The sequence below is a fragment of the Leopardus geoffroyi genome, chromosome B3, assembly GCF_018350155.1.
Source record: "Leopardus geoffroyi isolate Oge1 chromosome B3, O.geoffroyi_Oge1_pat1.0, whole genome shotgun sequence".
Taxonomy (NCBI): domain Eukaryota; kingdom Metazoa; phylum Chordata; class Mammalia; order Carnivora; family Felidae; genus Leopardus; species Leopardus geoffroyi.
The window spans coordinates 126354902-126426990 of record NC_059337.1 but is presented as its reverse complement, the minus strand read 5'-3'; the positions used below and the strand labels follow the sequence as shown (position 1 = coordinate 126426990).

The 72089-nt window shown below is 38.1% G+C and overlaps 2 long non-coding RNA genes across 2 annotated transcripts; both read right to left on the bottom strand.

The window, feature by feature from the left end:
* Positions 1-21826: 21826 nt before the first annotated feature.
* LOC123582326 lies at positions 21827-46379 on the bottom strand. The gene is made up of 6 exons (XR_006704320.1): positions 46131-46379; positions 43902-43997; positions 39064-39107; positions 24594-24680; positions 24265-24368; positions 21827-21920 (listed from the first exon to the last, which is right to left on the bottom strand). It is a non-coding gene; the product is annotated as an uncharacterized LOC123582326 (long non-coding RNA).
* Positions 46380-55094: 8715 nt separating this feature from the next.
* LOC123582325 lies at positions 55095-64872 on the bottom strand. Its single transcript, XR_006704319.1, has 3 exons — positions 64821-64872; positions 60139-60252; positions 55095-55478 (listed from the first exon to the last, which is right to left on the bottom strand). It is a non-coding gene; the product is annotated as an uncharacterized LOC123582325 (long non-coding RNA).
* Positions 64873-72089: the final 7217 nt, after the last annotated feature.

The window sequence follows — 72089 nt, the reverse complement described above, 5'->3', positions numbered from 1 at the left end:
ATTAGTTTGATTTTGGCTTGACAGTCACCACTGTGCAGAAATGTAGCAGCAAACACAATGAAAAGCCTTCCCACATGATTATTTTCGAAAGTAATAAGACATGCGTGACCTGGAAAATCAGCCCCTCCAACGCGTCAGGTAAGGAGCGTGGAGGATTGTATTTTTAAAAACTGCCTCCAGCTTCACACCACGGAACTCAGAAGCTAAACTCTGTGGGAGTCTAGGGTGGACGTTTGCTGCCATCTACTGGTATATGATGGAAGAGCAACGTATGCTTCTGGAGTCTCTCAAAAGATGAGAGAATTGAAAGGCTGGGGGGTGGGGGGAAACATTCTTTGTATTAGGTAAGAAAATGCCAGGGCAGAGGAATTTCTACTACCAGTCATGGAGCCATATGTAACTTGTGCTAAATAATGTTTCATAGCAACCCTCACCTATAATCTAAGGACTCTACCTGTAAAGAGAGATGCCACTCTCCCTGTCTTCACTCATAGCACGTCGGAATGAGTCTCAATTCACATTCATCCTATTGAAGCTTAAAACTGAGGAGAAAAATCGTAATAGTTTGGCTACCCATATGAGATTTGGTTGTCAGAACAAGCTAACAATGACTATCTGCCTGGAACTTCAGGAAATGTACTTAAACTCTTTGAACATTATCTTCCTTATATGGAGAAGATCATATTCACTGCATAGTGTCATTGCTCATCTTTTATCCGATATACATTTACTGAGATGCTGGCATGAGGATTAAATGTGGTAAAAATGCATAAAATTCCTTGCCAAATACCTGACACAGATAAGCTCTCACTAAAGGCCAGCTATTATGCCTTTTTAACAGTATCATTGCTTACTTTCCTTCATGTGAGAATGATAAACAACTCCAGTTTGTGGTATTGAAGGGGAAAACTAACCAGAACAATCCTACTGGGCTATACACTTCTCTGAGAAATTAGAGTTCTGCGTGTGGTGTGTGTGTGTGTGTGTGTGCGCGCGCGTGCACCTCCAGGAAGAACACAACCTGAAGGAAGGGTGGCAAGCTTAAAAGAGAAATACAGCTGTGCAGATTAGGACATTCCGGCATTGATTTAACCTAGATGAGTAGTAGAATATATGCCAATTCCAGCCCAGTTATCACAACAACCTGAAAGAAAGTGAAATGATTTTCTAAGGCCAAGAAGTTTGAAAGAATGAGTGCATGTGGAAACCTTGAACGATTATATTCACATCATTTCATTTTGTCCCCCATATTTATTTTATGAGCAACACATGATTTGGGCAGATACACAGAACCAGAGAACACTGAAAGGTATGTTCTTAGGAGGGAGAGGACCACTTCCTACCCATGTCAACAGATGATATACGTAGCATATGATAGTTTTAAGCAATTACTTTCTTAACCTTATAATCATCACTATTAAGATTTGGGGAAATAATCATGCAACAGACATAAGTCTTCTGGCATGCTCACTATAAATATCTTTTAATAAGCTTCAGGAATGTGTTGAAAAGGGTAACAATTGTGCAGGATGCTATATTCATCACAAAATTTAATCCTGAATCTGTAGCAAGTCCCTACCTCTCTTAAGCACTTCATTTAAATCAGAGACCACATCATTGCTCAAAAAGTTAAAGGTTGCGAGAAAAACAGTGTGACGCAAAATGGCATACAGCAGAGAAGCATATAATGAAGTGGATTTAAAAGACAAATTCTCAAACTGGGCTGCCAAGGTTCGGATCCCAGCTCTGCCAGGTACTGGATACATGAACTTTGGTCAGGCTGTAAAACATCTCTGTTCCCATATTTCCTCAACAGTAAAGTAAGTACAAAAACAGTGCCTCCTTTATGGAGTGGTGTTGAAGATTAAATGAATTTAATACATGCAAATCCCTTAGAACAGTGTCTGATATATAGTAAGCACCATGGGTTGGTTATTATTGTGGAAGAAAATAACATTTGGAATAAACAGGTTTACAGGGGAAAAAAGGAAAAGGAAAGGAAAGAAAGGGAAAGAAAAAGAGAGAGAAAGAGAGAGGGAGGGAGGAAAAGGAGGGGGAAGAGACAGAGAGGAAGGATGGAAGGAAGGAAGGAAGGAAGGAAGGAAAGAAAGAAAGAAAGAAAGAAAGAAAGAAAGAAAGAAAGAAAGAAAGAGGAAGAAAAGAAGGAAGGGAGGGAGGGAGGGAGGAAGAGAGAGAAGAATGAAGGAGGAAGTAAGGAAGAAAAGAAAGAAGGAAGGAAGGAGGAAGGAAGGAAGGGAAAAAGGAAGGGGAGAAGGAAGTGAGGAAGGAAGGAAGGAAGAAAAAGAAAGAAAGAAAGAAAGAAAGAAAGAAAGAAAGAAAGAAAGAAAGAAAGAAAGAAAGAAGGGAGGGAGGGAGGGAGGAAGGAAGGAAGGAAGGAAGGGGAGAAGGAAGGAAGTGAAAGGAGGTCTTTTAAAATTTTTCTTTAGGCTGGTGATTTCCAAAGCTTTTTTTTCCTCTTTGTTTAGCAGTAGAATTATGTTTTAAAAATAAAATCATACCAAGTCCAAATATATAAAAGGTGAAAGCAAAACCAAACTGGCTGGAGCAGGTGGAGGCCAAGCCATCCAGACATCCCTTGAGGAGCTCCTGAGACTCCACAGATGAACCAAGAGGACCCCAGAAACTGTAAACAGTGAGAAAACCATGATTTTTGCCATTTGTGTCTCTCAGCACAAACTTTTTTGGGAATAGGCTTGAGCTGAGCAAATAGAACCAGAAACACCAATGGAGAAAGACACAGAACCTCTCCTTGTGCCCAGGCAGGCATCTCACTGCAGGAACCAGTTCTTAGATTATATGGGCTGAAAAAACTAAATACACTCCAACCTCCATGAGCACCAAAGAGGTTGGAGCGTCAAGTTCCCCTACTCTAGAATCTGTTTAGTTATCAGCTGTTCCCCATAGCACCAGAGGGGAGTAAGATATATGGAAGGTTATTGAACATTGTATAATAAAGCAAAATGATCTAATCTAGGCAGTTAGGACACATCCCCCCAGGTCTTGGCGTTCAGTGTCCCTCAGATGATAGAGACCTAGCTAGGTGCAGGTAAGTTGGGTCTGATATCCAACCAGTAATACATGTCTGAGGATGACAAACACAGTCCCTAATCAATTGTTCTTCCTTATGCTGGCTACAGTCTTAAGAAGATGATGCTTCTGCTCACTCTGAAGTTTTTGGTGGTGGTCGTACCCTCTAAAAAGTGTGGCTTTGAACTTCAGCCAGGAGCATCAGTGTTGTTTCTCGCATATGTCTGTCCTGAGAGACATTTCTTCTAAATGAAACTATTTCAGCATTTGGCAAAGAATTATTTTAGTTTCAGCACTTATTTAGTAGCTCCTTTCGAACATGCCAATAATCTAGTAAGTGTTCTCCATGTATGTTTTATTTCTTAAGTTTAAGGATCAAAAATCTTTTTTTGTCTTTTTATTATTGAAATACAGTTGGCATACAATAATTTATTAGTTTCAGGTGTCCAACATAGTGAGTCAACAAGCCGGTACATACTCAGTGCTCACCACAATCAGTATAATGACCATTTGTCACCATACATCATTTTCTAGAATATCTGTAGAAGATCAGTCTTCACCTCAGACAATCATTTTCAGTTTGTGCAATATAGACACTACATAGAAGTTTTATAATAAAGTCCAACCTATATTTATTTCTGTTTTTATAGGGCATCAAAAAGTTTTTCTAATTGTACATGTTTTATTACACCACTTGACATTGGTGATGCTTCACTAAAAATTTTCTAATTGTTCTTCCTTTTTAATATATTCCAAAGACTAAAACTTCTTTTTTCAAAAATGCAATTTTAGTTAGAATAGTTGAATTTTATGGAAGAGACTTTTCTGCCAGCTGCCAGAATGTTTCTATAACACATATGCAAATCCTCAAAAATTATTATTTTCCAGTGCTGATATATCAGTCCAATTTTCTATTTGCTGTCTAAGAAGGTAAAAGGCATATGAAATAATCTGAGAGTCCCTCACATAAGAAGTTGAGGTAGAAGGATAAAAAATGGATGGTTGGCTGAATAAATGTAAGCTTATAAAGAATGGAAGAGTAATATGAAGTCTAAAATCCCTCCATATTCAACATATGTAGATATAAATCAATAGGACTGGGAGAAAAATATTTACTTTGGTTCTTTTTGTTTGCTTAAGTTTTTATTTAAATTCCAGTTAGTTAACACACAGTGTAATATTAGTTCCAGAGTACAATATAGTGATTCAACACGTCTATACAACACCCTCTGCTCATCACAACAATGTGCTTCTTTATCCCCATCACCTATTTCACCCATCCCCCACCCACTTCCCCTCTGGTAACCATCAATTTGTTCCCTGTAGTTAAAAGTATGTTTCTTGGTGTGCGTCTCTCTCTCTCTCTCTCTCTCTCTCTCTCTCTCTCTTTGCTGTTTGCTCATTTGTTTTGTTTCTTAAATTCCACATATGAGTGAAATCATATGGTATTTGTCTTTCTCTGACTTTGATTCTTGTAGTGACAATTCATCACTTATTTTGGCTACTTAAGCATCTGAACCCCTTTTCATGTTTGGAGAATTCCGCAGTTTATCATTTTGGGTGGACAGCAAAGACCATCTTTAGAAAATAGAAATGACAGCTGATTGCTTTTCAGGCATCCCTTCTTCCTAGGACTCAGAAGTTGATGGGCTCTTCCAATCAGAGTCACCCAAGCTGACTTTGATCCCATGGTTAGTGATACAAGAGAGCATGGATGAAGGACTCTTTCCCCCTCTGGCAGCAGGGCTGTGGTGGATGCAACATTGAACATCTGACCCAGAATTAGCAGTCATGCCAACTCTAGAATCTGGTGTTTAGCAGCAGGGACAGCAGTCTGTTCATCGGCTATGTTCTGAGCCATGCCTTGTTCAGAAAGTTTATTCTAGGGTTCATTCTTCTGGTCTTCCAGTAAATCTGTGAGCTACATGATAAGCATAAACTCCATTTTGCTTAGTCTACTCGACCTGGCTTCCCTCACAACCAAGAACCATGAATTAATAACTTAAGACCTTTGAGCCACAGAAGTTAGCATTTACTAACATATTGACCCCAATTTTTCAAATTGACTTAGTTTTACTTAGCCAACAACACCTAGCTCCTTACATATTAGGACTTAGTCACCCTTTTTAAAATACTCAATGCCCAAAGAGCACAATGCCACCTACCTATGATATGTACTAAATCAAAACTGGTCAATTGATTGAATAACTGGTCAAAGACAAAAAGGAAGAAAATAATTTCCTGCTCTCTCTTCGCCATGTCACTCATGAGGATGTTTCAAGATCCTTTTCAACCCATTGAGCAACAATGGAAAGTAAGTAATTGCTTTAAAATAATGTTAACTAAACCCACAATTGGCTATGGTTATCAGTTCTCCTCGGAGTGTCCAGACTAAAATATTCAAAAAGAAACTAACATAGCAATTTACATGTAGCACAGTGCATTCACAAAAATCAGTTGTTCACACAGAAAGTTTGGATGTTCTTGATTTTCATCACCACCATTATATTTTCTGAGGTTCCAAATTTGAAAATGAAAACACTCATACTAGGTCACCTACAAGTCACTAGAAAGAAACTTCCAAAAACAGAAGATAATCAATGAGCACAGCATCTTACAAAACAGGAAGAGGAAAAGCCCCAAACTACAAAGCTTAATAAAATTAAACTTAGCAAAATTATGATTATAATGATTTCTTCAAATACAATAATCCATCAAATCTTGAATCAATAACTGGGGAGTGTCAAAGGGTCTGGTAGGAGGTGCTCAGCAAATATTTGTCCAATAATGAATAAATTAAATTAATTTTCAAAATATTCCATAAATAATAGTGTTATGGTGAGGACCAAATCTAGATAAACAATCTTCCATACTTCCTGTGAAATTTCATCAGCCATATTGTTCCTTCCATCTGCCCTTCATGATCTTTCTTTCCTCTTCCTATCCCCAAATATTAGGTAAAGTGTGATCTTGCAATCCCCGTGCAAATCCAAAACCTGCAATGGCTATTAACCACTGGCTTTGAAACAGGCTGCAACTTGTAGACGATAGATTCTCAAACACTGTTTTCAAAGTGTTCTAATTTAACCTTTACGAATCTCTCCATCCTTCACCCGCAGACCATGACAATCACTCTGCACATATGAGACTCAACATGTTTGTTGATTCCTACTACCATGCTGCCCCTCAGCTGGGTGCCTTTACGCAGTGCACAAACCACTCAACAGTGTGCTTGTGGTCTTGCTCATTCCTCTCTTAATCCTGCTCTATTTTCTTTACAATACTCTTACTGTTGGATATACTATATTTTTGTTTATTCATTTCTTATCTATTTCTCCCACTCATATAGCAGCTTCAGGAGGGCTGTGTCTCTTTTGTTTACTGCTGTATCCCTACATTACAGAATAGTCCCTGACACATGGTAAGTGTTAAAATATTGAGCACAATAATTATTTGTTGAATAAGTGAATTAATTAAATTATTCTTTAAAATAGTCTATAAATAATAATGCTGTGGTCAGGTTGAATATAGATAGTCTCCTATACTCTCCCTTTGAAACTCCCTCAGCCATTTTGCTCCCTTCCAACCACCATTAACTCTTTTCCTCTCCCCTGCCCCATACCAAAATAATAACATGTGATGTTGTAGGCCCCATGCAAATCTGAAAATATGATGGTTTTTATCCATTGGCTTTGAAATACATTGCAACATATAAAGAAGAGATTCTTCAAACTATATATTTATATAATCTATATTTCTATATTAAAAACTGTTTAGCCTAGCATTGCTCTGCCTTTCAAAGAGTGGCTTGCAAATGTCTCTTGTGCTGGGCCTATGGAACCCTAGGCTGAGTTGGGGATGGACCATTAAGCCTCAGTTAGGTGAATGAACTGGGTCACAGTGAAGAGAGCAAGTTTCACCTCCCATACTCAGCCAAACAATGATAAATGCTGCATTTTATTTTCCCAAGCATCATCTTTCAAGAAAGCAGTCAAACAAGTAAAAATTAGATATCTCAGCATAAATAATACTTTATCTCCGCTTGTCACTGATACTTGCTGCTGACAAATTGGTATAAATATTTGAAGTGCTAAAAAAAAATGTGAAGTCATTGTGCTGAAACCAGTGAATACATTTTTGAAGAGATAAAATGAGTTTGGTCTCAACATGAGGAAAGACACTATCCCATAGAAATGGGGCTTTCCATATCTGCCATTATGGTTCCAAACTTCTTTAGAAGAGAGGGAAGAAGAAAAATAAATGAGAATAAGACAAAGGTGGGGTGCCTGGCTGGCTCAGTCAGGAAAGCATGGGACTCTTGATCTTGGGGCTGTGAGTTCAAGCCCCACGTTGAGTGTTGAGATTACTTTAAAAAAATCTTTAAAAAAATGAGAAAAAGGAAAAAGTCAATAACATAAGACATTGCTATCTTTACTCACTCCTTGGAGTAAATGTCTTCCATATCATTCATTTGGACTCCCCTTTAAATTAATCATCTCAAAGATAGACTTAATTTTTATTTCACCTAGCTATTAAAGTTATTGCATTAAATGTTTGTTAAGGAATAACACCTTTATTGCTTTTTAAATAACATTTTAAAGAATACCCTTTGATGTTAGTAAGTTGGTTAACGGTAATAGCAAGCCCCAGGTTGGTAAGAAAAAAATTAAAGATATTATACAGAGGCAAGTGACATATACAGGTTTCTTTCAGCTTCCTTCTTCTTTTGAATCCAGGATTTTGAATTTGGCTCCCAAGAGAAGCCCTCTTATTTGAAGAATTACATAAAATTCTCTGAGAAGTAGCTCTTGGTAAGAAGCTTTGAGGTCAGAAAGACCTAGATACCTGTCCTGCCTCTAGGATAATATAACCACTTTGTGCCTCAGTTGTCTTATCTGACAAATGGGGAAAAATGAAACTACCTTGTGAGTTTGTTTGAAGAAATAAATACGGTAAAACATTAAAAAGCACAATACCCAGCACATGGTAAGCATTCAACAACCATTAGCTATTACTAATATTATTGTTTCTATCCCTCTAAAACATATGCCAGACTGTCCCAAGCTCTGTGGTTATTTTGCTCCTGCTTGAAGATCTGAGTCATATGAAATTTGACGCTAATTCAGCTGTATTTCCTAAATTAACCATCTTATGTAATTAGCATCTCCTGATTTGTGTGTCTGGGTATTTTTTTTCCTATAATTATCTTTTCTTTTCCCTCTTAAACAACATTGCCACCCACGTAGTTTTTCAAATTACAGCTTTCATAGCCTTAGCTTATAAAACTGCTCAAATGGCCATCTTTTTTTTTCTTTTTCAATTGCAGTACATCCAAAGAAAAAATCCCTTGGGGAGGGCTTCTCTCTTCCTCAATCATATGTGAAGGTCCATCCCAGATAAAAGGGGTAAAGAACCAGTTTGACGTGGGCTTTGCCCCAACAGTGCAATGACCCCACTTCTCTCTTTCACTCCCAGCTACTTCCTCAATTTTTTCTCAATCAGAACTTGTAACTAATGAAATGTACTAATTTCAAAAGCCATGCTGACCTGTGAATTAAACAAAGGTGAAAGAGATATGCCTCCAAGCCACTCATTCTCCAACCATAAACACTGAGGCCCACTAGGTACTCTGCCAGATTTAGAGACCAATTTGGATTGTAGAGTATGAGATGCCAAAAACTCAGAAATGAATAGTTCATTCTCCCATAACCCTATGGGTTGCTGGTGGGTTTGTCCTGGCAGGTGGAGCATAAAAGAAAGGGGAAAATGGCAAGGCAAAGGGAAACTTTCTTCATATCGGAAATTTACATTTATAATTAGTCCCAAAGAGCAGGCACGGCAAGCACAAAATAGTACTATGTGCTTTCACTTTGTTTTTTGCATCATCCTTTCCTTCTCTGCTTTAATCCAGCTTTATTTTAAGAAAATAACATCTGAACGCTGAACTTTACCAAGAAAATGTATTTCACTTCAAATGAAAATCAGGGAGATTGCTGGTTCTTTCATCAGTTGTAGAGATATCCCACTGAGTAACAAGTTTAATGGATGACACAGGAATGTTTCAGCAGATAGATTATCCTAAAATATTACCATGTCTAGTGCACATTAACATAACTTTCTCAAGCTGTGAAATTAATGAAGAGCTGCAAAGTTCACTGACTCCATGTTTTTCTAAGATGACCCTTAAAAGAAGACTCCACACACAGCTCTTCTCTCCCGTGTGTTAGTTAGACCTTCTAATTTAAAAGCAGTTATTCTTCCTTTCTCAATCTCTTGGACTGAGAATGGCCATCCGCTTTAATGAAACCGAAGTCCCCTTCTCCATATGAATTACTGAACCTAAAATTCTGCCTGAAATTGGGAAATTGCAAGTGTTTCCGTTGTAAGCGATGAAAATATTTTTCATAAAACTTTTACTGAAATTTTAGCATATAATCTGGGACTGAGTAATCATGGTAGAGAAATTATATCATCTAACAATCCCAGGATCCTCTGCAAAATGTCCTGAGACTTCTCCATTTTCTCAAATGAAGCATCTGAGTGTCAGGAGGTATATCCCTATGTTAAGTAGCATGTTTCAAAATAGATGAGGACAACTGTAATCAGATCTGATTCCAAAGTCTATTTGCTTCACCATTGTGATGTTAAAAAGGGAAAAATAAAAATAATTAAACATGTCGAGTTTAGCTCATAAGTTAAGAGAGTGTAGTAATAAAAAGCATCTACAAATATTTCTAAGTTACAAACAATGAGGGAAGAATTAATGTGAAAGAAAAAGAATAATGGAGATGTGATGGAATGAAATCAGACAAGGATGAAGTCTATCTGTATCAACTGCCCTATCCCTTCCTGTGTGAAAAATAACCATGCCGAGAAGAGAATAAAGGACTCTTTGTTTCCATATGCAGAAGACAAAGCATCTGAAGCTGAGTGTTGTAGCTGCCACTGTCTTCCTGTTTCCCTGCTTGAGGGTCCAATTAAAATAGAAAAAGGCTAGAGTTTGTGTTTTTCCGTTACCAATAGCTATATATTATTCACTTTGATTTCTCTAGGTATAGAGACAGTTGGGCTTGTGGGAGGGAAGAAGCAAAGAGACCAGTGACTGCCATCTGCTCAGATCATAAGGGCAGCCTGTCAACAGAGTGCTTAATAAAACTATTTCTTTCAAGAATGCTTATCAACTATAGGGGCTGCAGGCCACTGAACCCTGTGCAGAGTCAGTGATGGAATTCCTTTACACCCCTCCCTCTCCTCAAGTATCAGTGTCATACTTTCCAGTGTTATCCACAAGACATCAAACACCCCTGTTATTAAAAGCAAATCATTCCACCAAATAGCTGGAGACATTGAAGTGTTTAAGTAGTAAACAAATATCCAAATAAATCAATATTTGTGTCATTCAATCGATTGTAAAGCGCTAATCAATCATAAGGTGGCATTAGGATGCAGACTGCTCTCATGCTCTTGTGCATTATATTGTTCCAGGTGCATTATATTGGGTGGTAGCTGTATTGATTGTATTGTATTGACAGTTTTCAGATGACAACATGGTTTCCCAAATATTTTCTGAAAGGTCTTAAAACTAGGAAGTAGTATAGCCTATACTCAAATGTGGCTCTTTTTATTTCCATTCCAGAAATTTCTTCTCTGTATCGTAACTCACTCATTTTGGTTATTTTTTGTTGTCACATGGGTATCTTCAAACACAATTATGCTTGAAAGAGGGTGGCAGAATATGCCACCTCAAAATCTGCTACTTTGGCATGAGGATTATTTTGACCTAAAGGCAATTGAGAAGAAGCAGATACAAGAAAAACTCTCTGTCATCTTCCTATTTGCCTAAAGTAGGACGTAAATCTGTAAAGGTGTCCCCCTTTCCTCTCTCTACCAGGAAGGACAGAAGTTAATCACAGGAGACAACTCTAGATCCTGATCAGCCCAGGGAGGACACTAGAGGAATCTGTATAACCTTTAGTAACTAGTACTTACCTTCCATTCGTTCCCCACATATATTTACCTTCCCATGGTTTGCTGCCTTTGGAAGCCTAAATTCCTTTTCCTTTGTCTTGTCAATTCTCTACAAATTTATTGTCCTTGTTAAGATGCTGTATAAGCCCAAGTTCTAACCACCTCTTTGAGTTATTCATCATCTAGTTTTCTCCCATGTGATGTGTGCTGCACACAGTAGTAAACTGTTTTTCTCTTGTTAATTTGCCTTCTGTCAGTCTAATCTGCATGGCCCCAGCTAATGAACCTAAAATAGGTGGACAAAAAAGAAAATGTTTCCTCACTTACTTCAGTATATCAGTAATATTAAAATAATCTCCCTGACACATTCTCTAGTATTAGTTTATTAAATGAGAATAACAACCTTAGATCTTCAAGGTTCTTTACCAACATACTATTTTTTTTAATTGGTTCATGAATGCTTATAAACGCCAACACATCACACCAATAGTCACTTCTTTTCACGTCATTTTTTCTATACCTCCAACCCAAGAATTTCTTCATATCTGCCTAGAAGAAATATTTCAATTTCCCCATTCTCTCAAAATCTGAAAAAAAAAAAAACTAATGAAAAATAATATCCTGAAATGGAAGAATATATTCAGTGTCCTTGAAAACCACCACCTGACTTCTTTAGCCATGGCTCAATGTCCTTGAATATGTTGTTTTACGAGGCTTTGATAATCTCATTGTATTAGAAACTGTCTAGAGTCTGTATACTTTATTAAAGCCAAGCCCCACTGTCTACCTTTTCTGTCCAGGTGAGAACTGACACTCTTGAAACTAGAATAACCCAATGTCTGAGCCAGAACTCCCTTTCTTTGCAAATTGCTCACATGTGTCCCAAACTGTTGGTGAGCTGGTGTTGAGTGGCTCTTGGATTTCTTTGTGTAGTTAGTCCCTTTACTCCAAGCCATTGACTTACGGGTAATGTGGTGTGAAGCTTGCTTTTCCAATTGGAACTCTCTTTTCAATTCCAACCTTAGTCAGTGGTGATTGAATGTCATCACCTATAGATTGATTTTTGATCCTAAAATGCCACAGAGCATTCATCTCAGAATGGTTCCCAGGAGGTGACCATCAGCATCTCAGAAACCACTACCAGCAGCATGGTTCATCAATCAATATATGCAATATTTTCTTTAAAACTCTGAAATGAATCCAAGTTTTCCCAAACCTCAAGCCAAGTCCAGATGCATGGAAAATGTTAGCAATTTTTTTCCTCATAACTGGCTCTGTTTCATGCATACTTTGCAAAGATTTAGGTTTTCAGGTAAATAATGTATATGGTGGTTTCATTTGGTGGCAACCAAAAAAAACCCAAAACAGGTGAAAACATGGGAGCTGTGGCTGGCTGTTCTTTTCCATCCATGGATTTGTTCAAGTCCAGATGATTCTGGGGTATGTTTTTGTAGGGACAATAACAACAAAATGTTCAAATAACCTGAAACATCCAGCATTCCTGAAACTTCCATAGTCTGGGAAACTATGATCTGGACTAAGGAGTGTCATCCTGTAGAAGAAAGGTTATTAACCACACTGCAAATCTATTACCTAGAATAGGATCATTTTGAGCTGCTGAAAAGAGGGACAGAAGCTGAAAAGGAAAGTTTAATCTTTACATATTCATAGTGAATAAATGGCTATTTTAACATTGTTACTCATAATTTATACTAACAATATTAGGATGTTTAGGAAAAGAGGAAGAAAGTGAGGAAGGGAGTTGGGGAGGGAGGAAAGAAGGCAGGAAGGCAGGAAGACAGGAAGGCAGGAAGGAAGGACACTGGGGCATCAATTATATGTTCATATCTGTTAGCCATTGCTATAATAATGCTTAAATGACAAATAAACATAACCATAATGTCATACAACACCTTCTCACTCACAAGTTTCTAGGTCCTTTGGGGTTCAGCTGAACTGGGCTCCAGGTTAGAATAAGGTCTGTGTATCTCATTCTGTATCTCACATTGAAAGGGTAGTAGCTGCCTAGGATATATTTCTTTCATTTGCTAGCTACTCTAGAGAGATGAAAAAAAAATGAGTAAAGAATTATCTTTGCCCTTGAGGAGATGATGAATTATCTATGCTGAGAGATAAAGAAGAATAGTTCAGACTAGACAGTGAAAAAGAAAACAATTGGGTCTTCGACTTTTAATGCCTTTACAAAATAATGGATTTACTTTCCTAAGTGTGATTCTGCAAAAACTAATGATAGTCAGCTAACATATACTGATGATTGTTAGCAACAAGCAGTTACCCATTGCCTTTTACCCCCATCCTCTCCAACTGTCACACCTGATATATTAAGTTGAGAGAGTAAGGGAATATAACGCAATCCCCCAAACTAGGACACTGTGGTGCTCTCAGAAGCAGAAGACACCTGGACAACACCCAGTGAATAAACAGGCAACCGTTTGACAGAAGAGAGAAAAGGTTTGACAATAAGGAACAGGGCAATTACTGTCCTGGAGATATTTGCATTTCTTTTACTATAAGCAGACAAATGTTACACATATTTAAGGAGGTGGTATAAAGAAAAGAATACGGCACATCTAAGATTCTTCCATTTCCATTTCCTTAAAGTGGATTAGAACTTAGACACTCAGGAAAGAGACTGAAAGTAGATTCTGGTGCTTGCTCTACTACTAATTAGCAGTGTGGTCTTTGGCAAATCACCCAGCATCTCTGGAAGGTGTTTCCCTAGAAACCTTCTTTGATTACTCATGCCCTCCCAAAGTTAGGATGGCCAGGACCCCTTTATTCCCTTGTATCTTATTTTCTATTATCTTGCCTATTGAATTGTTTTATAATTACTACGGATTATATTTGCCTCTCGCACTACCCTGCTCTTTGAGATTAGAGTCAGTGTCTTACACATTTTTGTAGAATAAATCCAGGAAAGAAAATAAGAATTCTGGTGATTGGACTAAAGCACTCACACTCTATCATAGGCCCCTCTGAAATTGTGTGAAAGTCTGTAAAGTTCATTTTGGCTGAGGAAATCCCAACATTTGCCGAGAACAAACCCCACTCACTCTCTGCCCCTTACAGTATAATTTCTACTATAGGACCCAAGCCCAAATTCAATCGAGTAGGTTGGCATTTTATTCTTCAACATTGCATTTAAATTCTGGCATGGTTATATGACTTGAAAATAAAATTCAGACCTTTATTCTGCCATCTTTTGGTTGTTAGCAATTAATAAAAATGAACAAAGATGAAAATCTTGGTGTTTCCTGGGCTCACAATAACTCTCTCCTTAAAAACAGCGTTTTTAACAGGCCACTGGTATGACCTAGAGAAAGTGCTTGAATGTTAACTTTAGAAGAAAATTGAAGTTGTATTCGATCTAAGGTTTTCTTTTTTTTTCTAATTTGAGAAAATTGAGATCCTGAAAGATAAATTAACTTGCACAAAGTTACTCAGTCTCCTAAATAATAGGCCTGTACTTTAAAAGTCCAAATGTGTATTAAAAAAAAAAAAGGAAAGAAAGAAAGAAAGAAAGAAAGAAAGAAAAGAAAAGAATATGAAGAGAAAGAAAGAAAAGAATAAGAAGATTAAAAAGAAAAAGGAGGAGCACCTGAGTGGCTCAGTCAGTTAAGCATCTGACTCTTGATTTTGGCTCAGGTTATGATCTCACAGTTCATGAGTTCGAGTCCTGCGTCATGCTCTGCACTGACTGTACAGAGCCTGCTTGGGATTCTCTCTCCCCCTCTCTCTGCCTCTCCCCCACACTCATGTGTGTGCTCTCACACACTCTCTCTCTAAATAAATAAATATGTAAAAAGAAAAAGAAAAAAGGAAAAATGATTCAGTACCTTACTTCCTCCAATGCCACATATATCACTTGTTTTTATTTGCCACCCTGATAACTCTTCATGAACATTCTTCAATCCAGAATACTCTACTTGTATTTATGAAAAGCTTTGCAATGATGGGTAAGCCATTAGACCTCTCTGGCTTTAATTGTAATAAGGGACTTCATTTATATGATATTCCAGATCCTTTCTACATATCCTCTACACAATAGAGAGATTACATTGGGGAGATATATAGATATAGATATAGATATAGATATAGATATAGATATAGATATAGATATAGATAGATATTAGATATTAGATTGGGGTTATATATATGTGTATATATATAAAGATAAAATATATATAAAGATATATATGTTATACTATATGTTATATGTTATATATATATATAAAGATATATAAAGATATATACGTTATATATATATAAAGATATATATAAAGATATATATATAAAGATATATATAAAGATATATATATATATATATCATTACATAGAGAGAGAGAGAGAGAGAGAGAGACTCAGAAGGCTTAGATACTGCTGGAGAGAACTTTTTCCCCTAGAATTGTGCCACCAGAGTCTTGGGAACAGAATAGTTGCCCTCAAACTTGACTGAGGTAAGTATTGATATATTACAAAGGGTTCCAAAAGCTGAAAGCTCTTATAAATAGCATGAGATTATTTAAATTAAGGCAGGAAATTAATTGTCAGAGAAAGAGAGAGAAGGGGAAGGATCTACATATGTATAAATATATAGTCATACCTTTTGTTGTTGTTAATTCATATTCAAAGCTACCATATTGATCTTGATTTATTTTTATTATAATATCCATTGGGGATAACTTGTAATAAAATGGGCAAAATCACATACCTGGTAAGAGTTTAACTTTCTGGTTTTGTTCTGGTAATATATTAAAATTCTTATAGAGGACTACTGTTGATCTAGCTTTGGGAATTTATTCCAAAGGAAAAGAGTCATGTACAAGAATATTCAGTATGGCATTATGAAAAACTGGAAATGTTCCATATGATCAAAAGTCATACCAATAACTTAGTAGCAGAACTGCAGTTACCACCAATCTTCCTGAAACCCTGAACAACCTTCTCTGTTATTCTACTCTTACATCTTACCACCTGGACCATAGAAATATTCAAGGTAGAAGGGCCCTTTGTCACCAGCTTCTCCAAGTTCTCACTTGAGAAATAGGAAACTGAAGGCCCAGATGTTAAGTGAACCTCCCACATGAACAGCCATTTATAGTCAGCATAGTTTTCCTTACATAGCACAGGAGGGATGGCCCTCCATCTTCTTGTCTAGCCAAATAGTAATCAGATTTTACCTTTTTCTGTCACAGTTTTATTACTCTGCAAAATACCTAGTTTCTACTGGCAAAATTTCTCTTATTAGGTCAGTTCCCAGAAGTGAAATTATTGTCACCCATGTGTTCAAAAAATTAATCCACTTTCTACTTCTCTGGTTGCTGATGAGTACAAAGACATGATCACATTGCACGGGTCCACCCAGACTGTATCCCAAAGGCCTTTGGAATGCCTAGTAAATCTGGGCTCAACCTGAGGTTTAAAAAAAAAACAATATCCCTGGATTTTCTCTTAAATGAAGTGGAAAGCTTTTCTTAGCTCTGTCTTCTATCTTGCTTCCAATATAAGACTGAGCATGCCTCTGAACAGATGACATAAAATGGCCACCTCATGAAAACCTATTCCGTACTTCAACTTCTGAGCAATCATATTTTCTAGGACAATGTCCCCTAGAGGGTTAAAATAAATATTTTGTATGGCACCCAAAGTCGTTTGCAAAGCCCAGTAATCATTTCAGGTAATGAGAAAATAATGGAGGAAGCTCTGGAAGGAAGCCACTAAAAGCCATCTTTTGAGGCTAACATGTGCAAATGGGTTAGCTGAGTTCTATTGCTTTTAAGGCACAGTGATTTAGGTGATTGTTTAAGTCTTTTTAACTGCATCAGTATTTAAACAGCATTTGTATGTCTGAAGACCAGAGAACCCAAAACAAATTTCACAGAAACCCACTCTAATTCTCTAATTTATTAAGAAGTAATGGCTTTAGGACCATAAGAATTCATAACATATGTGAGTCTGAGAACACACCCCAAAGATCACTGGAATTCTGGTGCAATCTGCAGTTGGCTATCCTCACAGTAGAAGGCAAAAAAAGAAAGAAAAAAAAACCTGTCTTCTCTGAAGCAGTTGAGTCTACTTCCTTAAACGGATCAATGACCTAGCCCACTTATCTCTCTAAAGTCCTCCTTGCCTTTGTCTGCTCTTCTTCCCTCTGCTTTGAAAGCAGGTTGAGCCCTCTGGGTTATGTAGACTGTGGCATAACCTGAAATACAACTTAATATAAGCCCATCACCAAAAAAGTCTTCACAACTACCCTGTCTGGTCCCCTGAAAAGCATCACTGTCCATATGGAGAGGTGTTTCATAACCCTTCCATGTTTATTGCTTCTTCCCAGCATTAAAGTATGTAAGCATCCAAAAGAGATGATCTCTTGGCTGCAATAGCTCATTTGAAATGCACTCCATAATTAACAACTTTGAAAGCAAAGAGGTAAATTTTGTCACATGTATTATTAAAGCAGAGTGAGATCCCCCAGGACCAAATTAGGCGCCTGATTAAAAATGTCCATGTTAAGAGAAACAAGTAGATAGGGAGATGTGCTCTCAGCCATCCCAAATTAACATGCTGATTGCAGTGCGTGTTCAGGCCATGTGGAAAGACGCAGAACTTGGGTCTGCCTTGGTGAATGAGAACTCTGGTGTCTCAGCTTGAATGCAGGTCAGCCAGAGTCAGCTTCAGTAGGGTCATCTGCAAGTGAAGACATGAGGTACTGGGATGAGTGACCCGATGGGCAAATAACCGAGCAACCACAGTGCGATAGAAAATGTAATACTGAGAACTGCATATTTTCAAGTGCTGTGCTAGATGGTAAATTTTAGGCTTCTGGTGATTTCTTCTTCCCTCTTGATTTTGGCCAAGACTCCTACCACCTCCACACCCCTGGTTCCACTTGTGTATGTTGTCGGAGTGGGAAAAAAGGACTCATAAGGGAATTCTTAAACGATTTTGGGAAAAGAAGTTAAAAATATATCTGAACTCTTATTTTGTTGTGGGATGCAGTATATTTTCATATAACTGCACTCAAATTGATTTTATAAAGACTTTTTAAAGTCTAACTCCTGCCAAACTTCTAGAATGATTTACAATAATCTCTGAGAAGTGCCACATAGCCATCAAAAGAAAGCCAAACTGTGGCACAATAGACAATACTGTCACTTTAAGAGAGGAGAATTCCTACGGCTCCGATGCCTCAGAGAGATGAGGACTATAAAACACCCTCTTAACTTACTGGTGATTGTGGCAGGCAAGAGAGAATTTAATGAGCTTGGCAAAGCAGCTCAGTGGCTCTCTGCCTGGACTCAGCTTTGTGCTTCCCACATCCAGAGACGGCTCTTTGTTTAAACAGGACTGACTCCCTAGAGTTACTTCTTCCCTTTTCCTAAGGCAGTGTGTTTGGTTGACAAGAGCTGTCTTCCCCAAATGAATGCAGCTACCAAATATACACAAAACCTAAAATTCAATTAAAAATTTTTAAAAGCTGAAAAAGAAAAGAAAACATGCTAATGTAGTAATCCCAGAGACTCTGCCTTAATGAGCATGCTGACTGTGGCCAAGTTAAAACTGTTGTGGGAATCATAATTCGAAATTTCCTGCTCTATTCAAATTCTCCAGGGCCAAATCGTCATAAAGATCTTTCTTATATTGGAATTCCATCTTTCCAGAATGTAAAGAACAATCTACCTTTATATCCAATGTAAATCAAACTTAAGAGAGGACTTTCAAGGTGACCTTGGATATGTCATTTCACCCTTCTGCATCTCATCAATGAAGGAAGGTTTTTGGATCTCTTAGTCCCTTGCCAGCACTAACATTGTATGATTCTGTTTTACAGGTGCTACCCAGTAATTGCGGGTTATATAAATCACACAGGAGTAAGAAGGAACCACTAAGGAAAGGCAGTTAGAAGCATACATCTCAGATCTCTTTCAAAATGTTAGCCAACAGGTTAATTTCCTGGGCATATTGCCTTCTTAGCTGTCAACATCTAGTATTACTTCCACTGCAGGACTTTAAAAATAAAAACATTTTTAACTGATCCAAACTCTAAAGGATGGCTTAAAGCTAAGAAGTTAAAAATCGATGAATAAAAGTTAAGGATGACCATTCATTGGAGAGTCTGGTCTCTGTGGTTATTTTATATCATACCCTGAAACCGTTTTTCCCTAAGTTCTTATTTCAAGGTATATGACACATTTCAGGTTTTATCCCCACATGACAGCCTATGTTTTTCAGAATCCTTAGTGGGATGAAGCCCTATGACATAATATGAGGTTTAAATGACACAGAATGTACAAGTAAAAGCTATCCTCAATGACAAGGAAGAGAGTCTAGTCCATTTTTCTTCTAGATACTGGTTGTATTTTTTTTTAATTTTTTTATGTTTATTTTTGAGAGATCGAGAGAGAGAGAGAGAGAGAGAGAGAGGAGAAGGAGGGGCAGGGAGAAAGGGAAACACAGAACCTGAAGCGGGCTCCAGACTCAGCCGTCAGCACAGAGCCTGACGTGGGGCTCAAAGCCACGAACTGTGAGATCATGACCTGAGCTGAAGTCAGACGCTCAACCGACTGAGCCCCCCAGGCGCCCCTATTGGTTGTATTTTCAGTAGTATATAGTTTTTCCTCATTCTTGTAATCTGCTTTTGTCCATGTGATAAAGATCTAGCTATTACATGAAGAAGAAAATGAAGATGAAGACTAAAAAGAAAGAGGTGAAGGAGCAAAGAAAAGAAAGGAAAGGGTATAGAATATAGTTGGTATGGGGTTGTGGGAATGAAGAGCAGTTAAAAAAAATCCAGCAACCAAACTTTGCACTAATTTGTGCTTGATCTTGACTAAATCAGTAGATGTCTCTGAACCTCAGTGTTTCAGCTATGGAACGATTTGGCTGGATTATGAGTGGTGTCTACCATTCCTTCCAACCCAAACATGTTATGACAATAAGCGACTAGAAAACAGTTATAATTTGAACACCCAAATGGGAATGTGAAAAACCTTAAAGGCCCCAGTTGTGATCTTTTTAAGATCAAGAAAAGTTTCGGTGGATTTGGCGGGAGAGATGGGGTGGGGGGCGGGTAATTGGCTTCTTGCTTGTTTTTAATCTGTTATTAACATTCTTTTTTTTCTCTCACCCTGTCAGCTCAAGGGGGCACATTTTACCCTTAACACCCCTCCTAAGTTCTGAATTCACAGTATGCCAGAAGATCACCAAAGTTGTCTTATTCCTTTCTGTAAGTACCCAGAAACAATTATTCAAATGTTTGCCACTTACATGGAACACTGAAAGCAGCTCTGGAAGAGTTGAGGGAGTTAGTATAAAGCTTCTGTCAGTGATGCTAGATGGAGGGGTGATAAGATTCATTGAAATGTAGATCGCAAGGAGAGAAGGTTTACAAAGCACTTACAGAGTCTAAGATGAAAAGAATTATATTAGTGCCAACGAGTATTATTCCATAAAAATTCCCTTTGTGACTGATGAGAAGGAGCTCAAATCTTCAAATAAAACATTTAATTCACACCTGACAGCAATTTTCAGAGTTTGGAACAAGCAATGTTAGTAATTCCATTCTTAGCCCAGGGAAAAACCGTGCAGCAGAATAGAGTGGCAATAAAATAAATGTCTATGGTACTTGAAAAAGAAAAACTCTGAAGAGAAAGGCCTTCTGGCAAAAAAAAGTAAACCCCATGTGCTGGTCTGAATTCCTCTTTCAATTAGTGGGTTAAGGAGATTCCAACGTTTGTGTTATTTTTGTACTAGTCTAACTCACACATTAGTACATGCACACAGTTGAGCCTCAGCATTTGTGGATTCAGCATGTGTGTTGTTGATCATTTACAAGCAACTTCTGAAGGACTTTGACTGGTGGTTGTCATTTTGCAGAAACCCCAGCATAAATAAAGCTGGGTAGGATGGCTGCTGAATGAATCAATCAATGAGCATCCTCAGTAACTACTTCTCAATGTGACCTCACTATTCTCTACTCTCCTGTTGCTTTGCATTAATTTCCATGAAGCAATATGCACAATAGCCCCCTAAATAGGGGAAAACTAGAAGCAAATGATGGATTCATAAATCTGGTCTTTCATGGACCTACATGTTGGGACTGAGGATGGACAATCACACCCTTTCTGCTACCATGTGTAACCAATTGAAAACAGAAGGTATAAACAGATGAAGTATCAAAACATGTTTGGTTACCAGTAAACTGAATTAGAGAATGCAGTTTGGCCTATTGCCACATGTAGGCTTCCTACCATTTTCCTCCTACAATTAAACACACCTATCCAGTCATAGCAGAGCACTAGACAAAAATAGGTCTTTGCTCCCAGCAATTTATAGCAGTAAAAGAAGAGAAACATGCATGTTTTCTGCCTTACAGGGTGGTTTTGCTGTTCCTGTGAAATAGAATAGCCTATTCTCTTTGAAATGTTAAGAAGTTCTTTTCTAGTTTGTGCTTTCCTCCTCATCCCCTCACTCAGTCTTATCCAAGAGAAGAGGAAGATTTGGGTTAATGAGATTGGGAACAATTCATGGGATATATGTAGCAGAACCTTTCTTGTTAGCTTTTGGAGCATTCTGCCCTCTTCAATTTGTGTGGAAGGGTTACTCACCAAGCAGGGTTTCTTCACCTTATGGCAGAAGGTTCACTCAGGATGCTATGAAAGGAGAAGGAGCCTCAGATGAAAGTTTATAAAAGCTTTACTCAATGTCACCAAACTAATATGCCCTCCTTCCTCAAGAAGGAATAAATAAAAGGTAGAAAGTAGGGCTGGAAGTATTACTCATAGCAGCATGTGGACACTTTGTTATCTGAATTTAAGTCTTCTACACTCCCATTTTGTTTCTGGAAGAACTCATTGAGTAATTTCCAATAATGATAGCAGTAACTGCAGTAAAAATAACATTCTGCTAAGCTAGGCATGGTGTAACAAGCAACACTAAAACCTCAGTGATATAAAACATCAAAACAATTAATTCTTAATCACTCTTTAGGACTATTGCAAAATGGCTAAGGACTAAAAACCAAGGGCAAATAACAGATAAGAAGAAGATAGGTATGGAAGAGGCAGATAGTCAAAATAGTTTTAAAATATGTGATTTCGTTCAAGAAATTGCTGGAATATACAATTCATTATGGGTCTCCTGAGTTTCTCCTATCTTACAAGGAAATTTACTGACAGCTTTTATTCTGGGCCATCTTTTAAAATATACTTATGTAGAAAACAGCCTTGGAAAAGTGATAACTTCCCCCTCTGATGCAACAGGAAGATTTTCTTACTATGTAGTATAATAAAGATAAAGTCTCCGTCCAGGGAAAATGGAATATTTGCTTGCAGTTCATTATGAAAGAGTTGTATTTCCTAATTTGGAGATGCTTGGCTATTGACATAAATCCACTGCAGTACCCAGCGAAATTATTCTTCATGTGGGACTTGAAGAGCACAGGGAATCAATGCTATCATGAAGCACAGGCATCTTGCTGTGCTGTGGGTAATATGTCATATTACTCTGACCCAAAGAGCCTTATGTCTTCTGTCAAGATGCATGAAATGGTAGCATGCTAACTTGTTAGCTTGAAAATTAGATAAAATAATAGACCCTTCTCAGTTCTTGACAGAAATTAGACAGTTAGATGGATAATTTCAGCAGAGAGCTGGAAACTATTATAAATGAATGGAAATCTTAGAACTGTAAATAATAGTAACTGAAACTGAGAACTCAATAAACAGTTTATAGCAAATTAGACAAAACTACAGAGAGGATTAGTAAACTAGAAGACACATAAAAAGAAAATAGCCAGAGTGAAACTTGACAGAAAAAGATGAAAAATGCAAAAACAACTGAAAATCTCTGTGTATCCATTCATAATTCTATTACCCTCCCCATCCTAAAACTATTTTTGAATTCAATATGTATCATAATCAAGTATGTCTTTATATATTTGCTTCAAGTGTGTATATATGTACGGTATGTTTGTATGTATACTAAACAACAGAGCATCTTTGTACTTTTGAAAACTTTATCTTTGTGATATTACAATGTGCTTGATTTTTTTGCTTAATATTTGAATCTATATAATACTCTTCTTACTAAATCATTTTCATTTACTCCCCCTCTTATTTCATACAACACAGAAAAATTTTGTTTAACATAATCAATGTGTCTTTTGCACCAGAATTTTATATTGTTTTGTATATTTAGTGATTCTACAAGCTTTCCAAGCAGTCCGTATTTTTTCCCCAATTTCATTCATAAACAAAAACTTAGGCAAGAAAATAAAAATTGAAACTAAGGAATACATTTAAAAAAAGTAAAGAACTATGAAAGAAATTTAGATCCATTATCAGTACACCACAAGACCTGGAGAAAGATGTGATATTAAAGAATTCATAAAGCTCTTTTTGAAATGTATCAATTAGAAAATTCATAAATTCCCTAAGGAAGATGAAAAAGGATCAGCATGATTGAAAAGTAGTGGAAGAACAAATAATACAAAATTATCTCAGATTTCTCATGTTGTAAGGTAAGAGTGTCTATTGCAGATCATAAAATGAGGCTGAGAAATGTTCAGTGACCAGGCTGAACCATAACCAAACGGGATTTTCTCTGAATGAGTTGCATCAGGCATTACAGAATGAGTGGGGTAGAATTTTAGTCCATTTCAATCTTGGAAATACACAAATTTATTCACTAGAATTTCTTACTAAGATAAACACTGACATGGTTACCAGAGGGAAGGGTATGGGGGAGGGTTTAATAGGTGGTGGGATTTAAGGAGTGCACTTGTGATGCGCATTGGGTGATGGAACTATTGAAACCAATATAACACTATGTTAACTAACTGGTATTAAAATAAGAACTTAAAAATCCAAAAAAAAAAAAAAAGATAAACATTGACATATTTCTTCCAAGCCAAGGAAACTAAAGAAATAACATCTAGAATATATGGAGTTTGAAAAATACCACTGACTGAAAAAGGGAAAAGATAATTTTAGCATATGGAAAACTCATTTTATTATAGCCATTGAAATGAGGAAAGACTTGCTCCAGTAAAAATATTCAAAAGAAAGGTTTAATGTCATTCCTGGAACAGGTTTTCTGTAAATAAAAGTGGTGAAGGTTAAGACAATATTTAACAGGTCACACTTTGTAATAGATACGTAAAAAGAAGGGTTTTGAACCATTTAATTGTATTCAACTTAAGCCTATCCCCAGAAAATACAACCTGACCTCCAGCAAGACTGCTCTTGGCAGCTGAGACAAACCCTAATGGAGCTGACACCTTGAGGCTATCTGATGACTGCACTCCCTCAAGCTGGGCAGCCAGTCCTTCTCTGAAAAAGAGAGATAGAAAGGGGGACGGGGAGAGACAGAGAGAGAGAGAGAGAGAAAGAAATTTGGGATGCTAGACAAAACTGCAAGCCTATTTTTTAAGACAGGAATATGTAGATATTTTCCTCTTGGGCCAGTCTTGTAATGGCAAGATTCCTCCAATTTAAGTAGCACTCTGTGCTGGATATTTTTTTCTTTGCCCCTCTAAATCCACTCTCTACCCTTACCTGTGCCCTTCACCTGAACTTTATTGATTGTATCAATAAACTTGCATGCCTTTTGGTTTGCTGTTGAGTTCAGCCAATGAGAATCACCTGCAAAAGATCAAAGAGAAATACGAAAGGAAGGTCAGGATGTTTATTCCCCTGCCTCAATACTGTCAGGCTTTAAATTAGCAATATTCCCTCACTAGAAGTCACTGCCTCTGCTACACAGCCCTCCTTTACAGCCACTGTTCTCTCCCTGAGTGTCAGTGATGGCTCCCTCCACTAGACCCTTCAAGGTTACAAATGTGATGGTTGGTTATTGCTACAAGAGGGGTGGGTACAACACCATCCTGTATACATTACCATTGCCTGTACCTATGCAAAAAATCTCTGTACTAAGCTGTCTTCAATTACTCCTTCTCTTCCTATTAAGACCTTGGCTAACTCACTCTATTTAGAAGTCTCTTTACTAATACTCTTCAATAAAGAAATAAGGAAATCCACTACAATAAACTGGGGGCAGGGAGTGGAAAAAAGAGGAAAAATTATTAGAGTACAATTAATAAGGCTGACTCTAGTGAGCAGAAACAAGTTTCTTCATTTTGCCAGGAAGCCCCTCTCAATTTTGTGCATCTGTCAACACCCCATTTTGATGCCTTGGAGCATTTGAGCATATAATAGTTGATCTGCCCAGAAACCACTTGGCCAGAAAGCCTTCCAAAAAGGCCAGGTCTCTTTGTTCATGAACCTGAAGAATTAGTAAACACAGTTTATGGCCAATAAAACCCCACACACAGTTTGGGCAAGTAATAAGGTGAAAGCAGTTTCTTATTAAAGTTATGATTAGGTTTATCACATCTAATCATAACGGTCTCACTAGGAAGAAAAGTAAGCAAGTCTTCATTATGCACCGCTACCTGCCAAAGCCAGAATTCTCTTAGGGAGAAAAAAAAGCCCAAGGAAGAAATAGCATGCTTTACTACATACACTGTTACCCAAAGAATTTGGCCCAGAATGGAATGCACCTGATAAGCAATCACTTGACCAGTTAGTTGAGTTGGTTTTACCATGAAGCTAATGAAGCTTAAGCTTTAGCTTCATTCACACAAACCCCTTTCAAGGCTCTGGGAGGAGCCCCAACAATATGTTCATATGGTCAGTGTGTGTTTGTAAAATTTGCCAAAATAATAATTTAATCACAACTGGTTAAGATTTATCTTTTTCCACTCTGCTTTTCTCATCATTGAACTTCCAACTGTGTTGGGTAATTTTTGAGTGGCTATAGGCATTTTTACAACTTGGCTAAACAGCAGCTCAGTTAGGGATATTTTCAGTTTTGATTTATGTGATACATGTATGTGGTTCTCAGTCACTTCTGCATATAGTTAAGTTATTGCAAGTTTTCCTTTTGTAGGAATGACCTACAAGAATATTCCCTCTATCCACTTGTGTCAACTCATCCTGCACCAGACACAAAGGTGCTGGGCCAAAGTATTACCATGATATGAACCAGTAGCATGAAAGAATTAGAAGAGAAACAAGGTTGAAAGATCTAGATCCAGAAGATATTATGTGCAATAAGGTGAAGAATTTTTTATCAGACAGGTAAAATTATACATAGACTCAGTTCCTATAAATACATAATTAAAACAGAAGTCCCCTCCTATCAGGAAGGTACTCAATAATATACAAGATATAGTTACCAACACCATACATGTCTTTTCTTTTTTGATGAGAATCACGCAAAAGAAGGATCAAAGAGAATTCCTATGGTGAAAGAGTACAAATTTGTAGTCATCTTACAAACAGAAAAGCGCATCTGTATTTTTATTATTATCAAAAATATAAAAAAGTGTCAATCAACCTCTCTAGGGGAAAGATTGGATTATCTTTCTATTCTCTCAATAGAAAATGATATCACAAAATACTATTATGTGAAGAAGCTGTCAAAATAGGATGCAGGAAAGAAACTATAAAAGACAAGTGACAGGCTGCTAAATAATGTAAAAATCATTATTTTTCTGTTTTTTTATGCTTGTGATATTTCCCACCTTTTTAAAAATATGTGTTTGGTTGTGATTTCTTTTTCCAGATAAATATGCACTTTTATATCTAATGTTATATTTGTGAGTTTTTATTCTTTTTCTTAAAGAGGCCCCTGCTCAAATTGTAGAGGCTACAAGGTCCATGAAAGTGGGATTGCCCTGCCAGTTGGCCTCAAATGCAGTAATGTACATTCCAGGTTCAAGTGCTATCTAACTCCATAAACACAGAGCAGGCACTACATGAATGGGACATAGGGGGATGTCTCAATATTGGAAAGAACACCTGTCATGGGTAACACGATGACTTCCATCTGCCCAGAAATGTAGCTTAATCAGTTGCCTCAAGAAGGTCATCGAGTGTATGCTGTCATCCGCCAAGGAGCTATGAAGCTGGACTTCAGAAAAACTGGCCCTTTGTTCTCTTTGTCTATAATATCTTCTAGCCAGAAATAAGTCACATGATTTCCCTGTGCCTTAGCTTCTTCATCCTGAAAGAAGTGTGTGGTGTGTGTGTGTGTGTGTGTGTGTGTGTGTGTGTGTGTGTGTGTTTTAGAAAGAGAGCATGCGCAGGAGATGGGCAGAGAGAAAGAGAGAATCCCAAACAGTCTCCACGCTCAGCACAGAGCCTGACACAGGGCTCGATCCTACAACCCTAGGATCATGACCTGAGGCAAAATCAAGAGTTGGATGCTCAGCCAGCTGAGCCACCCAGCCTACCGGGCATTGAGTTTTTGATTGTCCCACTTGCATCTCACTTCCTACACCTGGCATTCTCTCCCCTCCCCACTTGGCTAGGATATATCCCTTCTTTTTTCATTCTCTAAAACAACATTTAGACAAAAATATTTTATGCAGAAGGTTTTTACTAAATAGTTTGGCAAAGGAGGAAAAATAAAGCACAGTGCTCAACCCAACATTATTTTGAATAAACATCAGACACCACACTGTGTCTCAAAAGTCGTCAAACATGTCTTCCCCAGGAAATATTTTACCTAAGGCCAATATATGACTAAAAGCCTGAGCTTTCTCCTTGTTTACTCCTTCAGTCTAGCTCTTCTCATTTTCTCTTCAAGTTTCCTAAATACTTCCTTAAATCTATGGACAATTGCAATATTCTTTTTCACTTTCTTGTGTAAGCCAATTTTAATCATTTTTATCTAAATGAATCCCAAGTAGGAAAACTCCTTATGTGGGGTTTGGCTCTATTTCATAAGGAAACACTCTATTCAGGTATTTAAAAAAAAAAAAAAAAAAAAAAAAAAAAAGGTCAATTCTCTCCCAAAGAATTCATTCTAGTTTCTTTCCTGGCCAACAAACTTAAAATACATGCAGATTTTTTTAAAGTCAATAAATTCTTCCAATTTTCAAGTAATAGAAAACTTTTGAAAATTAAATGGAAAACTTTTTAATAATTAAAATTTAATTTTTTTAAGTTTTTTTTATTTAAATTTCAGTTAGTTAATATATAATGTAATATTAGTTTCAGGTGTACGATATAGTGAATCAACACTATACAATACAATACTCAATGTTCATCACAACAAATGCACTCCTTAACCCCCATCTCCTATTTACTCATACCTTCACCCACTAGTTAAGTAGGCTCCATGATCAATGTGGGACTTGAACTCATGACCCCGAGATCAAGAGTCACATGCTGTTCTGACTGAGTCACACCAGGCGCCCAATACTAAGTAAGAAATTATAAAGCATACATATATAGAACTATGCTAGTGTTTATTACATTATTTCCAGTGGAAATGTTATTATTGCCACCTCCAGAGTTATCATTTTGAATTTCCTTTTTCCTGCCATTAAATCAAGTCCTGTTATAGAAATATACAAAATAGATGGTAACACAAAAATATCACAGAAGAGAGACGAATGGATATGGCTCTTCAGACCACTTTATAGGTCACTGTTAAGAAAACCCAGCTGTTTTACCATCCCAGGAAGGACTGCATTCATTAAAGTCCGACCTCACAGATATCAATTGGCATCCCCAGGTCTCCAATTCCTATATGCAAAACAGGTCCAAAAGAAATTATATCCTCTTCAAACATAGAACTTTCTTTTAGATAAAAGACTTATAGAATTACAAAGGACCTTAGAGATCACTTATTCTAAGCCCCATTTTAAAGATAAGGAAAACTGAGACCCAAAAATCCTAACTGGCAAATGGAAGATCATACCCATATTCAAGGCCAAGATGGGCACAGAAAATCACTGCAGTTTAGGCAAAATTGGGAAATTGCTAGAAGGATACTGGGTGTCTTATATAAAGGTCAGAAGATAGGAAGTGCAGCTGAACCTCAAGGACAACTGGTATTGCCATCAGTTGTCTCATCTCTGTTTCCTTGTGCATTTTTTTTTTTAATTTTTTTTTCAACGTTTATTTATTTTTGGGACAGAGAGAGACAGAGCATGAACGGGGGAGGGGCAGAGAGAGAGGGAGACACAGAATCGGAAACAGGCTCCAGGCTCTGAGCCCTCAGCCCAGAGCCTGACGCGGGGCTCGAACTCACGGACCGCGAGATCGTGACCTGGCTGAAGTCGGACGCTTAACCGACTGCGCCACCCAGGCGCCCCTCCTTGTGCATTTTTATTCCATTCCCAGAAACCAACTTAAACCACAGCAGGGAGCATGACTGCCAACAACTCCCCAGCCTTCTATCCCAAGCAGTCAGGATGTTCGAACTTTGAAAGTCCCAGGGAAGAAGATAATTGGCCCAATTTGAGTGGGTATTCCTTCCTGGAGGACTTGCTTATGGTCAGGCAGATGGGACCACACCAAGACAAAAATTTCATGACTGAAAGAATGTAGTACTGCTTCTAGCAAAAAGGAGAAGTGCTTATCAGATTAAAAATTCAAAATAATTTAATATCCACTAAAAATATTTTCAATTAGGGAAGCCATAAGTGTATCACTAGGGACAGCAGGGTATAAGTGGTTCTGGTCTCTGTTTCCAAATTTAATAACTCTGGACCTTGTGCCAGTGCCTTAATCCACTAAGCACCCTTGACCTCAGTAATTAATTCATAAAATGGGAATAAATATTTAAAATTTCTGAAGGCAGAAGACTAGAGAGAGGGCATGTGGCAGCCGTGAGCGTATGCTTTGCAAACCTCCTACATGGAGAGTGTTCTTGACCAAGGGCCTCAGCTGCTGTGCTTTGAAATTCATTGTCTGGTTGGTGCCAAGGCTACTCTCAGATAATGACTGAGTATGGGGGTAGTGTGAGGTGGGGGGAGTTGCACAAGGCAGACCCAGATTCCTGGAAGACATAGTATTCTGCTGGCATCCAACTTTGGCTCAGTATCCCCAATAGCTTTGCTGGTTCATTCTGAGACTGCATAGCTGTCTACAATGTGTTGACCCAAACTTCTCTCCTTCACTTGCGATCAGACTTCCATTATGGTCTGCTGAGTCTCCAGTTTTTTTACTCCCTCTCCATTTCCTTTCACACAAACATTTCCCCAGATAAAAATCCATGCATGTTTAGCTCTGTCTTTGAACCTGCATCTCAGAGGACCGGGACTAATACAAGATGGTTTCAAGTTTCCTTCATGATCTATGAGATGAATATATGTTTTTCACCTAGGACATAGTTCCTGTGAATAATTAAATCAACTGGGAGATTTTTTTTTTCCTTGTAAGTACTGATTACAGTTACTCCTCCTCCACCGACTAAATCAAAGTCTCCCAGCTTATTCCTAGAAATCTGTATTTCATAAAAAGGCTCTTGTGATCAGTGTGATAATCATAAGAATTCTTCAATATTCCTTTCATCCCTCCCTCCATCTTGAGGGTACTCAACAGAATTGAACTCCTTGACTTTCTCACTGTTGGGAGAAGGAACATATGACTAGTATTAGCTAATGAATTTTGAAAGGAAATGACATGTTATTTCTAGGTTAGAGTATTTACCAGCATGAGACCCTTCAGATCAGTAGTATTCCAAGTGTGGGCTGCACACTGGTCCATAAACTATTTTTAGTCCATGAAAAGATAAGTACAAAGATGAAAATAAAGATGAAAATAATAGTACTTTAGCACTGCTGCAACATTCAAACACGTGATCAATGATTTATCTTTACCATATTTTATAAAAGTACTGGTCCGTAACAGATTAGAAATAAAATAAATAAAAACTGGTCTTTTACCACAGATAGTTTAAAAAGTACTGCTTAGAACTTTCATTTTCCTCTGGCACTATGAATTACAACGTTCAATATAATGATCATTCTACTAACTTGAATCCAAGAGCAACAAATGAGTGAAACTCCCATCCCATCCCTACCTTCAGCTCTCAGTGAACCCACAATGGAAATGTTAACGTAAATGGGAAATAAGTTTTTGTTTGGTTAATCCAGTAAGATCTTGGAGTTGTGTTATTAGAGCAAAATTTAGCTCATCCCAACCAATACAATCTCATTACCTAGGACCACATGCAAAAGATGAAAATAGAAAATCTAGTTGATATAGTTACAGATCAAAGAAACCAAAGATCTAATGAAAGGAACTGAGAAACATGGAATTTAGAATTGGAACTGGTCAATGAAGAAACTTCTTCTTTGGATAGACATGCAATATTTCCCTTAACATTTCCAGTAAGGGAAGTTAGTCTTCACTGGACATTCCTTGTTCCAACTGGGGGTAAATTGTTGATATATATTGAGTGTCAAACACCATGCTAAGCACTTTATATAGATTACCATATTTAAATCTAAAACAAACTCATGAGGCAGGTTCTATAATGAGTGAAATTTTAGTAATAAAGGAAATGTGTGTTTGAAGATGTAAGTAACTTGTCTAAAGTCACAAAGCTAGTAAATATAGTCAGATTCAGTATCAGGTAATGCTGATACTGCAATGCAATAATATGCTATTGACCCTTACCGGCCTATCCAGAGCTAAAATGTGCCTCTTTGTCTTTTCCATTCTACTGGACTTAGTTCTTGTAAATGGTGAAGGAGATTAAATCCAATCCCTTTCACTGTGATGGGCAATCAAACATATTCAATAAGTGAAAGGGAGCAGTTAAGAAATCTAACAAATATTGGGTGCTTAGTGTATGCATTATAACATATAATCCTCATAGCATAACCTTATTTTACACATAAGGAAAATAAAGATCAGGGCTCCGGGATGGCTCAGTCAAGTGTCTGACTCTTGATTTCTGTTCTGGTCATGTCCTCATGGTTCATGAGTCTAAGCCCTGCATCTGGCTCTGTGCTGACAGCATGGAGCCTGCTAGGGATTCTCTCTCTTTCCCTTTCTCTGCCTCTCTCTCTCTCTCAAAATAAATAAATAAATACTTTAAAAAAAAGAAAATTAAGACCAAAATATTTACATAATACTTCCATGACTAAAATCATAAGTGGTAGCATTGAGATTCAACCACATGGTTTTTTTCACTTCACTATAGAGCCTATTGATTAATGGGCACAATAATTATTGTCTTTTAAGAGTTCATCTTTCCCAATAATCCATTCATTCATTCATTCTTTTCACTTATAATAAAAGTCAGTGTTTACTGGGGCGCCTGGGTGGCGCAGTCGGTTAAGCGTCCGACTTCAGCCAGGTCACGATCTCGCGGTCCGTGAGTTCGAGCCCCGCGTCAGGCTCTAGGCTGATGGCTCAGAGCCTGGAGCCTGTTTCCGATTCTGTGTCTCCCTCTCTCTCTGCCCCTCCCCCGTTCATGCTCTGTCTCTCTCTGTCCCAAAAATAAATAAAAAAAATAAAAAAATTAAAAAAAAAAAACGTTGAAAAAAAAAAACTCAGTGTTTACTTTGGCCAATAATGTCCTATATTTTCTGCCCCCCCCCCGCCTTGTTAATGCCATTCTGAATTCACCTTAATCTACACTTCTCTTTATTCACTTAAATTCAGTCATTGTTGATATTCTAGTTATTGCTGTATGACAAACCACCCCAAATCTTAGTGGTATAAAACAAAATTCATGTAATATGCTCACAAAGTCTAGCCAGAAAAATGGAAGGAATGTTAATATCATTGTAAGAAGTGCAATGGATACACTGTGGTGGCCATCACAGTAGCCTTCTTGGTATTCCTCCACTCTGCCAGGCAAACTTCTGCCTTAGGGCTTTTGTTGTTTCCTCCACCTGGAACACAATTCACCCAGATATCTGTAAGGCCAACTATCTTGTGTCCTTCAAGCCTTTGCTCAAATCTTACCTTATTCAAGGAGACTTACCCTAACTAGTGACAAAGACTGTCTTTAGCCAAATTTAATCAGGTTCTCTGAGCCCTTGTCTCAACTAGCAAGAATTTTGCTAAGTAAGCTTATTTCATCATCCGTATCTGATCATCCTTAATATCTGATCAAGTTTCTCATTCTCCAATGTTGACAAATAAGCCCTTGGCCTGCCTTTAACAAGAATCCTGTTAGGCCAATCTAGCAAGAACCCCTATCCTTGATGTACCTTCTTAGTAATTTTCCATCCACTGATTTTCTCACTCTGCTTGTTGGCTATAAATTCCCAACTGTCTCTGCTATATTTGGAGTTGAGCCCAATCTTTCTCTCCTATCAAAATACCCCTATTACAATAGTTTTGAATAAAGTCTTCTTTGCCATTTTAATAAGGGTCAGAATAATTTTTTTCTTTAACACCAGTCTACTTTACAGTGCAGCTTGAACACACATTAAACAAAATTTGCATTTCTTTTTTTTTTTATTTTTTATTTTTTGAGAGGGAGAGAGAGAATGAGCACATGTTCAGGGGAGAGGGGAGAGAATCTTAAGCAGACTCCCCACTCAGCACAGAGCCTAACACAGGGGCTTGATCCCACAACCCTGGGATCATGACCTGAGTCAAAATCAAGAGTCAGAGGCTCAACTGAGTGAGCCACCCAGGTGCTTCCATAATTTGTATTTCTATGAATGGAAATTATTTGCACTATTTTCAGTTTTCTACAATTTATATTGTTGTCAAATAGCCAAGTCAAACACAAAGGCAGAGAGGGAAGGCCCAGTTGGAACAACCACTAAATTTCAGAAATCATTCACGTTTTTTCCTTACCCCAACTATAACTAATAGTTAAACCCAAGATGCTAGTTTAGACCACCAAACCTAAAAGGACTATTTGTGTATCTTCTAACCTTTAGATTCAAGTCTGAATTTCTGCAGGCTGACAAAAGTCTACCACTGATTTCCTAAAAGAAAAGAGTTGTCAATCTCCAATTTATTTTCTCTGCATAATTGTTTAAGTACCATTTTAGGTAGGCCTACTTGTCTACTGACACTGAGAATGCCTAAGGAACCCTTGAAGATATCTCAACACTTGGACACCTTTGCTGGGACTTGACATTGCCTCTGTGTGTCCTGTGATTTCCCTGTGGAGGAGAAAAGATGTTAATCACAGTTTAAAAATATATCTAATTTGTGTAGGAAGGAAGGCAGGAAGGCAGGAAGGCAGGAAGGAAGGCAGGAAGGCAGGAAGGAAGGCAGGAAGGCAGGAAGGCAGAAAGGCAGAAAGGCAGGAAGGAAGGAAAGAAGGAAAAGGTAACTGAGTAAGACACATGAAACCACACAGCACCCTGCAGAAGTAGCTGTTTACCAAACAATCCCATTTGTACCCCTGATTTACCTCCTCCTAATGATGATGATAAAACAGTAATAAACAAGAAAGAAACACGTCTATCTAAAACCACACCCAGTGGGTTCACAGTAGGTTCTACTGTGCACATGGCCTTTCCTTTAATTCAATAATTTGATAAGCTACTTTGGGTATACCCAAAGTATACCCAAATTTGGTAGATTATCAAATCATACTTTCTAAGGAGACTGTAAAATAAAAAGATAGTTAAGCTGTTTAACATAAAAAATGAACAAGAATTTAAACCTGTTTGAGAAAGGAAGGTAGGTAAGGAAGGAGTAGGAGAGAAAGAGCTGAGAAACTGGTTAGAGTCTAACAAATGTCAGCCAGTAGGAAATCCCTAATGGAAGCTATGGTAATTTTAAACTATTTGCATTGTTGGGATACGTATGTTTTACTGCCCCTTGCATTCATAGACCTTCAGGCTGGTGATACCTCAGGGGCATGGGGTCATTGGGATCTCAGCTCATACAGGGTGACATCATGCCAAAAGGGAACATCACAGCACATTTCATTGAGGCAATCACCCACTGAACTCACACAATAGAATCAGGAACTTCAAACCAGTCTTGATTTAGAAGAAAACACTGGAGCACACACAAATGGAATTTAAGCCAATTCCATTTCAGTCTCAAAGAACAGGGTGACCCTAGGTGACATCGAGCAATAATGATAATAGCAAGATTTGAGTGTACAAAGAAACTTGGAATCAGCAATTAAGATTACTGGATTTCTCCAGTGGCAAATTATGCATTGTTAAGAGCATAGCATTCTGGGTCATCTGATTCTGTCTTTTCATCACCTTTGAGCTATTTTTCAACTGTGTAAATTGTAGGAAATTAAAACGCAATGAAAACGACTCTTGACTATGAACATGTAAATGAATTGTCTGGTGAAAGGACACACTTCCCTCCTCCAAGCCAGTTTTGTGTCAGTTTGCAAATTAATTTCATTGTTTTTGATCTATAAATCTCTGGGGTTTTTTAAACATATCTTTTGAACCAGATATGCTATCTGCCTGATCCCATCATTAATAATGAGTTGAAATCTTTAACACATGTTCATTTTATACCTGTGTGAAAATTATGATTTTTTAATCCTTTTTTAAATTATCTTTTTAGCAAAGACACTTATAAACCAGATGCTACATGAAATATTTTACATGTACTACATCCATATCATCTTCCCAACTCACTGGAATTGGGTACTATTATTATCACCACTTTATAGGTCAGTAGTCAACAAACAACAGCCCTGTGGGCCAAATCTGGCCTGCCAATTTCAGCCTGCAGCCTGTGTTTGGCAATAAGATTTTATTGTAACACAGCATGCCCATTAGTTTATATATTGTCTATGACTGTTTCTACCCTACAACAGCACAGCTAAATACTTGCACCAGAGACTATATGGCCCACCAGTCCTATAATATTTATTATCTATCCCTTTACATACAACGTTTGCTGCACCCTGTAATAGATGAGAAAATAGGCTTTGAAAGGTTATAAAATTATCCAAATTCACACGCTGGTAAGTGGCATAGCCCAGACCCTTAAGTCTCCTTCCCTGTATTATTTCTCAGATGTCAATGCTCCTGAGCTTTTACTTGTCCCAAACAAGATCAACTCCCATATGGCATAATTTTAGTGTTTTTATAGTCAGTCTCTTTCTGCCTCCATTCATATACCCGTGCTTGGAATTTCTTTAGGAAAGGACCATTCTTTCATGTTGCAATGATAAGGTAAAAATGAAAAATATCTGACAGAAGAAAAATAAAAAGTTTGGTTTGTGTGAAGGTGATAATGATGGAGAACAGACCCCATTCTCTGAGTAGAAAAAGAGGCCAAGCCATTTATTTGCACCTGGAGAGAAAACGGAGTGATCGTTCAAAGGGAGGTTGGCACAAAACAAAACTGAGGTTGCCTAAGGGCAGTCAGGTACCTAACTCAATTCACCTACATGGTTTGCTCTCCCTCACCACCTCCAATCTGGTTTGCATTTTATTGTCAAAAGTAGGGGTAAAATGTTATTGCAGCAGTAACCTCTTATTAGCTGGCATTAGCCCCTCAGGGCAATTGGTCTATCTAAAGCTATTCTATGCAGTGGTATTTAACAAGTTTCCTTTTGGAATCTTGTCATCTCTCCCTCCTTCCCCATCTCCAGCTCTTTACTCCCATATGACCCCAATTAGTGTGTGTGTGTGTGTGTGTGTGTGTGTGTGTGCGCGCGCGCGTGCGTATGCGCACATGAATGTGTGTGTATGTGCAGGGGGCCCACATGGTTTCACTTCAAAGAAACAAGCGCACAGAGCTGTAAAATAAATGAGATCTGCCAAGCACTCATGTATTCATTATAATTTTTCAAAACCCACAAGAAGTGAAAGGGCCAAGGTGTCAATGGAAAGGCTAATCAGAATTTAGAAGGGCAATGAAAACCATATAAATGGGATTCCACTTGAAATTCTATGAACTGCTAAGGATGAAGTATTCAGGCAATTAATTCACTAGTAACTGAGCACAATCTGGAACAAGAGGGACATCGTGTTTAGATTGTATTTCCATCCCTTCAAAAAAAAAAAAAAAAGGAGAAAACGCTTTCCAAAAGAATACTGCTGTCTTTCTTTAACCATCTCTTGACAAGGGTTTGACACAAGCAAATATCTTCGAGTAAACCAAACGATATAAATTTTAGCCACAAAAGGAAAGCCAAGAAGAGGTCTGCACATTAACCAGGAAGAAAAGTCATCACTGTCCACACCAACATGCTCTGAGATAGATACAATTGATTCTTGTTGTTCTTGATACGTATGTTCTATAAAGTCACTGCAAACACTGAATTAGTGAATATTAAATCATTGCTCAAAGGGGAAATCCAGGGATAGAATCTTGAGAGCATTTTTTATATAACCTGTTTTAGGTGTGGTTCTGTTTAAAGACACCTTTTTAAACATATATATTGTTGATTCATTAACATTGAACTTATGGCTAACAGCACTATAACTCATGCTTGAATGAGACTTATCTAACACACATGTTTTTTCCATAAGGCACCTTACAGCCCTCTTGCAGCTAGAAAAACTAGAAGAACTTCAGCAGTGCACTTGAGTGCCATTTTAAACAGAGAAATCACCCACAAACAAAAATTTGAAAAAGGTGACACTAAATAAACCATGAAAAGGACACTGACTACAGTATGAGAGCTGAAACAAGAAGACAGAACATCACCTTGTTCCACCTCAGTTGTGAATATGTGTCAGATGACTCAAATTTTCACCACCCTGCCCATGCTCATGTGTGTGAATGACTACAAAACTACACTGAATTTTGATTTGGAAATTATGAATGGATTTTAGCAAGTAGATATTTGCAAATACAGAATCTGAGAATAATGAGGATTGGCTGTATCTATTTTCCCCAGAAGCTGCATAAGCAGCAAATAACACTGTGAGGATAACACAAACAGCATTGCCAGAATATGTAATATAAACATTTTTAATTATAGAGACCTCATGCACAAGTATCACAAGAATTCACAAATACTGTGAATTCTTTAAGGAGAATGTCAAGTTGAACAGTTGGTATGAATGATTTATGAATGGGGAAAATGTTGACTGCTTTATTATCTGGCAGGGATTGTGTGAAACAGTGGCCATTCTTGACATCCAGGAAGCTGGCAATAGTAATTGATTTCCCAGTTCTCTAAAGCTAAGCACCTAAAATCCAATCTCAAGCAACCCTAAGGGCTTCTCGAAGTGTTCTTCCAAAAATCCTTAAAACTCCAGCACATTAACCTTGAGAATATTAAAAGTCTCTGGGTAAGACCCTGTTGTACAATAAGCCTGTTAAGGAAATGGTTGAGTCAAAAAAATATTAATGGTTGAGAGAAGTCAACAAAAAGTATTAGCTATTTTGCATTTCATAGAAAAAAACTGTGTTTCAGTAAAGAAAAAAAAACTATGCATCTTTGACATATAGCACATCCTTCCAATTTACCAGATTCTAACCTTTTTTTTTTTGAGCTATGTTGTAATCCCTCTGAGTTGTAAATAACTGATACACATGTAAATTCTGTCCAGTGTGGTAGAGATTTAATTGATTCTCCTTATCCCCAGGGTAAAATATAATTTTTGCCTACAATGGAAATTCATTTCATCATTCCTTTGCTAGCCAGATAAGTTTGCAGACTTTTCCTCTGAACCAGCTATAGTTTCTGCCTGGTTCCCTCTGTCTTTCTTTCTACCCTCTTAGGTACAGTACCAGGAAGCCTGAGAATTAAACTAATAAAGGACAAAATAGTAGGAGAAAAGGCACACAATTTTTGTTAATGTTTATAGGCACTGAAGTTCACAGAAAAGAAGTAAAATGCAAAGAAGAGTTGGACTCTGGGGTTACGTACCATTTTAACAAAGAAAAGAAGGTTGTGCTTCAAGAGCTGATAAATCACTGGGAAGTTACTGGGGGAAAATGGAAAATAAAGTCTTATTTTAGTAAGATCTGCTGTACAAACTCATTGTGGTGTAGGCTCTGTCTCCAGTGATAAGAGTGCTCTTATCTTCTGGGGTGGGAGAAGGGTGGGGGATCTGTAGGTAGAAGGGGGCAGATACCTTCATGAAGGGAAACTTATGCCCTGCTTTAGGCAGATAAGGGGAAGGCAGAGAACTTCCTGCATCTGTTGCCTCTCAGTTGCCTTTAACTCAAAATAATCCTTGTGCCAAAGTGGCATATTTAGGGTTGGTGTATTCTGATCCCCTTCACCACATATATGAGTAAAATAAAATCATTAATGCATGTTCATCTTTTAATATCTGTATAATTGTTATTATTTTACCTTTTTCTAAAGAGCTGCTCCCAGGGCCTTAATTCCCTTGTGCCCTGTGGGAGAAATACGGGAAGATGAAAATGAGATGTTTGTGAAGTCTTATGTATCATTGTCCAGACACTACTTAAGAGTAGGTACAGTATCAGCTCTACTTACAGAGCACATTTCTATAATTTGTATGGAGGAGGGTGAGGAGAAAGGCCACTTTGGAAAGTGTTTCTGGTTGGGATTAATAAAAGGACTATATTAATCAATCAGAGTGGCGAAGGACTGTAGACAACTTCCTCAAAGATTTTTCAAATCTTAGGTCGCACTCAAGCTTAGGATAGAACTTTAAGCAATTTTCCAAGATAGCTCTTAGAGAATAACTAAAAAATTAGGTTGCTGTGTAACCCAAGGCTCCTCTAGATTATTTACATTGTCCAGAGCCTCAGATATCATCTAAAGGTAGTTACTGACCACCACATAACTTTCTGTTAAGAGACAATTCTAGTATAGCTTTCTTTTGAAAGTGTGTGTGTGTGTGTGTGTGTGTGTGTGTGTGTGTGAAGAGAGAGAGAGAGAGAGAAAGAGAGAGAAAGAAAGAGAGAGAGAGAGAGAGAGAGAGAGAAGAGAGAAGAGAGACCGTTCATTATCTAAGCAACATGTTAGAGGAATGATGGGTGGAAACTACTCTACTTCTCATTAACAAATCTCTATAACAATTACCAGAAATGCAGAACTTCATGGCTGGCTAGGACTCCAGGAAATCTGAGACACATTCTCAGGCCCAGGCTAATCAGAGCTACTGCATTCCTTCCACTCTCCATACTTGGAGACATCTAATCACTATCTGGAAGCTCAGCCCCATCGCTTCTCGGCCTTTTGGCTAAGATCAAGTGTGGAAGCTCAGCCCAACTTTTATAGTAGCAGCCATGAAGCATTTTGACCTGAAGAAAGAGGTTCTTAAACATCCCAGTTCATTATGCCTGCATTCAGACTCAAACCAACTGCTTCTTAGCCAACGCAGAAGCAATGCCTCATTTCCAATAACAGCAATACTTTAGCTTTATTCCCAAACTTCACTCCTTTGCAAATATTCCTCTTGCCTGTGGTAGGCATTTGTTCATTAGGGCCATATAGTATCTAATTTCCTCCTTCCTATTTGCACTCTGATCTCCTTTATAGGGAAATTCTTCTTTATGAGTATTTATGAATATTTTTGGTAAGGATAACAGCTCACTTCCTTACATCACAAGCCAAAGGGGCTGCATTATTTGAGATGGGTACATGACTTAGTTTCAGTCATTCAGATGTGTCATGTGCATGTGCTTTTGAGAATAATCAATTCTATCAAATAAATAAGCATATATCTAATAAAAATAGGCAAAACATTTAAGGTGCTTTAGTATAGGTAAATAACTAGTGAGCAAAAAGTTTGTTGGATGTAGGCAGATCCTACAGAGTATGACGAGCATAAGATAAGAAGCTAGCAAGTAGAGCATGTGTGTGTCCAACATAGAGAACAACGAAAGGACCAACAATATTCGTGCTATATTCTACAGCACATGGGTACTAAGCACACATACACTTAAATACACTATATTGCAGCACTTAATATATATGATGCTTTAATTCATCACCAACTGGTGATACCCATTCTGGCACCATGTGTTTTCTGCCCACAAAACACAAATAAAATCCGTGGCTGCTCTTCAGAATATTTGGCACTGTCCAGCTATGGCTAGTTGCACTTGTCCCTGTATCCGTCCAACAGAGCAAGTGTGTGTCTTTGGCCCAGGGCATCATCCGTCTGTGGGCCATTTGCTCAAACCCCAGTTTTGGTTCTGCAAACACACTTTTGGTGGAGAAGACTCATGGGGCATAGACAGGAAAGGCATACAAACATTGCATATCCTAAGAGTTAGATTCTATGGCCCTCTCGTTCCATGTGCTCCTATGCTATGTGGGTTAACTTACCTCAGCTCTTTCCCCTTGCTTCCCACCATGTGTTTAAATTCAGTTGAATAAATCATGTCATTTGAGCATCTTAATTTGGTTCATGAGGTTTTCTGTCCTGTGGCCTCTGGGATAGCCTGCCAGGTAGTACATTTGGAGACTATCACTGCCTGGTAATTCTCCTCTGTCCTGGGACTCTGAGTCAATAGTGAGTGATGCAAGGGTGTGTCGTGGCGGCCTGAGGACCAGGCTGTGTTAGCACAGGAATCTTGGCCATGGTGCACCCACCCCCCCCCCCCCGCCGCCCCACACCTCCTAGAGTCCTCCTGATTCCAATATTTTTGGTTTTTTTAATTGTAAAATAAGGCATACATAAGAAAAGTATATAAAGGATGTGTAAAATTTGGCAGATAATTATAATACAAACAACCGTGAAACCTCACCAACAGGTAGGAAAATTAAAGCCAGATGTAGGAGTTAAATTTGCCCAAGACTCTTTCTCCTGTAAGTTGGTCTCTGAGAAAAAAAATTGGTTTCATGCAATGTTCCCTGGAAATGGGCTGCGGGCTGGTGTTTAAGGCAGTTGATCTTGGTCAACTGTAAGGCTTGGATCACAGTCTCTTTGAATATCCCAGGAGAGGGGGAATGCTGATTTGGCAAGTCCTGCCACTTACTTGCCATGTCATTGAACTATAACTACCAGGCCAGCCCCAGGTTTGTAGGCATGGTGCTACATCATACACAGGGACTAAGCTGGTGGGGTAGGGCCAAGGCCAAGGTTCTATCACTGCAGTAAAAAGCTCCAAAGGCCAAGGGTTGCAATCCCTGACTCAGAGTCTTATATCTGGCTCTGCTGGTTATCTGTGTGCTGCCCAGGGACATGCACATGTGCCACTGATACTCACTGCATGAGTTTCCCCAGTGAACTTGACTCTAGCAGGTAGATGTCATGTGTTATGCCTGGTGACTTGTCCTCATCTGCATGATGCAAACATTACCAGTGCCTACTCTCCCCTCCCATGTGCCCTTCCCCAATCATAATCCCCTTCCTCTCTCCTAGAGAGGTCTCTTGTGACTCTTATTTTCTATCACCTGAAGATTCATTACTAAATAACTCAGTTTAGTTCTGTCTCTTTGTCTATTTTGAAACATTATATAGTATATGAGATTTCTCCACGTTGCTGTGCATAGATGTATTTTATTCTGTAAAGTTATTTATAGGTCTGTTCTATCATAGATAAACATCTCCAAGTGGAATTGCTGGGTGATTGGGTACGTGTGTGCTCAGTTTTGTGGAGATAATGGGAATGAGTTTTCCATAGTGCTTGCACCAATTTGTGTTCCTGCAGTGGATGAAAGTCCTGTTCTACATTCTCACCTCTACTTAGTATTATCTGATTTATTAATGTTTGCCAATCTGGTGAATATGTAAGGATGCCTCAGTGTGGTTTTATTTTGCATTCTCCTTATTTCTAATGAGGCTGAGAGCCTTTTCATGTACTTATCAGCCACTTTAATTTCTTCTCTTTTGTAAATGCCTGTTCAAGATCTATGTACAAATTTCTATCGACTCAACATGTCTTTTTCATATTTCATATTTGTAGGAGCTCTCAGTATATTTTGAATCTAGGTGTTTGGTAGCTAAATACGAAAAATAACATCTTCCACTCTTGTAGCTGGTCTTTTGACTCTTTTTTTTAAGTGTTTTTTGATGGATAGAGTTCTTAATTTTAATGTAGTAGAAAAAGTGATCTTTTCCTTTATGGATAATATTTTTTGTGTCTTGTAAGAAAATTCTTCCCAACCCTGACTTCATGAAGATACTTTCCTGCACTATCTTCTAAAATGCTTTACAATTTTATCTTTCACATTTAGGTCTTTAAACCACTGGGAATTGATTTTTTGTAAATACTTCTACTTTTTTTTCCCCCAAGCCAAGCCTCCAACCTCTAATCAATTTTGCAAGTCTCTGATCACCCTATAATAAATCCTCTTTTTGCCTTAGATAGCTAACATAAGTTTCTGCTGCTTTCAATCAAGAGCTCTAGCTGGTAAAATGGACTACTGCCTTGGCTCCCATCCCTGAAATCCTGCCTTTTAACCCCAGCCCAGTTATGTGCCCTGTGACTACACGCAGACTGGTTTTTGTCCGTGGTTTGGACTGTGCCCAAAGATTGCCATACTCCATGATCTTGTGCCTTACCCAGCAGACTTCATATTTCAGAACCTGCAGTTGGATTGGTTCCACCAGCTCCTGTCCCACTGCCCAGTTTCACTGTAAGTTAAAAACCATGCTCCACTGATTCTCAAGATATGACATGAAATTGTACACTAGCCTGTAGACGCTCAGCTGGAAGAGCGAGACACCCCTAGAAAGAGGGTTATAGAGATAACATTCATAAGTCATCGCCAATTGACGTCATCTGCTAAGCCAGGCAGGGGAAAGCAGGCTTAATTCTCAGTTGGGGATTTCAGATCTTATTGCTATTCTTTGTTTCTCCTATCAGGAGACCATGCAGGAAGATTCACACTTTACTTTTATCCAAGTGGTTTATTGATTTGTGGATTCAGTGAAATGTGCATCAATTGAACTAACCATTCCCTTTAAGTAAGGGGGGAATTTCACACTGTGCTGAAATTAACAGGCACAACAGTACTGCCTCTTAGAGTTCAACCACAGCACAATAGATGCACACAGTGTGAGGGCAATCTGAAGATTAAATAGCTCTACTTCATCCCTAGCAATCAAAAGCCAGTGTGCTCTTATTCTCCTTTCTTTGCTTTCTCTTCCCTCGCACCAGACATACACACTTCAAAGAGATTATGTACACTGTTTAATAGAAAATAGATTTCTTTCCTTCCCATCCTTCCACTTTCTTTTTATATCTCTAGGTTTTATTTTCCCTCACCTGTTCTTAAGTGTGTAGCAAACTTTGGATCCTTTTGTTCCTAGATGACTGCTTAACTTCACAACTTCTCTGATCAAGTCACAATGGAAATAATGTCTAAGACCAGACAAGGTGACAAATATACTACATTTAATCAATGATTTTTCCTTATAAAATATATAAGCACATGGATAGGACTCCACTGACCCACTGTTTTTTTTTTCCCTCTTGATAATGAGTAGCTATATCCCCTTTCAACCACTGTGCCTGTGGCTCTGGTGACTAATAATTATAATAATTGACAATTTTATAACTTTTACAGGTTTCACAGTCCTTTGATACACTCATTTCATTTTATCTCAAAACTACTAATAAGATAGGTAAGACTTATAGCATCATCTTTAGATTCTTGAGAAGGAAACTGAGGCTCAGAAGGAATTAGTGAATGATATGATGTACAGCCAAGATCTAATCTTGACTATTATGCCTCCTTGGCCAGTGCTCTTTCCCAGATTATTGTCCCATATTAAACAGTTCTCTACGTGACTATAATAATATCTATTTTATGGAAAACTGACCAAGGATCAAACCTGGCCATTTTCATGTCTTTTAAAACCATCTGATTCCATACTTGGCATAAGTGTGCTACTATAAGAACTATAGAGGCACAAACTGTAGGATAATGCTATTAATAAATATTACTATGTCTTAGGATTCTGGGAATACCTAATATATGGAATAGAATCTGATTTGAGGTTTCTACGCCTTTTTTTTCTTTAGCAATTCACATTAAAAACTTATTCATTATTGAGATTAAAAAGCCAAACATATTCCAATAAAATATATTTAAACAAGAAAGGTAAAATTCCAGACTTCCATCTTTATTAGCATACAAAAAGCCTGTTTATGAGTAAACAGGCTTTTTACAAACATATTTAGGTCTTTATAACTGCACAGAAGAGGCAGGAGATGGTTGGTTTCAGGGCACAAATCTGATAACACAATCTGTCCCTTTTATTTATTTATTTATTTATTTATTTATTTATTTATTTATTTTGAATACTTAGCTATTAATTTCAAGGCTGGGTGAAGTTCTACTGCATTAGAAATAAGGGATTTGTTTAAATAGGATTATAAGAGATGAAAGAAGAGTGTTCAAGAGAAAAGCTATTGTACATGTATATATTTTTTTTAATCTTCTATGCTGATTACTCCAACTCTTCCAAAAGAACAAAGGGAATTTTTTTCATGTTGTCATTTATTTAATCTCATGCTTGTTAATTCAATCTCCATTATTCATATAGTTACTACCATATGTTTGTTGCATTAAACCACAGGCTATAGAAATATGGGTAATCACTGTAACCTTAGGGGTGAGATTACACAGGTTGACAAGAAGTCCCACAGAAAGAGAACCAATCACTGCCTTCAAAATCAAAACAAGCTTGCCAGAGGAGATACTATTTAATCTCGGAAGAGCAAACAGGAGCATCCCTTATAGTAAACCCAATTCTTCAGCTGTTGTGTGACATTAAAGCCTTCTTATGGAGTTTAGTGGGACATGAAATAGACATGAGAATTGGAAACCTATGGATTTCAAGATTTCCATCCTGACATCCCACACTCCTATGGCTCCATAAACTAGTTCCAATATTTCAAACAACCTAGAAGAAATCAAATGGTTCTTCTCCACTCTTGTTTGTTGTTTATTGATTGCTCTGCCTCTGAATTTTCTTTATCAGTCTGAGCGAGCATCCTTCAGAAGATAGCCCTTATAAGTCACGTATCCCCAACATAATTTATAGGAAATAACTTCAACTTCTTTATTTTACTTCAAAGTCTACTCTTCCTCTCCCATGTCACTTAAACTACTTGTGACTGGTGGGCTTATCTCCCCATCTTTCTGTAGAGGAGTTAGGAATGGCCTTGGGAGAACTTTAGCCTTCATAATTTTAATCACCCTTTTCCCTTCCACATACACAAATTACTCCAAAAGAGAAGAAATTCCAAATGTAAGAAACATTTTTTTTCTATACAAAGACAACACAAAGAAATCACCTGGTCTCCTCCTCTAACCAAAATGCTGACTGTCGCAGGTGTTTTTCTCTATATACCTAGCAAATCCACCCTCTTTCCTTGCTTTCCTCTTTTCCTGCTTTTGTTCAAATAGTGGGAAGCCAAGTGCTCAGAAAGGTTGTACCCCTTCCCCTCCCCAGGGACTGAAATCTGATCAGTTTAAGACTGCCATACCAGTGTGGACTCAGATGTATATATAAGATCCTTTTCTGTCCAGTGACATCTGAGGGCAAGTCAGGAGCTTCTAGAAAATATTTCAATCTGTGATTTAAAAAAAGAGAGAGCAAAAGACATCTGATAAAAACTGTCTTTTTCTTTCTTCCTGCCTGTGGATGTCTTTGAAAGCTTTGGGACCCCTTTAGGCTCCTTTGGACAAGGATGCGATGCTACTTTGTGATCATGAGTAGATAAGCATAAAGGCAAGACCACTATGCTGGCTGTGGTAGGGTGATCAGTGAGATAGAATCTGGATCCTATGTGACATCACTGTTTCATCGTACAACTATGGAACTGCCCTGTCTCTGAGCTTCTTACTTGATATACAAAATGTCCTCTTGGTTTAATTATCTTCTATAGAGAAATATTGGAGCCAGCATTGTCCTCTTGCCCTTTTAACCTGACAATGTACCTGGTTCCCCTACCTTAAACTTTGGTTTTACCCAAAAAATTTAGCTCCAATCTTGCCCCCATTCTCCCCACCCTGTCTGGATTTCTTTCCAATCTAATACAACCAAGAAAACATGCAGCTCAATCTGATATACCCAAACCTGACTTTGAGTCATTTGGCCCATCTTGGTCATTTGTGAAAACACAAGAGAATGAAGAAGTACTTCACTATATACGCCTTTGATAGCAAATAAATTGAAATCAGTTCTAACATGATAACTTTCTTTGGGGCAGACAAAAGTGGTTTAAAAGATAAAATATATAAGTAATTTTTAAAAATTCCTGGTGCTGGGACACCGGGGTGGCTAAATTGGTTAAGCGTCGGACTTCGGTGCAGGTCACGATCTTGGGGTTCATAAGTTTGAGCCCCATGTCAGGCTCTGTGCTGACAGCTCAGAGCCTGGAGCCTGCTTTGGATTCTGTGTCTCCCTTTCTCTCTCTACCCCTCCCACCTTGCACTCTGTATCTCTCTCCCTTTCCCTCCCGCTCTCTCAAAAATAAACATTTAAAAAAATTTTTAATAAAATAAAATTAAAAATTAAAAAAATAAAAACTCCTGGTGCTAAGTGTTTGCAAATCACTAGCATAATGTGGGTACTGATTTGGCTTCGTGGGAAAAATCTAGAAGATATAAATCTCTTGAAGATGTGGTGGACCAAAACCTTACAAACAGCCAATAGCCAATTTTAATTCTGGGTGATGATCCAAATAAAAAATTCTAAATTCAGAAAAAGCTTAAGATAAAAAGCTATTTATACAGCTAAATATTAGAAACAATCTAAATAATAAACAATAGTAGAGAATAAATTAAGTAGATTATGTTGTAGCCATATAATTAATGTAATAATTAAAATAGTATTTTGCTATTTGACTAGCCTGTGAAATGCTGATTTGTTACATAAAAACTCAAAGTACAAATATGAGATGTATAATATGTTTGTAAGAATCATATTTTAACAATACCCTACATAAAGATGGCAAGATGAAAATGTTACTAAAATATAAAAACAGTTATTATATTTGATAATGGAAACGTGGAGAATTTTTACTTTCTTCTTTTTATTTTTTAGTACTTTCCAAATGTTCTTTTGCAAAGTTTAAAAGTTTATTTACTTATTTTTGAGAGAGTAAGCACACGTGCGAGCATGCACATGCATACAGGGGAGCGGCAGAGAGAGAGAGGGAGAGAGCATCCCAAGCAGGCTTCACACTGTCAGCACAGGGCTCAGTCTCAAGAACAATGAGATTATGACCTGACCTGAAATCAAGAGTCAGATGCTTAACCAGCCAAGCCACACAGACACCTTTCTTTTGCAAAAGTTTATTGCCACACTTGGTTGATTGGTGGCTTACTGTCAGCCACAGCCTGAAACCAGACCAGGGCTTGGCAAATGCCCCCAGATAGATAAGGCATAAGTATACCTAACACCAAACCAGATGAAAACTGAAAATTTTAAACCAAACTATCCATATTCCAAATTCCCAGATGTTTGCTGGAAAGTAAAGTAAGCCACCAAACGTTTGAATACTTAGGTTTGTTTTCCACTTGGCGTTTTGTCTGTGATTAGCTGGGTGTTGAAACAACAGCAGCTAAGGTTTCTGAAAAAGTGGAGGAGTGGATGCTCTGGCAGAGAAACACACAGACAGAAGTTGACCGTGCGACTGTCTGAGCGACATTTGTGCTGGAGTAACTAACTGCTTCCAAAGAAAGGTCCAGATTTTTAATAGAAGCATGTTGGGTACAGTGGCTTACTGGATACTTCTACCGGTCTAGAGAGGAGAAGAGAAATATTGCCATTGACACAAGATGAAAGGATGGTTGGGTTCCATTAGGAATCTCTTATAAGCCTCTAATCCTGTCTTCAAGGACTGCAAAGAGTCACTTAACCAACAACAGGGACTGGGGTTTCCTAGAATAGGCACAGCTCCTTAGCTGCCTCCTAATCTCCTACTTGCCTGGAGAAGTGCCAAGGTATTAACATTTAAATCACCAAACAGGGAATTTGGCCTCTCTGAGTTGTTCATATCCCATTGAGGCTATTTCTCGTTATAGCCTCAAACTTCCCAAGGGGATGGAAAGCCTCACTCTATTAGTATCTGAATCAGTTTACAAGAAACAGCTGCAACATCCTGGAATAAGAATTAGATGGGGAATCAGGAAGCCTCACTTCTAATTCTGGCTCTTTTGGGGACAACTTTGACCTTAGGCAATCCGTTAAAACTCTCAGGCCCACAGATTCTTCATCCTTAGGAACTTGATGGGTTGATCTCTAAGGCCTCAATGATTCTATTTCCTTATCTTTAAATGTAACCTAGATGTTTGCCACTCAAATGAACACAGAATGCTCCCAGAATCACCTTTTACCTTAAAGTGTAGAAATTCCAGTGTTCTTTCAATGTTTTCTGCAAGTTCCCTGGAAATTATATTCTTATAGTCACCTCATGCTCTAATTTCCTGCATCCAATGCATCTTCCAGCACCTCACTTGTCTTAGGTCTAGCTATAGTTTCTTCTCTCTCTACATGTTCACCCTACAATGTGACACTTCCCTTTCTTGTTTATCCACTCCTCTCTTCTCTACATTTCTTCCCCAAAACAAGCACTATAAACTCTAGAGACAAGAGAGAACTGATGACAGAGATGGTATCCAAAAGAAAACAGGTTTGGGAATTAAGCTGAACAACAGCAACAAAATCCAGCCTAAAAAAGGAGACCAGGCAGGGGAATGAAAATCAGGTCTAGTGATTTTAATAAACAATTGAATAAATAAACATAGGAGGGGTGCCTGGTTGGTTAAGCATCCAACTTCGTCTCAGGTCATGATCTCTCAGTTCATGAGTTCAAGCCCCACGTTGGGCACTGTGTTGACAGCTCAGAGCCTGGAGCCTAGTTCAGATCCTGTGTTTCCTTCTGGAGCCTGCTTCAGATTCTGTGTCTCCCTCTCTCTCTGCCCCTCTCCTGCTTGTGCTCTCTCTCTCAAAAATAAATAAAAATTTAAAAAGTTTTTTTAATAAAAAAATGTAGGAGAGAAGACAGATCTTTCTCACAGAAAAATTTCTACATGTAGAAAATGTAGGGGTGGGAAAACTCCTCTGTACCCCATGATTTTTGTGAGTCCCCACAAAAGAATGAAAAAAAAACCCCAGATGAACAAGAGAAAAATGAACAAACGTTATTAACACATGGAACAAGCATTCACAGGGGAGAAACGCAGTGATGGGTAACCCCAAGAGATGGTTAGACTTTTGGCTTATATAGCATATTAGCAAAGACCAATACATTTGTAGAGAGGTGGCAAAACAAAGGAAAAGGGTTTTAGGCTTCCAAAGGAGGCAAACTATGGTAAGGTAAACCAATGAGGGAAACCACATCAAGATAAGCACTGCTTTTGCAGGTTCATCTTGGCACCAACTTCCTGTCTTCTTCATGACCATAAAACTTCCCCAGGAGAGGGAATTTATGGCAGTCTTCAATCCTTAGAAGTTTCTTCTTTTAGTCAGATATAAAGGAAGATATAGGAAAGCTTCTTTCTGCACTGTTGAATCTCAAACGCCTTTACCTCAAAATAATCCATCTGCCAAAATGCCATAGGGTGACATATTTTGACCCCCTAGAATATTCTCCCCTTTGGGAAGAGAAGCCTAGTTCCTTCCCCACTTTCTTTGGGTATGGGTGCACTGGTGACTTACTTCAAAAGAGTAGAGTATGGAAAGGGAAAAACCAAAAAAGTAACATTACAGTGGATAAAGCAGACCAATAGCCACCTCAGTCAGGTGACAAGATCAACATCAACAGTGATAAATCATGTGATAGTATATGGCCTTGATATCATGTGGCAAAAAAAATGGCACTTTACTTCTGTGACCTTCCTTCCAAAGACGTCTAACCACAGCCTAATCATGAGAAAAATATTAGAAAAATTCAAATGGAGGAAAATTCTACAACATATCTGACCAATGTTCCTCCAAATTGTCAAGGTCATCAAAAATAAGGAGAGCTGAGAAATTGTCAGAGCCAAGAGGAGTTTAAAAGAGAAATGATGACTGAATATAATGTATTTAATGGATGAGGGGCATAATCCAAAGGAAGTAGTGAGATACAAAGAATATGTAGAGTTTAGTTCATAGTAATGAACCAATGTTCATTTCTCAGTTATGACAAATGAACTACAGTGATGTAAGATGCAAAGAATAGGAGAAACTGCATGAAGGTATGTATGTGGAAACTCTCTACAAAGTATTTGCAATATTCCTGTATTATCTAACGCTATTCTAAAATTTAAAAGTTTATTTGAAAAATCCACCTCTAAGGCCAGTGGGCTGAATTTGGAGATGAGCAAAGTAATTTTAGAAGGAAAATAGGAGATGAGCCTGCAGAGGTTATGAAGAACAATCCCCAGAAAGGGACCAAGGACTTACTCAGGGATGAAGAGGAATGTGGGAAGGCATAGCACTAGAAAACAGAAAACATTATTTATAGGCTTTTGAAAAATTATTGGCTCTTTTTTTTTATTCAAGGTGTCATATAAGGGACAAGCCATATGCCCAGAGAACTGTATTTCCCATTTAGAAAGCCCAAGACAAGCCATGGCCTCAGAAGCAAGCATTCACTTCCCTCAGCCACATTTATAACAGCACATTGTCCTTGAAAAGATTTTGAAGAAAACCAGAAAGCCCTGCAAAAATACCTTGCTGAAACAAGGAGAAGTGACAGTGACTGACTGGCTTGAACAATGTGAGATTAAGATTGTGCCTGAGGATAAAGTGACAGGAAAAGCCAGGTGGGAATCTGACTAAAATTGCCTGCTATCTCAGAAAAGAGCCTGAGCAGAAATGTCACCTTTTCACTCAAGGCATTGGCTTCAGGCTCTCTCCAAGTCACATTGACAGAGCTTCCTGGAAAAAAAATATTTTTTCCTCCCATTAACCCCATAGCTCCCCCACACAACTGTCTGGAGGCTGAACTGCTTGCCCTTTTCATTTCCTTTCACTGTGAACTGGGGCATACAGGCTCTGTGGGTGTAAGTGAGTCAGCTGGGCCCAAGGAACAACAGTGTGAAAGGCCAGCTGCCTTTTCCTCCCTCCCATATTCTCAGGGAGGATGCCAAGTCCCAAGGATGAAAGGGATCTTACCTTTCTTAGTAAATGCACCACCAATCACCAGCCCAGCTGCACAGTCCTCAGATCCCCACTTCTCCTCATGCCCTTAACCTATCCTACCAGCAAATGGCACCAACTTCAACACTGAAACATTGCCTGAATCTGCCCACATCTTTCTGACTCTATTACCCTCTTCGTCCACCTTCTACAATAAGCTCATTTTGCCTTTAGGGGTTCTCCAGTTTCCCTGTATGTCTATAAATTTTCATACTGGCAAATTCAAAATATATTAATGAATATTAACCGTCTCTCACATGCACATGCTCTCACTCTCTCAATTTCTCAGAATGTACATAGTGATAACCCACCAAATCAATCTTATACATAGAAGGTAATCAGTTGGGAAGTTGGGAGGGCAATTTATGTCACTTCTCCACAAGAATAGCCCAGTCAACAATTTAAATAATCAACATCAGGGTGCCTGGGTGGTTCAATCGGGTAAGCATCCAACTTTGGTTCAGGTCATGATCTCTTGGTTCATGAGTTTGAACCCCACATTGGGCTCTGTGCTGACAGCTCAGAGATTGAAGCCTGCTTCTGATTCTGTGTCTCCCTCTCTCTCTGTACTTCTCCCTGCTCTCTTTCTCTCTGTCCCAAAAATAATAAAATAAACGTTTAAAGAATTTAAATAATCGACATCAATACCAGACATCAGTGTTCTCTGGTTTTCTCAGCTATTCCCATTTCTAGAATGATTTTTCTCACCATCTCCTGCTTCACTTGAGTCTCATTTCTGCCACATTGTTGTGTCTCTAGCTCCCTTCTGTTGAACTCCTCATTCTCCTCCTGGGGCTCATTGATTCCAAACACTCATAGTTACCATCATTTCTAGTGAAGAGCCATTTATCTAACTATAGCAAGTTTAGACTATGCTTGAAGGGACTAATCTTCAAAATCAAACATGCCCATTACTTTACATGCCAAAATGAAATCAGGCTTCTCCTTGCAAAGAATCTCACCCTCAATTGCCAACAAACAAAAAACAATAACAAAAGAAAATCTTTTCTTCCTATTGTGAGGACTCACTTGGAACCCCATAGTTAATATGAAAATTATTTTAAACTGAAGACATTAGAGATTCAACAGATGCAGAAAAAAAACCTTCTCAGAACTTCTTTTATATGACTAAAAGCAACAACTTCTGGGAAATGAGGCTGCCACAAATTATCTCTTCAGGGTGGGTCTACTCCCAGGAAGAAGAAGGAGAGTAAACCTACCATAAATCCCTCACTCTGGGGAGTTTTATAGCCCTGAAGAAGATGGAAAGACCATTCACATCTGCATAGACAAACATCATCACAAACTTTATCTCTTGTTCTCCTAAAAACCATTTGTCTTGCCTAAAGAAATTTATTTGTTCTTCCCATAGAAGCCTTTTCTTTCCTCCCACTTTCCCCTATTATATCTCCCCTACTAAGCCTTTAACTATTCTGGGGCACCTGGGTGGCTCAGTGGGTTAAGCGTCTGACTCTTGGTTTCAGCTCAGGTCATGATCTCACAGTTTCATGAGGTCGAGCCCCATGTTGGGTTCCATGCTGACAATACTGAGCCTGCTTGGGATTCTCTGTCTCCCTCTCTCTCTCTGCCCCTCCCCCACTCGTGCTGTCTGTGTCTCTCTAAACAAATAAATAAAGATCTACTTCTTTTGTAAGCTTCCATATACACACAAATAAACTCTTCTCCTGTGATCCTGTTGTTAATCAGTTTAATTTGCATGTCCCAGTCACTAAACGTAAGAGATTCAGAGGAAAAGTTTTATTACAGAAGGATAACCCCAATTTCTATATTTGGAAACCATGGTTTTCTTTTTTTTTTTTTTTTTTTTTTTTTTTTTTTTTAAATTTTTTTTCAACGTTTATTTACTTTTGGGACAGAGAGAGACAGAGCATGAACGGGGGAGGGGCAGAGAGAGAGGGAGACACAGAATCGGAAACAGGCTCCAGGCTCTGAGCCATCAGCCCAGAGCCCGACGCGGGGCTCGAACTCACGGACCGCGAGATCGTGACCTGGCTGAAGTCGGACGCTTAACCGACTGCGCCACCCAGGCGCCCCACCATGGTTTTCTTTTAAACCTAATATTAACTTAGTATTAAAATCAGCTTGTAGCTGTCACTTAGTACATGACATCCAATAGTTAGGTTTGCTCCCCTAAAATATTACCAGCCTCAAAAGAAAACCAAAAATGCTTTCTAGCATAGGTAGATACTCTACATATATATATATATATATATATATATATATATATATATATAGAACTCTACCTATAGAGTTAGTGGAATGTACTTTAGTACTTTTTGATAATTATTTCTTGACCAGACTTGACCTCCTTGCAGGTGAGGCCTTTTTCTTATTCACTGGTCTAAACGTCGCACCAGTAAAGAGGTGCTCAATAAATGTTTGCTGAACTGAATTGATCAGGATTTTGGTTGTAAATTTAATCTTGGCAGGAAGATGAGATTTATGATAACCATTTTTAGACACTTTATGAATCCACTAAAAGTACTATTTACTGGTCAAAATAATACCATTTAAGTACAACTTAAGCCCTATTACCCAGGAACTGCAGGAAACAAACATAACACAAAAAGTACAACCCCCCCCCAACAGGTTATAGAAAAATGAGGGGCTTACACCCCATGGGCAACCTTTTGCCTCTTCCTCAGCCTCCCCACTCTAGCTCAGTCTGTGGAGAAGGAGGGAATGTTTTTATGGCTTCTTTGAAAGAATACACTTACACATAAAAAAAAAAAAAAAAAGCTTAAATTTCCCCACCTATTTCAAGCCCTTAACAAGGTTAAAAAAAAAAAAAAAGAGAGAGAGAGTGACAGGGAAGATTTTGGGATGGGCTACTTCTCTTGTACACTCCCTAGAGTCTTTATGGTATCTTTTTAGGAATGCTTTCCCCATCAATTTTACATTTGATATATTTAATTTTTTATTTAAGTGTCTTACATTCAAAACAAATATTGTTTTATCATCAGAGTTTTTTTTTTTTAACATAATTTCATCTCTGCACCAATTGGGTAAGGGATTGGGTTGAAAAGAATCTCATAATTCACACTCTTTCATCTCCTTTGGACAGAAAGGGGTTCTGAAGAGAAAGGCATGGTAAAGCCAAACTCTTAACTTTGTTTTTCATATCTGCACCTGCATCTAAGATTTCTCAAGTATACTTGAAATGGAGAAGTCAAGGAGAGACAACTTCTAACCCTCCCAAATCCTGCTGTTCTTAGTAGAATATCAAAATACAGTCTGTGTTACAAGCAATAGATGACATACAAAAAGAAAAGATCCATGAAGACAGACACAAAGGGAAGGTAAAAATGAATTTTAATTTTTGCCTGTGTAGCCAAAGGGCTGAGGGGGGTGAGGGGAGGGGGGAAGACAGTGAACAAAGATTCTTTGAAAAGTTACTGATCTCCCAGTGGAAGTTGGAGTTGTTAATTGAGCTGTTCATTCCCAGCCCGTCAATTCACTGTGGTAAGAGATGCGGCCTGTTTCCAGAGGAAGAGGGAAAATTAAGAGCTTCACACAGCTTCCATTATTACATCTTAGATGTATTCTCGTCAGCCTCCAAAAAGCAGTCATTGCTCTTCACCCACTTAGGACCTGCAGCTGGAAAGACCCGAAGGGCTCAAACGTGACTTGAAGAACTTCAGGGCATCTTCATGACCTTTCAGAGTCCTTAAGTTTAACTCTGTAAAAGTTCCAAAGTCCCCAATTACGAATGATCAAGCAATTATTCAGGTTTAAATAATTTAGCACTAGCTGACTCTCTCGTTTTAATTGCAGAGATAATTTCCCTGAAAGTTTACAATTTGTACTCATGGGGATGGAAGTGAAGGTCAAAATCCACTCAGAGACGGGATTTGAATGGTTTCACCCTCAACAATCCTGCGAGTTATTTAGTGGATGGTGTCTCTAGCCTCAAAGCATTGACACTTCTTTTGCTTTAGACTGTTGCTTTCATGCTTGTGAATTCAGTCCCAGATGACTATAATAGCGAAAAGTCCTTATAAGGTATGAAGGCATACGGTCTGATTACTCCTGTAATTATGTTCAGATTTCTGGTCACGGCACAGAAAACCCTCCACCACTACTCACTCCCTTACATTCCCAGCTTCACTTTTCAGGCAATACCGCCACCTACCCTGCATCTAACTGCACTGGACCACGCAGCATTCCTGAACGCACACATGTCCTTTGGCGACTCCATGTCTGTACATAGTCTGCACCCTCTGCATGAAATTCTCTGCTTGACTTTTTTTTTTCTGGCCAGGTAAATTCATTCTTCAATACAAATAGTAGATATCACCTCCCATGGGAAGACTTCCTAGATTTCTTTGGGGAGAGTTATTTTGTTCCTTCTGTGCTTCCACAGTTCTAAGTACACCCCTTATTTGTGTGATTGGTCTTCCACAACAGAGCTTGAGTTTTTTTTAGGATAAGTTTTCTTCAAGCCTGAGACAGTACCAGGCACATAGGGAGCGTGCAAATAAATGATCATCAAATACACGTGGGTGACTCTCTCACTTGTGAAATCCTGTTAACAGCTCTCGACACTCATGACTAAAAGAGGTGCTGTAACATTTATTGCTCTTTTAATGCTTGCGATTAATACACACTACCTGCCCTGTTTCAAAATGGCATTTTTAATGATTCAATTAAAAACTTAAAAAAAAACTGTCCTCCTAATTTACTCCTTCCACTTTCACTGTTTTAAACTTTGCCTCTCATTTTAAGCCAATCCTCTCTGGGAAAATATATCAAACTCTGAACATGGATCCAATTATCTAGGAGCACAATGGTGTTCACACTGGGGCCCTGAGTGTGATTGCACAAGGGACCCAAACACTACGCAGTATCAGGAGACCCAGTAAACTCTTGCCTCTTCCAAGAAATTACTAGGACATAATTAAATTTTACTCACAAAGAAAAAGCTTCCCAGCATTCATTTTTCAGAAAGCAAATGGAGAAGAGGAAATCTTGATTTTCAAGGAAATAGAAAAAAAAGCAATGCTGTGTGTGTTTCTTCTACAAAGTCCTTTCTTCCTTTCACTCCAAAGCACAAACATTCAGGTCTCGCTTTCTACTCACTCTACATTTTGCCTTTGTCTTTGTGTCTCATTTAAAACTAGTGGAAATGTGTTGGGAGCCAGATGAGAGATGAGACAAATGACTGGCCTTCAAAGAGTTTACGATCTGTGAGAAAGACCAACATATAACATAACTAACTCAAATACAGGAAGGGGTGACATAATGTGCACTTAATTTGATGGAAGAATCCAAATAAGAGAGTATTTAGTTTTGACTTAATATCAAAGAAGACCTCTCAGAGAAGGTAGCACTTTAGCACTTAAGAATGAGAAGAAATTATGTAAGTGGCACCATGATCATAGACACAAGGCATGACTTAAATGACATATTCAATAATAGTAAGTATTCCATTGCAATTGGGCTAAAGTGGGAATGAATATAAGGGGATATATATATGTTAATTCTGAAGGGATCTTTGGAGGCTAAATACTTAAGAACATAGAAGTTATAAAGAGGCATTTACACATTTTTCCCAAGAGTTAACTGATTTTGAACAATCCTAACAATGACTAATAACAAGTAAAGTCGATGGTGTGCATAAACTACATTTTAATTGTCCCTTTCTTTAATATATCCCACCAATAGCACCTCTATGGCTTTCCAGCATGCTAGGAGGAATATCAAAGAATAGATATAATCCAATGGGGAAATCCAGCTAATGTAGAAGACAAGAACAATAACAACAGTACCCTGAGATCTCTGATGGAGTTCTTAGTGTTTTCCATTCTTTTTTTTTCAGATGGAATTTTAATTATAGTTAAGATGCAAATTCCCTCTAACTTGAGGATGGGGGCAGGAAAAAATTTTAGTCATGCATAGTTTTAATTGACTTCAAGGCTTCAGTCCTAGTAGAAAGGCAACTTTCCAACATCAGAACCTGGAAAACCCTACTGCTCAATATATTTTTTCCACTCCAGTCTGTTTCCGCTCTTCTACTCCCTGCGTCCTTGGAGCCATAGTGAATGATGGGGGCTATTTGCTGTATTGACTGGCAAAGATGCAAATTCACACAAAAGCAACATCCATCTCTCCGATCACTTAAAGAAAGCTCATTACAAACCAAATAATTCATGAACTAAGGCCCATCCATAAGGAATAATTTGCACTAATTGTACTAATTTAAACTGATAAATTCTACAAGATTCAGAGAGAAAATTCTTGTTATGTCAATATGGAGATAATTTCCAATGTTTTGAAACATAGAATGTCACTAGCAGGTGCCGGCAACTCCGCTTTGTGATATACTTTCCAACACATTAAACATTAGCCCTTGCAAGTAGTTGTGTCCAGCAGCTTCTATGAGCAATCTGGAAGTTGTGCTGTCCCTTGACTGGAAGAGAATGTTATATCCTAGACTCTGGGTTCTCCCTTAGAATTAAACCAAGTCAGGCAAAACATGTCCAGCAGATTCTCTCAAGAACACTCTAGGAATAGAATAGCTGCTGGCTTTTTTACCACCACTAGAAAACAGATTATTCTGCAGGTCATGAGGCAACATTGAACTGCTGGGATACTCAGACCCTGGGCTGATTTCTGACCCAGCTGAGAAGTCATAGAATCCCTCCTGAATCTTGGCTTCCAGCAGCAGAGCTGCTATTTGAGCAACACTCACACTTGCTCAGTTACTCACACTTGTCAGGTCCTGACAATCACAAAGGTATGGAAATGGCGGTGTGAGCAGGTCAGCACAGTGGAAAGAATGTGGGGTATGGAACTAAGCAGAGCTAACTCTGATGCTATTGGTTTTTGATGTCAGGTAAGATCATGACCCTTGAACCTCTTATTTACTCACCTGTAAAATAGGGAAAAATGATAGGATTTCTTATAATTATTGCGAGAGTTAAGTTAGACAATGCATGCAGATAATCACATATAGACATTCCCTAAATGGTAATAGTTATAATGACATTAGTGGTCAGGTTATGAGAACAATCTCCACTGGATGATTATACACTGGGTCATCCTAATTGTGTGAATCAATACAAGTCAACACATCTAATATGTAGGGAGGAGAAAAAATATTTCTTAGAACTAAGGGCCTGGAAATCCCTTTTATCAGCTTCTACTGGTTTGTGAATAAGTCAATTCCTTTTTTAGTTGACTAAAGCCAATGTCAAGAGAAAACTAAAGTACATGTTAAAAATATCTATACATCTATATATCTATATATCTATATATCTATATATCTATAGATTGGGGCACCTGGGTGGCTCAGTTGGTTAAGTGTCCAACTCTTGATTTCAGCTCAGGTCATGATCTCATGGTTCGTGAGTGAGCCCCGCATCACGGGGATTCCCTCTCTCTCCCACTTTCTTTCTGCTCCTTCCCCACTTGCTCTCTCTCTCAGAAATAAACTTAGAAAAAATCTGTATCTATATATTTCCCCACATTTTAATGAAATAATTACTTATGAAATTAATCTCCATTAGGTAGGAGATATATCCAAATGTCTAGTATAATATCAACATACTCAATAAATATAAGTTCATATTTTAATCAATAAATACAATCAGCTTTTTATTATTTACTACTTATAAAAAAAGTTTGTTTGCCAAGACATAGAGTAGGGTTTCTTTTAGTAAGATAACTTACAGCTGTATGTATTCCTAAATGCTTAAGGATTCATAAAGATATGAATTGATCACCCAGGATTTTAAAAACTTAACTTGTACTCTAGCTTTACTTTGGGGAAAAACAGAAAGCAGTTTACACTCTGGAGAATTAAACCTTAACTTGACAAAGCAACTGGCAGTTACTAAGGTTTCAATTTCACCTGCTCTCATGTTTTCAGAAGAACTCTGAATTAACCCAAACTGAAAATAAAATTCCAATTCCAATCTGCCATTTTTGTTTTATTACAGTTCAACTTAATGGGCACCATGGAGCTTTAGGGAAGGTAAGCTGATGAGAATCTTTGAAGATATATAATTTAGAAATGACATTTGGAAGTAAATAAAGACCTTTGGGAAACTGATTTAATGAAATATAGTCATTGTAGGACTGTCATTAGGTAAAATCAGTTTTAAAAAACTTGGTTTCCTCCACCTTGAGCACAAAGTCCTTACTCAGCCTCAATCTTTAAAAGGTAACAGAAAACCTTTCAAAAGTCCATGGTAAAGATAACGCAAAATAATACTTTTTCAAGATAAAATTTGTAGCAATAGCAAACATGCTTTGGAGCATGCAATAAAATTCTGAAGCAGTATGGAAGCCAGGCTCCAGTGCTGTACTGGTCAAACAAATCCCCATTCATTTCTCACCTGTTTGCCACACTTATTTCTTCTCCTGGTAAGAAGGGTGTGAGAGGGTGGAAAATGGCAAGAGGAGTGGGGTTCAGTAAAATCTTCATGATTGATTATTGCCTCATTGGCCTCCTTCAGCTCCATTAGGACATAAGAAAAGGAGAAGGAAAGAAACAGACTGGAAATTTAAAGTTGTTCGTCTTGTTCAAATTCAGGTGTGATGCTCTATAGAGGGTGACTCAATTATCATTCTATGTAAAGTTTTAATTTGTTCATAGATTCTCAGAAGGGAAAGGATCTTGGAGCTACCTAGTCCTCATCCAGAGCTTAATATTTAATACTTTTCAAACAGTGTTTCATGGAACCCTAAGGTCCTCAATGATACTTCAGTTCCAATCCAACATAAGAAGTACCATGTTTACCTGATTTATATATTTGAACTCCGGGAAAGATTTTATTGGAGTCAGGGTGATCAAGAGTTACAGTTATAGGGGCGTCTGGATGGCTTAGTTGGTTAAGTGTCTGACTTTGACTCAAGTCACGATCTCATGGTTTGTGGGTTCGAGCCCCACGTGGGGCTCTGTGATGACAGCTCAGAGTCTGGAGCCTGCTTCTGATTCTGTGTCTTCCTCTCTTTCTGCCCCTTCCTCCCCTGCTCACACTCTGTGTCTCAAAAATGAATAAACGTTAACATTTTTTTAAAGTTACATTTACTACAAAAAAAAATCTACTTTGAAGCCACTGAGCTACAGTCCCCAAGTAATAACAATCCCATATAGGAGTACAAATACATTGGTGGTGAGGAACACATTACCTTATAAGGCAGCCCATGAAAATTTTATACGGCTTTACTGTTAGGAATCTCATTCTTACAAAGACACGATATCTACCTTCTAACAGCCACTCTAATTTTGTCCCCTCAGAGCATAGAAGGAGGTCTAAGCCTTTTCAACATGATGATTTCTCATTAGTGGAGGACAAATGAAAGGATGTCACCATCCTCTATTCCCCACCTAGAGATTTCTAGTTCCTTATGCTTGAAAGGCTTTCAGATCCTTCCACCATGCAAAGCACTCCACTTTGGGCACACTTCAGGATGTTGAGCCCTACTCTGTGTTCTTGTATATAAGAGGGATGGGGCTGACTGTCACATCTTTCCCGTCTCCTTCAGTTCCCTTAAGAATAAAGACAACATTGACCAAACATTTGAAAATGTTTGCTTAGTTCATGAATCTATCTTGTACATGGTTGGCAATGGCATAACACAATGGCACTTTCTGAAGATAAATTTTATAGCAACAGGAAACTGCTTTGCCTTAGGGCACAACATGAAGTTTCACAGAAGTATAGCTGTCAGTCTCCAGGGCTTTAATGAGCAAATAGGTCTCTATACTTTTCTCACCTGGTTGCCACATTTGTTTTTTCCTCCCATCGGAAAGGAAGGGGAGCTATAGCCTGTCATAATCATTCCAATCATCTTGTAAGTCTCAGATTTTAACAGCTAGGGAAGAGGAACCTAGCATGACAGTGTCATGAAGGAGGAAAAAAGATAAGATTTTGGAATCAGACAAAACTGGATTTAAATTTTGTCTCTTCAGTGGTACCTTTGGAAAATCAGTCCTTAATTCTGAACCTCAGTTAATTCATCATGCTATAGAGTTGTTATATTTGGAATAATGTATGTAATAGACTTCTCACTGAGTCTGATACTTTGTACGCTCTCAATAAATATTATTAAGAGCGTTATAATTTCAAGTATTTATATCTCCTTTATTTTAATAGCACTATTTTCAATGGTATCTCATTTTTATGCTTCAGCATTAGAGAATGGGAACTGCCTACACAAATTTTCAGAGACTCGAAGCTTATACTTTAAGGGTCACCCATTTTTTTCAAGTTGTTATTTAAATTCCAGTTAGCTAACATACAGTGTAATATTACTTTCAGGTGTAGGATTTAGTGATTCATCACTTACATATAGCACCCGGTGCTCATCACAGCAATTACCCTTATTAATATCCATTACCCGTTTAACCCATGCCCCCACAAACCTCCCTTCCAGGAACCCTCAGTTTTTTCTCTGTAGTTGACAGTCTGTTTTCTGGTTTGCCTCTCTTTTTCCTCCCTCTATGTTCATCTGTTTTATTTCCTAAATTCCACATATGAGTGAAATCATGTGGTATCTTTCTCTGACTGACTTATTTCATTTAGCATAATACTCTCTAAGCTCCATCCACATCATTGCAAATAGCAAGGTTTCATTTCATCCTTTTTTATGGCTGGGTGATATTCCAGTGCATATATATACCACATCTTCTTTATCCATTCATCAGTGATGAATGATAAGGGTTTTTAGGCTCTTTCTATAATATGCAACTGTTGATAATGCTGCTATAAACATCGAGGTGAATGTATTAGAGTCAATCCATTTTAATTGGAATTTATCCTAGAAAATATTATCTACTGCTATGACTGTAAAAAGAAATGATAACCAATTTAAATATTTATGGATATTTTTATCATCATATTTATATGACAGTATTCACAGTATGATGTAGTAATATTATGATGCCTAAAAAAAATGTTAAGTGGACGGGACATTTCCCTGTTCACTAAAGGGTCTCAGACTTTTATAATATTTGAGATTTTATGCTTTTTTTAAATGAATATATCCAATGGGCCCGGCTAGCTCAGATGCGTGGCCCATGTATGGTAGCAAATGGAATTAGATGACATACTTCAATAGTATATGGTCACTTATGGTTCTCTTATTTTCATGACATCAATCAGTATTTTGTTTGGAGAAATGTTTGTACTATAATATTTGAAATGAGACCTGCCTGCAATCAACAAAAAAAAAATGAAATTTTGTAGCTCTTTTTTCTCAGCAGTAGGAATTCTTCTCATTATGGTGGATTGAGTCACATCTCTTAACTGACAGAATGTCATGACTACAGAGTACTGTCCATTGCAGCATGGTCAGCAGCCCATGGGCAGGGAGACTGATTACCTAATGGTAGTTGGCAGCTCAGAAGGTGACAGCAGGCAGCATCCGTGCGGGCCGATAGAGCAGCAACCAACACTGGCTAAATGTAGGGTCAGGAGAAGCACTCAGACCAGAGAAACTGAGAGGTCAAGGTAGTTGATTTAAAATATCTTGCCTAAGATTCACCAACAAGTAAGACTTGCAAGAGACTGAGGTAGTACAGGCAACTTTCTTGTGGTTTTTTTCCCACACTACCAAAAAGTTTTTCAACCATCCTGCTGCTATCAGAAAAATTTCTTCTAACGTTTTCTCTAAACTCTAAAAACAAGTAAATAAGCTTTATAACATTATCTAGAATGAATCTATTGATACCGCCTGAGAGCTAAAGGACACTGTTCTCATTTATTTATTTATTTTTGAGACAGAGAGAGACAGAGCATGAGCAGGGGAGGGGCAGAGAGAGAGGGAGACAAAGAATCTGAAGCAGGCTCCAGGCTGAGTTGTCAGCACAGAGCCAGACGCAGAACTCGAACCCACAGACCGTGATCATGACCTGAGCTGAAGTCGGACGCTCAACTGACTGAACAGCCCAGGAGCCCCAACTAGAGGATACTTTTTTAAGTGTAGCCTAAAATCTTAACCATTAGGCCATATGGCACCTGTTTGTAACTGGACAAATTCATAGAAGAAATGTGCAGACAGAGGTTAAACCAAACTAAATCAACTTTGCTTCCTAAACAGACACCAGTTCTACATTTCCACCAGGTGTCTGAGAATCATGACAGACATCCATTCCATCATCTTGATTAATTGCATAGCATATATTTTATAAAAACATCTAGGGCTAAGAAAAAGTTCTATTTTGAAAATCAGAGCAAAACCAACTGGGAGACTGACAGTTCTGGAAGCATTTCCAAGCCTCCTGAAACTTCACAGATTCAGTTTTCAGGCCAATAAGTTATCACTGCAGCTTGATGGTCTCTCCAAGGTCCTATCTTCTGTAATATGGATGTTTATGATATTTGCCATTGTTGTAGTTAAGATTAATTAAAAATACTGTAATTTTAAAATACAGTTAGCTGAATTACATGAGCTAACACGGAACATTTAAACAGCACATGATTACATTCAAACAGCTGGTGGGCTATAGCATAGAAAGAGATTTTAAAAACAGGCATTTAAGTTTTGTGTGAATATAAGAACAGATACTTCTTTTGGGAAGCACTTGTGCTAAATTACTGATCCAGTGATAAAGCCATCAAATAAGTTGTCAATAAATACTTAAGTGAGCAGGAGGAGCCAAGACAGCGGAACAGCATGGAAGTTTTTTGTGTGTCTCCGTCCATGAAATACAGCCAGACCAACACTAAACCATCCTACACACCTAGAAAACTGATTGGAGGATTAACGCAACAATCTGCACAACCTGAACCGCAGAATTCAGCAGGTACGCAGCGCAGAGAAGTGAACTTGGGGAGCGAGAAGGCACAGGAAGGGAGGTGCTTTTGCAAGTGGATAGAGGACGGAGAATGGTGGGGGGAGAATACGGGAAAAGCACCCCTCCCCAAAAGCAGCTGTAGAGAAAATGGAAAATTGAAAACAGCTGCAGGGACTAAACTAAAAAGGGAGAAAGGAGAAAGGAGAAATAAGAGGGTTTAAATTCCATTAAGACTGCAAACAAGGGAGTGCAGTCTACAACTCCGCAGCTCCATACCTGGTGGTGCTCTGGTGGGAAGGGTGAATCCCCAGGAACAGAGTAGGGGCCGGGAGGATCTTGGGCCACACAGGGAAAAGCGGTTCCACTGCTGGAAGGACATTTGGTAGAGACTGTTGAAGCCACCTGGTCCCAGCAGACCCCAGAAGGCGGACACGTTCGCCGCTGCTGGAACAAGGTCCTTAAGGGTGAAGCCTGGTGCCAGATGTGTGATGTGATCTTCCATAATCCCTGAAACGCTGCTGCTACACTATCTCGTGAACTTTTTCTGGGGCGGGCTGGCACCCAGCTGCAGTCTCAAGCCACCAGCAGCAGCAGGGCCCAGCAAGCGTTCCTGGGTGCAGCCGACATTCGGCCATTGCTCATTCGGCCATTGCTCGGTGAGACCCTCCCACAGAGGGGCGGAGCAGGTCAAAGCCGCAGTCCTTCAGAAGGAAGGGGCTGGGGAAAACAGCCGCATCTGAGACAAAACCGGGGAGAGAGGTACTGCCTGGGGCCTGGTCACGGAGAGTGAAAAAGAGGAGAGTGGACGAAAGCTGAAGACAGAGGACGGGCACGCGATTGCTGATCTGGAAGAACAGACTGAGTAGCTGGGTGGTGCCATCTGTCACCGCTGCTGCGCATGCGTATATGCACCTATGAGCGCCACAACACTCCACCGCAGTAGGCTAGCAGCGCCATCTAGTGGAGAGCAGAGCCGTTACACTGAGCCACGCCCAAATGGGCCAACCTCTCTCTTCAAGAACACAAACCTCACCGCCGGTTTCCTTTATGGACTATAAAGCGCTACATAGACTGACTTCTAGGGGAAAACGAAGTAATTTCAGTCCTACTTCAATCTGTTAGCAGGTCCATCTACTCAATTTTCTTTCTTTTTTTTTTTCTCTTTTACACTTCTTTTGCTTGAATACAGAAAGAGAAAAAATTCATTTTTATCTTCAAGTTTTATTAAAAATATTTTTATTTAATTTTTATTACTACATTTTTCACTTTTGTGTAAATTTTTTCAAATTCTATTTTACTTCCATCATTTTATTTTAGTCTACTAGTGTATTAATTTTTTCGAATTTCCAAATGATTTCCTTTTTTTCTTTTTTCTCTTTTTTCTCTTTTTCATCTTTTTCTTTTTCTTGAATATAGAAAAAGAAAAAATTCATTTTTATTTTTAATTTTTAATAACAATATTTTAATTTTTTCTACTATATTCTTGACTTCTGTGTATATTTTTTCAAATTCTATTTTACTTCCATCATTTTATTTTAGTCTACTACAGTGTATTCATTTTTTCAAATTCTCTAATGATTTTCTTTTTTTTCTCCCCCCTCTTTTTTTTTCTCAAATCTGTCAAACCACTTTCAACACCCAGACCAAAACACACCTAGGATCTAGCATCATTTATTCGATTTGTGTGTGTGTGTGTGTGTGTGTGTGTGTTTAATTTTTAATTTTAATATTTTTTAAATTTAATTTTTTTATTTTTTTTCTACTTCATTACTTCCTTTTCTTCCTTCAAAATGACAAAACAAAGGAATTCACCCCAAAAGAAAGAGCATGAAGAAACGACAGCCAGGGATTTAACCAACACACATACAAGCAAGATGTGTGAATCAGAATTCAGAATCACGATAATAAGAATACTAGCTGGAGTCGAAAATAGATTCAAATCCCTTTCTGCAGAGACAAAAGAAGTAAAAGCTAGTCAGGATGAAATTAAACATGTTATAACTGAGCTACAATCACGGAGGGATGCAGCAGTGGCAAGGATGGATGAGGCAGAACAGAGAATCAGCAATATAGAACACAAACTTATAGAGAATAATGAAGCAGAAAAAAAGAGGAAGATTAAGGCAAAAGACACGATTTAAGAATTAGAGAAATCAGTGACTCATTAAAAAGCAACAACATCAGAATCATAGGAGTCCCAGAAGAGGAAGAGAAAGAAAAAGGGGTAGAAGGATTATGTGAGCAAATCATAGTGGAAAAATTTCCTAACCTGAGGAAAGACACAGACATCAAAATCCAGGAAGCACAGAGGACTCCCACTAGATTCAACAAAAACCGACCATCAACAAGGCATATCATAGTCAAATTCACAAAATACTCAGGCAAGGAGAGAATCATGAAAGCAGCAAGGGAAAAAAAGTCCCTAACCTACAAGGGAAGACAGATGAGGTTTGCAGCAGACCTCTCCACAGAAACTTGGCAGGCCAGAAAGGAGTGGCAGGATATATTCAGTGTGCTGAATCAGAAAAATATGCAGCCAAGAATTCTTTATCCAGCAAGGCTGTCATTCAAAATAGAAGGAGAGATAAAAAGTTTCCCAGACAAACAAAAATTGAAGGAGTTTGTGACCACTAAACCAGCCCTGCAAGAAATTTTAAGGGGGGGGGGGGTGTCTCTGAGGGGAGAAAAGATGAAAAAAATATATATATCATATGATATATATATATACTATATATGTGTATATATGTATATATATGTATATATATATACATATATGTGTATATATACATATATACATATATATACATATATACATACAGGTATATATACACTATATATGTGTATATAGTATACACATATGTATGTATATATGTATACACATAGTGTATGTATATATACACTATATATGTGTATATATATACTATACATATATACATATATATAGTGTGTATATATATATATATATATATATATATATATACTAAAAGCAACAAAGATTAGAAAAGAACAGAGAACACCACCAGAAACTCCAACTCTACAAGCATCATAATGGCAATAAATTCATATGTTTCAGTACTCACTCTAAACGTCAATGGACTCAATGCTCCAATCAAAAGACATAGGGTAACAGAATGGATAAGAAAACAAGATCCATCTTTATGCTGTTTATAAGAAACCCACTTTAGACCTAAAGACACCTACAGATTCAAAATAAGGGGTTGGAGAACAATCTATCATGCTAATGGTCAACAGAAGAAAGCTGGAGTAGCCATACTTATATCAGACAATCTAGACTTTAAAATAAAGACTGTATCAAGAGATGCAGAAGGGCATTATATCATAATCAAGGGGTCTATCCACCAAGAAGACCTAACAATTGTAAACATTTATGCGCCAAATGTGAGAGCACCCAAATATATAAATCAATTAACCACAAACATAAACTCATCGATAGTAATACCATAATAGCAGGAGACTTCACTCACAGCAATGGACAGATCATCTAATCAAAAAATCAACAAGGAAACAATGGCTTTGAATGACACATTGGACCAGATGGACTTAACAGATATATTCAGAACATTTCATCCTAAAGCAGCAGAATATACATTCTTCTCCAGTGCACATGGAACGTTCTCCAGAATAGACCATATACTGGGACACAAATCAGCCCTAAGTAAGTACAACAAGATAGAGATCATACCTAATTTCTCAAGTCACTTGCAATAATGAGCAATAAAAAATTATATTTGTATATTTATATTATAATCTTCCACCTTTGTGCATTTTGCTTTTCAGACTTATTAAAAATAGCACTCGTTAACACCAAACAGGAATTTATATCTACTGTACATAAATTAGCATGCCAATTTCAACAATCTTTACCCTATGGCAATGAAGTAAAGTTTGAAAGAAAAATCAGACCAGTTTTAGTCATCCTATTCCTTCCCTCTTCCACATTTCCAATTTATCTTTTACGTCCTCTAACCCTGCTCCCAGCTGCCAAACGCAACCCTTAGGAGTTTTGAAATTCAGGCATACAGTGGTATTTATCCAGAAGCTAACTGCTGCAGGTGAATAGCCCTGTGACCAGTCACCCACTTCAGGTTCACGGAAACCCCTGCAAAGACCCTACTCTATTTTGGTCTTATTTGTGCTTTCTCTGCAGAACACCCTCTGAATGTTCTCAGGACACATATCAGTAATGTTCATGCAGGAGAACTTCCCAGAACTATTCCTTCATCCAGATGTCAGATCCTGCATTTTTAATGGCTTTAAAAGATGATTTTTGTTTGTATCTTCACTGCAAGTCCCAATTCTATCCTGGATGCAGCATGCATTCGGGAGGGGGAACTCTATTAATTCTATCTGCATCTACTTTGTTAACAGATCACTTCCACAGTTAATATGGGGATAAAGGATTGGCCAGGAAATTCAGACTATTTTCAGTTGGTTGAGCATCTGACTTCAGCTCAGGTCATGATTTCACATTCCGTGAGTTCGAGCCCCGCGTCGGGCTCTGTGCTGACAGCTCAGAGCCTGGAGCCCACTTCAGATTGTGTCTCCCCCTCTCTCTGTGCCACCCCCCCTCATGCTCTGTGTCTCTCTGTCTCAAAAATAGAAACATTAAAAAAAATTAAATGGTTAGACAAATGCTTGGATCTGATTTCACTGATTTGTGGAATCTAAACAACAAAACAAATGAAGAAACAAACAAAAAAGCAGACTCTTTTTAAAAAATGTTTTAAATGTTTATTTATTTTTGAGAGACAGAGAGAGACACAGCATGAGCAAGGGAGGGGCAGAGAAAGAGGGAGACAAAGAATCTGAAGCAGGCTCCAGGCTCTGAGCTGTCAGCACAGAGCCTGACACAGGGCTAAAACCCAGGAATGGTGAGATCATGACCTGAGCCAAAGTCGGACGCTTAACCAACTGAGCCACCCAGGCACCCCAAAAAAACAGACTCTTAAATACAGAGAACAAACTGGTGATTGCCAAAGGGGAGGTGGGTGGGTGATGGGCAGAATAGATAAAGGAGATTAAGAGGTACAAAGTTCCAGTCATAAAATAAATAAGTCACAGAACGAAAAGTACAACATAGGGAATATATCGATAATATTGTAATAATGTTGTATGGTGACCAATGGTGACTATACATATAGTGGTGAGTATTGCATAATGTACAGAGTTATTGAATCAATGTTGTATGCCAGCAACTAATGTAACATTGTATTATACTACATTATAATACTTTATATTATATAACATACATTTTAATATAATAATACATTATAATATAGTACTATACTGCATTAATTTTACTTCAATTTAAAAAATGTTTTGATATCCATTGTTGATTTCTTTAATATTCAAACTATTATAATCATTACATTTCCATATGGAAGATAGTCATTTGTTTATTCATTTATTCATCAAGAATGGATTAAGCAACTACTAAGGAAAGTCACATGCTAAATGTTGTGGGAGCTACATAACTGTATAAGATAGGGCTGCTATTCTCAAGAGATGTTTGGTACATAAGGGAAAGATAGTTTTCCTCTTTGCATAAACCATAATACTACTGGTAAAAGGTAAATTAAAGATCATCTAGTTCAGTGCTTCACAAACATTGAAAGTACATACATACAAAGCGCTTGATCTCTTTAAAATGCAGCTTCTGGGGTGCCAGGGTGGTTCAGTCAGTTAAGCACCTGACTCTTGGTTTCATCTCAGGTCGTGACCTCACAGTTTGTGAGTTTGAGCTCCACATAGGGCTCTGTGCCGATGGTGTGGAGCCTGTTTGGGATTCTCTCTCTCCCTCTCTTTCTGCCTGGCCCCGGCTTGTTCGTTCTCTCTCAAAATAAATACATAGTTAAAAAAAAATTTTGTAATGTAAAATAAAGTTCAGTTTCTGATGCAGTTCTCAGATGGTATCTAAGATTCTGTATTTTTTTTTAATTTTTTAGTTTTTTTAATGTTTATTTTTAAGAGAGAGAGAGAGAGAGAAAGTGAGCAGGGGAGGGGCAGAGAGAGAGAGGGAGACACAGAACTTGGCACAGAGCCTAAAGCAGGGCTCAAACTCACAAATGCGAGACCATGACCTGAGGAAGTCGGTCACTTAACCGACTGAGCCACCCAGGCGCCCCTAAGATTCTGTATTTTGAACAAGTGCCCATGTAATGCAGAAGCTGCTGGCTCATGGAACACACTTTGAGAAGCAGAGGTAGATTATAATGCCTGCCTAAAATACCAAGGTATTTCAAAGCAGCTAGAATCATTGTGCAATAATCTTCTATATACCAATAGTCATTAACCCAAAAGAGCAGCCTCATAATATCTTTATGATGCAATGTCCCCCAGAGAAGCATCATGCCCACATCTGCGACCCACCAGCTATTTTGCCTTTGCAAGCTATTTACCTCCGTAAGCCTGTTTCTCCATCAGAAAGATGGGGGCAATAACACCTTGCTAAAAGAGTTGTGGAGAGGACGAGAGAGATCATGCTGCCATAGTACCTGGTACATAGAAATTGGCACCTGGTAACAAGGAGCTCTCTTTACCATTATTTTGACCTGAGGGAAAAAAGGGGGGGGGGTATTTCTTTTTAAATTTTAATAATTCAACTTTATCTCTTCCCATCATAAAAGGCAGTATCATTAAGAAGAAAAGTAAACCTCAGTAGGAATTTGCGAGTTGAGTCATTTTTAGAGCACTGGTGAAGGACACATTCCAGCACTAGCACTTGGTCAGAGGCTCCCATCAGTAATTAAGGACCACTTGCAATCAGCAGTGTGCGTTTGCATTATGTAAGACATACTGATTTCTGGAGGAAGTCAACCCAGATCTCTCCCCTGCTAATAAGAAATTGGGAGGCACGAAACAACCCCAGATGGTGCGTGTTTGTAGTAACAAATGGAGGTATTTTAATAGTGTGAGTTAAGTTTTACTTTGTGTTTTTAATGAGGGACTCACTGCCCGCGACATTTTAATTGTAAACTAGATTGCCCCATGAGTTCTTAAACTATTTTATGTTAAACATAAAGCTTTATAAATTTGTATCGGTGATATTATTCATCCCCTGAAGCACAAATGGATATAAAAATATTTCATAATGAGCCATGAATACATAACATAACCCCAAAAGTTTAATAATACTAACCCATATTTCATTTTACCAGATGATTCCTCCTTCCACCTGCATGAAGCCATGTTTAAATTAGAAGATTCAAAGTTCGTTTCAAAGATATCAGTAGAGTTATTTTACTGACATTCTAAGTGAGAATAACCAAGCAGCAAGTGGGGTGAGATTATTCTTTTGACCGAATATTCTGGATGGACAAGTGAGTCATTTACCAAAATCTCTTTTCCTTGATTACCTGAAAACTAACATTACTTTGAGATGACTTTTTAAATAAGATCAGTGTCTATTTCCCAAGAACCATTCTAGCTTTTTTTTTTAATTTTTTTAACTTTTATTGATTTTTGAGACAGAGAGCATGAACAGGGGAGGTTCAGAGACAGAGGGAGACACAGAATCTGAAACAG